This window comes from Python bivittatus, unplaced genomic scaffold (genome assembly GCF_059951505.1).
Source record: "Python bivittatus isolate LINGU-HERP-01145 unplaced genomic scaffold, Pbiv_v1 ctg000340_np1212, whole genome shotgun sequence".
Taxonomy (NCBI): domain Eukaryota; kingdom Metazoa; phylum Chordata; class Lepidosauria; order Squamata; family Pythonidae; genus Python; species Python bivittatus.
The window spans coordinates 12,090,835-12,156,281 of NW_028277056.1; the positions used below are offsets into that span (position 1 = coordinate 12,090,835).

The window sequence follows — 65,447 nt, forward strand, 5'->3', positions numbered from 1 at the left end:
AGACCCCAGCTGACTCAATTGGCTTACTTTCAATAAAACTTTAAAATCTCAGCTGGTACTTTCGTGTCTGATCTTCTGCCGGACTGAATCCTTATTGGGGAGAGTCAGAAACTCTCAAATTTTGCTAACACCTCCACACAAGAACCAAATCTTGCATCTATCTATCTATCTATCTATCTATCTATCTATCTATCTATCTATCTATCTTTATTCATTCATTCATTCATTCTTTCATTCATTCATTCAATTTATATAGCCGCCCATCTCAGAGCAGTGACTCCAGGCAGCTAACAATGATAAAAACAATCAAACACTTAAAATAATACAGAAAATTAAATCTAAATACAGCCAAGAGATCTTTAAAAACCTTAGTTGTCAGCACAACCATGAAACGGGGCCTTTTATCACTATAATCAGTGCTTTCGATTAGGAACCTCAGTGCATATTAGGAACCTCAGTGCAATAACTGAAACAAAAATAGTTTCAGTTATTAAATAATTTTGATGCTTTGGAGTTGTGGCAATCTGGCACACTTTACTTATCCTTTTATTTTATCAGCTAGGAAGTCAGAAACTGGTTCTCAGTCAACAGAGAACTACAGTCTTCTTTCCTTCCTATGATGTCAAAAGCGTTCCATTTTCATAGGTTAGGTGGTCTGCTCACCACAGGCAAACAAAAATGGAGTTGGCCAAGTTTGCATGATTTAGCCATGTTTGCATAACTCACAGAACCATAAGCTAGCCCAATGTTTCTCAACCTTGGCAACTTTAAGATGCATGGACTTCAGCTCCCAGAATTCCCCAGCCAGCCATGCTGGCTGGGGAATTCTGGGAGTTGAAGTCCACGCATCTTAAGCTTGCCAAAGTTGAGAAACACTGAAATACCCTGCTATATTTTAACCTAGTCTTTTGCAAACTCTGTCCGTAGCATTAGTTTATAGTTCAGATTGTCCCCTGGCCTTTCTGGATGATCATTTTTTTTCCTCTTTCATATGTTGAGGAGGGGAAAAAAGTCTTTATCAGAATTATCGGCTGAAAAAGGGAGGGATGCATAGAAACTAGAAGTTGGAATTATCCTATTTGGGATCAATTTAGTGACGCATGATTGCTCGAAACTGATCAGATCTAGTTCTCACCTCTGACTTAGGTTGTTTAATCATCATTTGTTGACTAACACCCCCCCCCAACTGGCTGCATGCACACATTATGCTAAGCCATACGCTTGGGGTTACAAGCCACCAAAGTTTGAGTTCATGCAACAGATTATGTCAAAAAGAAGTAAACCACATTATGCTTTGAGCAATGTGGGAATCCAGCTGGTTGTCTATCTAAGCCAAGAATGGACATCCTCTGGCCCATCGGTTGCTGAATTTCCATTTCCAGCAGGTCCAGTCAATATGGCTGTGATGGAAAAATAAAAAATAAAGCTGGAAACTCTCCCCTCTCCCCCTTGCCTCTCCTACAAACTCTTTTCTCCACTTCCTTCTGCCATGCTTTGCTCATGCAAAACAGGATCAGCTCCAAGCTATTGCATGACCCAAGAGTGACCATGTTCCATTGCCAAAAATAGCCCTCTTAACACTATCATATGAAACAATGGGAGGGCCATCACCTGTCTGCTTAAGGGTTTGCTGTGGTTCTTATCTTACAGTAGAAAAACCATTTATCCCCCATTTAACACCTATCCAAACCTATCCTCGAATCAGATCCCTCAGATTTCCCGTGTCTCAACCTCAAAAGTGTATAAATTCTATGCTTTTCTATTGTTCAGGTCCCTCTTTCTCGAAAGCAGGCACCCAGTGATCATTGCAATAACCTGGTTCTTCTCCTCAGCGTTGTGCTCCTGTCTTTGGCAAAAAGTCCACGACGTGGCCAATGGGGATCTGGATGGATCAGTGGGAGGAGATCCCAAAAGCCCCCAGAAGAAAACCTATACAGCATTTGTGGTATAAACATAAAGCATTTGTGGTAAATAAAGCACTGAAGATGTTACCTAGCCGGGTAATGAAACGTTTGCAAGAAAAGAACCAAGCTCAGAGAACCCCAAGGACTCCACAAACATAATTCTGCACGCTGATTGGGAATGATAGGGATCCTCACAAAATGTACCTAACAGGTTGAAGAAAGATACTTTAGCATCTCCAGCAGAGTTATTTCTCATCAGGGCACCCCCAGGGCAATCAAAAAGGTCAAGATGGCAGCCAGTTTGGGCTGTATTTTGCTACTACTGGTGTTTTTCAGAAAAAGCATAGTAATGGAAGGTTTAGGGGGGCGGGCAATGGGGGAGAGAATTACCTTTTTTCATAATTTCCTGAAACCGCTTTCTCCCCACACCTGTTCCCATCTCATCCAAAAGAGGATGAAACCCAGAACAAAAGTATTTCTCTCTGGAGGTGGAAAAGATGGTATTCTGAGGCACCTTCCACCTTCACATTTCTTGAAAATGCCCCCAAACCAGTTCATCCTTACCAAAAGGATGATATTCATTAGCCATTCAGAAAGGGATGAAGAAGACTTTGAAATCTTTCTGTTAGAGAATATTTCATGCCAACTTCTATGATACAGGCAAATGTTTTCTTCTTCAAAAAAAGATTTCTTCTGGTCAGCCTTTCTTTTAAAAGGTTGAAAATAATTCACAGGAGGTTTTTGCTGCCCATCTTCTTCCCCTTCCTCCTCCTCTTCCTCCTCCTCCTTCCATTTCTGTGATAGGGGCCTTCAAATAAGAGTATTACCTTTTTCAATGAAAGATTGGGCTGCCATAAGGGCAGTTAAAATGAGTGGTGGCATAGCCTACTTGATAAAAAAAAAGACTAGAAGTTAACTGGGCTAATCCTATTTCCCATAGTGAAACTGCAGCACCAAGTCAGGAATGCATTCATCGTTTTCTTTGTTACACTACACGCCTGTTGCAAGTCCACAAAGGACAAAACCTTACTGACTGGGTTCACATACCTCACAGAGCCATGGCTTGTTTTAGTTATTGTTCAATAAGCCATACTGTTGGGTTCATAAAATGCACTAAACCATAAACAATGATTCATAAGTCACAATAACTGGATTTACCAGACATCCTAAACAACATTATATGCTGTGTGAATTCAGCTGCTGTGGTCTGCAGGCCAGTGTATAGTTTTTAGCATGTGTGAATCCAACAAATCATGGCTTATTCAAGAAATCATTCAACAAACCATGACCTATCATGTTACATCAACTACAACTGAGTTATCTTTTCCTAACTTAATATTCTCTAAATATATCAGACCCTCTTCCAGTCAAGCTATCTTTGAACACCAGGACAAAAATGTAATAAAATGTAAGGACGTTGAGCAAATGTTGGATTACATTGACTTTATGTTGACAGTAGTTAATACTGTTCTTATTGGACATTTTTAATAATTATTGAATGATTGTATTACGGCTCACTTATGTTTGGCTCCAAGCTGCTTAGAGTCTGCTGACTGAAATGGCATGGGAGGGAGGGAGGGAGGGAGGAATGGTAAGTACAGCTTGGTTGTCTGCAAATAATTTAATAATTAAGAGGGGACAGGGGGCTGTATGGTCTTGTTGATGAGCAAGGGCATGCACTAGCACCCATGGAGACATCCAAAATCTAATTCCGTCTTTGAAACGGCCAGGCGGATCCGTGTTTGTTTGTTTTTTCCCATGCAGGGCAAAGAAGTGGATAGGAGACCATCCTGAGAGCCACTTCGGTGCTTTTTAAAGATGCATTGGGAGGCTGAGGTAAGGATGACAGATGACGAATGCAAGGTTTACAGGGCCCCCAACGCTATTTTAATTTTTTTTTTTTAACTTATATTGTGGTTTTGATTTCTGTTCGCCTCGCAGAGTTCCTTCTGCCAAGGCGGGAGGCTATACGTTTAACAAATAAATACATACATAGCCGAGCTGAGATGAACGGTGCTATTATTACTACAACCATGTGGAAGAGTGGGAGTGGGAGTATTTTTTTTTTTACTTATTGTTATTATTATTGTGGTGGTTCTTGCTGTTACGTCATTCGGTCCCCTTCCGACGGACTGCAAGGTCGTCGAGGTCTTCCAGGTCCCGCCGTAAGCCGCTCAGAGACGCGAGGAAGCGGCGGGCGAAGCTTTTGCAATAAACCCGGACCTGTTTTGCGCTTCCCCCGTAGACGGGCTCTTTGCAGTCAACAGAAGAAAATCGCCAGGTGAAAAGCAACCCTGCGCTGAAAGGAGGGAAAGGCACAGGTGAATCCTCCACCCTCCCTCCCCTGCCTCCCCCGGTGGACTTACTGCTCCCCGTTAGTGGCCAAAGCCTTGCAGGGCGCCCGAGGAGCAGGAAAAGCGGCGACTCCGGCGCGCGCCGGACCGCGCAGCAATGGGCGAGCAGCCCCGGCGCGCGCGGCTCCAGCCTTTGGCTCCGCCCCTCGGGGTTCCCCCGCCGCCGCCGCGGGTTGCCCCGTCGCCCTAGCAACGGGAGAAGCCTGCCGGCCCCTCCTGCAACTGCCGCCGGGCCGAAGGGGGCGTGGCCGCGAGAGGCGGCAGCCGCGGCGGGAGGGCGGCCGGCCGGGATGCCAGGCTGCTTCCCCGCCGGCGTGACCAGAGCCGCGGGGCTCCGCAGGTGGACGGGAGAGCCCCGAGAGCCCTCCAGGTAAGCCCTTCGCCCCCGCGAGCGGGTGCGCCAGCCCAGCCTGAAGGCATTTTGAGGACGGCCCTCTGGGTATGCTCAGAGGACCTCTCTCCGGATTCACGGGTTCCCTCGAAAACGGCGTCTGTCGACTCGAACTTGCTTTTGCTCTACCGAAAGGTTCTGAGGAAAGAAAGCTTGCTGTTCCCCCACTCCACCCCTCTGTACTGGGTGAGGCTTTCCAGAGCTGTGAATAAGCCCTAAACTTTTCCTCTTCTTTCTGTTTTGAATAGATCTGATCAAGGCCAAAATGGAGAAGAGGTCGGAGGGACTGCAAGAACAAATGATGGCTAGGTAGGTCGAATGACAGCCCATGATTTGACATTTTAAGACTCAGCACAATTCTGGAGCCTTTTGGGCATGGTGGCTACTTTATTCCCTCGTTTAGACAACAAACTGAATCAATACGAATTTACACAAATTAATTGAATAAATGAATAACAAGGCACACTTAGGGAGCCCATCTGTAGAGGGGCACAGCTGGTGCCCATCTTTTCAAGCTTCTCTGATTTTTAAATAGTCAAATTGAAAAGAGGAGACAGTTTGCAACACCTTCAGACCATCAGATTTGCTTGACAGCATATTCAGAAGTCAGCTGGAGGCTAGAAAGCTGGTTTTCTTTGCAGCCCATTCAGAGAGCCAGCTGGACGCTGCAAAACCATTCCTTTTTTTATAAATTTTATAAAACAATACAACAAAATACACAAAAGCACCCCCCAAATACAAGACCAACTGATAAACAAAGCAAAAAAGGGGAAAAATATAAATCCAAGCATCTCACATTTTACATATTAATCTCATTTTACATATTAATCTCATTTTACATATTACATACATACGCTGCAAAACCATTCCTTTTTTTATAAATTTTATAAAACAATACAACAAAATACACAAAAGCACCCCCCAAATACAAGACCAACTGATAAACAAAGCAAAAAAGGGGAAAAATATAAATCCAAGCATCTCACATTTTACATATTAATCTCATTTTACATATTAATCATGTTTAATCTCACATATTAAACATTTTATAAACATTACTAATTTTTTTAAAAAATCATTTTGCAGCATTCAGATGGTGGATTTTTACCTGCAGCCTACTGAGACAGTCATGGGTGCTAGAAGATGATTTTACTTAGCAGCATATAGTCTTCTCCAAAGCAGTCACATTGTGTGAAATGGGTAGTAACATTTAGGTACTAGATTCTAATCTAGAGATTTGGGTTATGTAAACTATTGATCTAAACTAGTCAGTTCTCCAACTAGTGCTCACCGACATAGTTTGAATTTCAGCTACTATCATTTCCCAGTTGGCCCAGTCTGGCTGGGGTATCATGGCAATAGAAGTCTAGTTGAAGACACCAGGTTGTAAAGGCTGCTTTTAGAAATAGATGTGCTTCCTAAAATATCTAGTCAGCTGGGGAATTGGCTGTGGTCCTTTCCCATTAACATGAAGTGCAAAAACAATCCAATGCAATGGGTGTAGCCTAATTAATCTGAGAGTGAGTTACAAAATGCAGGCCCCCTGGCTCAAATGTTGTTCCTTCCCTTAATCCACAAGATGCCTTCCTGCAGATTTCTTTCCCTGTTTCAGGTCCTGCTGCCGCATCTTTCTTTCCTTAAAAGATGGATGCAAAGATGGCTAATGCACATAAAGCCCTTTGAACCCTGAAAGGATCATACAAATATTACACTTCTTTATTAATACAGTTTTATAAGAGATACACAAGGTGTCCTCTTGGTTCTCATGAATGCATTGCATTCAACCTAAGAAAAGATGTTATGTCAAAGCAAGGGATACTGTGCTTATTTAAAGTTGTTGAAGGTGTCTTTTTGGCAGTTCAGATAAGAAGGGGGAATTGGCCACATGCTGATTAAAAATGCTCCAGGAGGTAGATAAAAATGGCTGGATGAGCCAGATCTTTTTTCTCATGGCCCTGATTTGCTGTCTTTGGTCTAAGGCAGTGTATGGCACCGTTTATTTCCCAAGTTTCAATAAAGCCAAATAAGAAGACTTGAGATGAGGCTTTTAAATAACAGAGGTTTTATTGGCCAAGGAAACCTTCTGGATGGCTCAAGGAATGTTGCCCAGAACCACACCTTGCAAAGTGAGCAACAAAGATTTTATAGGCATATTCAGAGTACATCCCCTCATATCCATACAAGGGAATTTTGGGATGACCCAGGGAAAAGTAAAGGTGGACTTAAAGAGGTGAATCTAAGTTTAACTTTTTTCTTCTTCTTATCTCTTCTTTGGAATTTCAAACTTCTTTCTCCGGACACCAGCCTAACACCAGCCTGGTACAGAATTAATTTATGGCTGCAGGTGTCTGGCTAATTGCTTCTAAAGGAAATGGGGTGGGGGAATGCTGTGCTCTCTTAGAAGGCAATCAGGCATTCAACAAAGAGAGAAGGTGGGGGAAAGAAATGCTGTGCTCTTTACAAAGCAAGTTAATCCTTTGTAAATAAGATAGAGTGCACTATCACATGCATGCCCACACATTATGAGAGAGTGTAAAATTGTGTATCAAAGCAATGCCCTTCAGCAGAAATAGGAAACCTGTGACTCTCCATTTGGAAGGTCCCACATTTACCGTCTCTGGTTTAAAGTCTTGTCTGTGTGTGGCAGGCAGTGTAGCTAATTGGTCTTGTTCCTTTGCATCCACCACTCAATATTCTATCACTATTAGGTGTCAACAACTGTTGCAAACTTTCCTCTTTAGGGATCTTTAATATAAATGCTATCCTTGTTATATCAATATGTCTTGTTGGGAGAGTTTAAGCTAGTGGTGACTCTTGCTGCTCTCTTGGTGGCTAACAAAATGGATTGCCCTCAATGGTGAATATGAGGCGGGGGCGGGGTAATGTTGCAGGGACAGATAATAGTCAATGACATGTATTTTCTACCTTCCTTCCTAAAATATAAATATCTCTCTCAGGAGTTTACCACTAACTGATAAAAGCTGGTCTGGGCCCACCAAAACGCCTCTTTGAAAAAGAAGGAAAGCCTAAACTTTACACACCATGGTTTAGTTGGAATTAATTGGTATAAATAAAATTTACAGATTATGACTCATTTGGATTAAGCAGGAAAAACTGGTTTATTTTCCAGAATGAAAAGGATTGGCAGGTTTAAAAGATAGGCTAGGAATGAGATTAAGTCCAGTGACATACATTCAGGGCAGTAGAGGAGCATGGATATAAATTTAAAGAAGGAATGCAAGAACAGATAAGCAAACCTTAATTCAGCCCTGGGAAAGAAGGGGGTGGTTGAGAAAGAAACTCAAGATAACCCCATCTTGATTCTCTTTGGTATAAGAGGACACAGAGAGAAACTCTGTCAGGCTTTCAAGATTCTGCCTCTAGACCCTACAACAATAAAGTTACATTTGAAATGGACTACTACTTTTTAATGAGGCTTATTTCTAAATAGCCTTACAAGTTGGCAGATTCTGGCAGATATGGACAGAGTCTGGGAACTAAGAAGGGCAGGCCTGATTAGTATCTGGATATACCACAGTAAATTGGAAAATTAAAAAAAAAAAATCCTAGAAGATGGAATGGCAAGCTCCTTCCATACTGTTGGCGAAAAAATTGCATGTAGACATTAGGAGTGGAGTTTAACTTGAGGCTTTACATCCAGGCACATATGCAAAGGATTGCTGACTTAATATTTTTGTACAGCATTTGTGCTGGGGATTCAAGGTGCTATATTGCTTACATCATTTTTATGGCAGACTTGTAAGACCTCCTTACACGTGGGAAAAGTAATCTAAGGTACAGAGCTGATTGTCTGCCTTTAACTCAGGGCATTTGTCATTAAACTGAGATTTGAAGTGGCTCATATCTGCATTCTCTGTTTTGTCATTATAGTGACAAATAGAATGACCTATGACCTTTCAGTTTATTTAACATTTCTCTAAATAGGACACTGTCTTTCAAAATCTCTATAAATTCAACAGGAAAGTTGGAAAAATCAAATGTTCAGATCTATATTGATTAATCTGTCAGTGTTTTTCCTCCATAAAAACAGTTTTAATAGCCTTGGCAGCATTGCAACATGTTAGCTTTGGTCTCTGGAAAACAACAGAAATAAATAGGGAAAGAATGGGGGATAGGTGGACATCAAAAAAACTTTAGAATCTAAGGGGGTTCAAGAGCAGTATTTCTCAACCTCAACAACTGTAAGATGCATAGATTTCAACTCCCAAAACTTTTCTTCAATAAGAACAGATTTAATAGCCTTCGCATCATTGCAGCACACAATTCTGGGGAGTTGAAGTCCACACATCTTAAAGTTGCTGAGGTTAAAAAACACCTTTCTAGATATTTATACAGAAACCACAAATATGCAAACCACATTGTGTCACTATTTCAGATGCTAAGGGCAATCAGTCTCTTAATTAGCATCGTAATGCTTGATGAGCTTAAGATTTCGTGTATTAGACTATGGAGCTGTGATGGGACTAACTGCTGTTCATCAGGAGTGCTTTCTTAATTGACCCTCATTACTTGTTGAAACTACTTTCCAAACCTGGTCAAAGAAGAGGAGTTTTCTTTAGTTTAAACTCTTTAGCATGCATGAACTTGCTAATTAGGAAAAGGTTATGATCTGGAAATTTACCCTTACCCTCCCCCCCATCAAAGGAATCTTGTTGAGAAGCATTTTAATTTTTATCTAATTGGACTACTTCAAATTACTTTAGTGTAAATGGAGTAACAGTTAGTACATCATCAAGAAGTGATTCCCTGAAGCTTGGGATTATTTATTTATTTTCCCGTCAAAGAGACAGCCTTGGCCTATCTGAGCTTTCTTTCTGTTGAAATTTTACCTGCAATATTTCTTGGCAGTCAGCCCAATTCTATGTAAGTTGATTCAGAAGTCAGTCTAGCTGATCTGTATGTAACTGTCTCTCAAGTAAGTTGGAAAAGAATTATAATGTTGTGATATGGAAGAGGCCCAAAATCAAGGTTATTTGCAAATTGGTTTGTAGAAATAGCATCGTGGTGTTTCTTGCTGCAGCAGTCACATAGTTACAAGGCGGAAGATCCATTGTAAGGACATGGCAAAAGGTAAGGGGGGGTGTCTCCAAGCCAGATCCAGCAGGCTGTGTGGATGAGCCCTTGGTGAGCAAGGTACAATATTTACTTTTGTTTTACTTAGTGGCACCCAAAACCTTGATATGAACACATCATCTTGAGTGTCTTGGCTGAATGAGCAGTTTCTAAATACTCTTCCCTTGCAGAGCTTTTCCAAAATCTAAAAGACATTAAATTATTAATGAAGAAAAAGTTAGACTAATCAGGAGAGAGAGAGACCATATTCTGGATAAAATGTGTGTTCTATACATGTTTTAATTCATTTGAAGAATGAAATGAGTGGTTGCTTTTAGATCTATCCCTTGTGATGCTGAACTTCAAGAACTAATGCACCAGATTGACCTAATGGTAAATAAGAAGAAACTTGAATGGGAAAAGAAGGTACAGGCATTGGAAGCAAGAATGACTCTCCGGGATCAAGAGTTAGCAAGTGCCCAAAGCAAATTAGATCAGAAAGGTCAAGAGGTACGTTGTATCATTTATTTTGTGAATATTGCATTGAATGGGAGGGGCTACTCAATAATTTGCCTTGGCTGATTTCAAAAAAGTTAAGCAGAGGCCAGCCTGGTTAAGTTGTGGGTGGGCATCCACAGGAAATCCCAGGCTTGTAGAATAAATAGACTGGGAAGCCACTTTCTCTTGTTGTTGCCAAGGAAACAACATAGATGACTACATAGACAATATGTAGTAAGAAGGAGATCTCAATTCAAGAGGGACTTTCTCTTTTTTATATATACTTCTCCACTGCCACAGTCCTATACCCAATAATTTGCATCTATGAAAGTGAAATCCAAATCAGATAAAGGGCCCACATGCACCCTTTAATGTGTGAAGAAGGTAATGTCTCCATTGTGGGTATATATGGGGTTTGGATGTGCTTGTGTATACACATTTCAGGCTTAGCTTGCCATGCTGTGACTCTTTCCTCCCAACAAGATGATACCTCCAAATAAACTTGGGGATGTGATGCTTGTTGCAAAGAGGCAAAATGCCTTCCTATTGAATGGAGAGCTGCAGGGAGATTTTTTCTGCTGAAATGCACAGAAATCAATTGCATCATTTGTAAAGGGACTGGAAATGTTTAGGTTCTTCCTCCCCTATTGCAATGGTCTCCTCTGAATCAGAGCGGCTTGATCCACCACGTTGTGTGCTCAAAGGTGGAAAAATTCGATATTACCGACAATGGAGGAATGGATGGTGAAGATGATGGAACTTGCAGAGATGGCCAAATTGACATGATTGATCAGAGAAAAGACATTATCTAAGTTTATGGTTGACTGGAAACCCTTTATAGACTTTTTGTGTGAAACAGAAAAAGATGAACTTATGGTTTATGGTTTTGATGATTAAAAAAAATAGATTATAGAAAAAAATGAAAATCATGATGTAACCATAGAGTAAGAGGTAAACTCACATTTATACTTATAATTGCTGTAAAGAAAATTGGAAGCTACTTCTTTATATGTTCCTTCTTTTTTCTTTTCTGCACTTTTGGCTTTGTTCTCTCTCTCTCTTTCTTTTCTTCCTTCTTTTCTTTATTCTATGTATTTCTGTAAGTTTTTATCTTTCTTTATAAACAATTCAATAAAATTATATTAAAAAAAAAAGAATCACCACGTTGCCTGCTCAGGAACTGGCAAGCAATCAACCATCTGAGGCTCCTTCAGCCAGTAATTAGCAGGAGTTGATGAGGGTGAACTCAGGTGACGAGGAGCCAGATCCTGGCAGGGCACCAAGCCCCTAGATGCAGCAGCAGCTTTGGAGAACAGGGCAAAGGCGATCTGCTCGATTCTTTGAGAAGTGAGGATGTCAAAGCCCATAACTGAGCTATACCTACAGCTGGGCTACTTAAGTACAGCAGCCAGACACTGCCCCTCCACTGGAAACAGTTGTCCAACAGTGAACCCACATTCCCACATCCTTGCTTCTGGCTCTCCTCCTTGACTCTCAGCTTCATAACATGGACTGGCTTATTGAACTCTCACTTGACTCTTCGACCATCACTGACCATTCTTGCCTCTTTGCTGCTGCCCCACCCTATTTTCCTGCATGCTACATTGGCTGTCCACCTTCTACCCCACCATCTATCTCCCTTGACTATGACTCTAGATTGGACTCTGTGCCCCCTGCCCTGCAGCCAGCTGACAGTCAAAACCTTGCTTCCCTGTATATTTCCCAAGCATATGTGCAAATGCTCAGCCAGTTTTGGTTTGCCTGAAATACAACTCGTCAATAAACTACTTGCAACTCCCCCCGCCCAGGTTTGCTTGCTCAGCCTGCAACAGAATTGCAATTCTTCCTCCCCCCACACACACTTGTTATAATGAACAAACCTGCTGCATATCCAATCATATATCCTGAGATCGTGATAAAGATTGTGATTTAATGGGGCTGATTCAGTCAACCCTGCAATATCCCAGTTAATAATCCCCAAATGTAATAAATGATCTTTGGTGAGTCACCTTCTTTCACACAAATAAAATAAGGGAAACATGAATGATTTCTTTGGCACATATTCAGAGGTACCATATGTGAAAAAGAGATGGTACAGCATTTGAGAGAGTTTTCACCAGCTTTTCCTCACAAGATATCACGGGAAGAATGTGGATAAAGTCCTGGTTCATTGTTCCACTTACATGTTTATTTTAGAGGAAATAAGATTTCTTCTAAAACCAGTGTTTATTCAGACATTGGCACTGTTTGTTCCCTTGACAGTGGAAATAGTTACCAAGGGAAGTGATAGAAGTTGGAGAGTCATTTGCTTTAATTTTGATTCCTCCACTGAGTTGTAGTTGGATTTGCTGGCTCAGTGGTCCCTTCCAACCCTATTATTCTCTTACTTGGGTGGGGATAAGGAGGGGGGGATAGCTACATCAAGTCATTGCCCTCCTATGATTTCTCCATTCTTTTTCCATTTCTGTTTTTCTCCACTATCCCCAATACTTCTTCAATTCTTTTTGAAGCTCCCCCAAATCTTTCAAAAGTTCTCGGCAGGTTATGAACAGTGATTTTCAATTTTTCTTGGAAGCAGATTTTGTTATACCAGCGATGATCTGCTGAAAATCTGAAACATCAGTTCTGTCGGCTTGTAAGGCTTCTTGAAATGGAATCCTGTCACTTTAGGTGGCATGAATGTTTTCATAATTACAAATGAGAGCCCCTAGGCGCCCAGTCAGATTGTTGTGCAGAGGGAAAGTCTAATGTTTTTCGATACAATAAGAATAAGAGAAAAAAGTAGATTATGCCTGCTGTTGGAATTTATATTAACATTATTTGTATTTTTATATATTCTCAGAATATGTCTTTGGAATGCAAATCTCAAGACACTGATTATGAAGCATTCTCAGTAACCAGAATTGGACAGTTTCATAATAAGAATAAAATATTATTTATGGACCTCAGTGATAATCTAATGTAAAAGAATTGTGCTCCCCAAATGGGAATTTCACTGTTACCTTTTATTATCAAGTGGTAATAAAGATCTCACAGTGATAAATTTACATGTTCATGTGTGTCCTCATGAACAGAGTAATACATTCACTAACTATACATCAAAATATTTATGTCCTTGTTTAGATGGACACAGAGATCCAGAGGAGCATGTCTTCTTTTTTTCTTTTCGTGTAAACATCTGAGAAAATAGGGATTTTTAAAAATCTATTCTTTGTTTAAAAGCTTTTCAGAGGTCCCTCCTAGTTTGTAGGCAATATTTTTACTTTATAGAGCTAATAAATTGATTGTGCTGTCATGGCATCCATGGGGGCATGGTCAAGTGACATTGTATATATTGTGACCTTATCGTCCAATAATGCAGATGATATAATTTGCATCATTTCCACAATTATGTTGTAACACATACACAATTTGGTCATTGTGGGTTCTCCCAGACATCTTCAAATGCTGTATTTAACAGCAGCTACACGCAGTGACTAACCAATCTGATTTAGTTTAAATAATGGTTCACTTTCATGTGTTTTTTATGTATAATGGTCCTATTTGATTTCTGTAATTCTACATGATGTGTATAAATTAGTATTAATTGTATAGTTATATTTTCCTGATTTTTCTGGATTTTACTTTTTCTTAGACAGTTAACAGACCCTGCATCATAAAACGTTCCACAACAAAAATAGTATATCCAGGGCCTCCTACCTAACCTTTGTACATGGAATGCATTCACACATAACGATAAACCATTTTAAAATAATGCTTTGTTGAACAAGCTGTGGAGGCTTTTTTTTTTGCACAGAATGCTAAGCCATAATGGGTTCATGCATCATGCTGAGCCCAAAACTGACAGAAACATAATGTAGCAAAATGTGTGAACCAGGCAATAGAATAAATATAACCCATATTTTGCATTATTTATCCTCTTTTCAAAAGATAGACTTTATAAAATAATTAGGTTTCGACAGAAGGAAGGCAGGCTGGAAGGAAGAAAAGGCATTTTGGCTCCTGTTCAGCAGTGTTTGTGCAGAGTGGATGGGGCTGCCTCAGCATTTTAAAAAAAATAAAAAGTGGAAACCTACCGATGAGCTCTTTTGCATGGAAAGGTATCTCTCTCTGCTCTCCCCCTTCTGATAATTAGGATTTGTATATATGCAGAGGCTTGGATCAGGTTAGAGACAACCATGTATTCATAATTCCTCAATAGAGCAGAAAGCACGTATGTGTACTTTTTTTTTTAATCTATTCAATTGTGTCCAATTCTTGGAGACTGCCTGTACAGGTCCCTGCAGTTTTCTTGACAAGGTTTTTCAGAAGCAGTTTGCCATTGCCTCCTTCCTAGGGCCGGAAGGAAGTGACTGGCCCAAGGTCACCCAACTGGCTTCATGCCTAGGTGGGACACTCACGGTCTCTCGGTTTCTAGCCTGATGCCTTAACCACTGCACCAAACTGGCTCTCAATATGTGTACTAGAAGTGTGCAAATCATTTTGAATTCTAAATATATCAAGGAGGAAAAGGGTCATTCCAACCATGCCAGAAGTTCTCAGCTCAAAAGCAGGTCAAGAGAGAGTAATCTCAGGACATTTCCTATGAGGTTAGATCAACCCACCTTGAGCCTGTTGGAGAAAAATCTGTAAGAAAGAACTGGTAAATTCGTTTTCCTTTTTTTAAATAATGTTATTAAAAGTTTTAAAAAGAAGATAAAAACTAAATGCAAACTAATATAAAGTAAGAAAGAAAAAAGCAAAGAAAACAAAGAGAAAGCTGAAAGTGCAAGAAAGGAAAAATAGAAAAGGAAGAAAAAAGATACAAAGAAGTGGCTTCCGATCTTCTTTACAGCAGTTATAAGTACAATTATGAATTTACCTTTTTCTCTAAGGTTACAAGATGTCTCTCTTCTTTCAATAATTTATCCTGTCTAATCATCATAACCACAAATCATTTGTTCATTTTTTCCGGTTTTCTGCAAAAAGTCTGTAAGGGGTTTCCAGCCAGCAATAAACATAGATATTGTCTTTCCTCTGGTCAAAGAAGCCAATGCTTCTCAAAAGAGAAAAAAAAAATGAAAAAATTTAAACAAGATATAATTTGCCTACAAGAGACACATTGGGAAAAAGGACATAAAATATTTGATTTATAAAATTTTGGGAGAAGAATTTATTTCAGCGGGAACTAAAAAAGAAATGGAGTTGTTTTGTATATAAATCCCCAACTAAAACCAGAACTTGTACTGACTGATGACCATGGTAGATTTGTGGAAGTTAATTTGCATGGGACTAAGACTTGGATTTCCATCCCACTTTCGATTTAACAAATTTTCCTTCTCATTTGGCCGCATAAGAGCAAGAAGAGTTTTGTCTGCAAAGCCAGGCCAAGTACACATGGACATGTTCAGTAACACTCCATGTTCAAGCCTCAAGACAGAGACAGTTGGGTGTATTTATAATTAAGCAACAAGGAGCTACAAGTGTGTAAAAACATTATTGGTTAAAATGAATCCCAAAGGAAAAAAAAAAAGTAGGTCAGCTTGCACTTGCACACTAGCTCAGGCAGTCTAGCCCAGTGATGGCGAATCTATGACACGCGTGTCAAAAGTGACATGCCACGACATTTTGGGTGACACACCAGTGTTCATCAACGCCCGACGACAACTATTCTCCCAGTCTGAGTTACCAAAGAAACTGGGTTTGTTTTACTCATATTTCATTTTTGTAATTATTTGATGTTTCTTTATATAATACATAACACCGCACGTGATTGGACTGGCTTTTTTTTTAAATAAATGAATATGTAAAGAATTGTTTCTCTTTTGTTCAGGGAGGGTGACACACCAGTAGAATCAAGTTAGGCATTTTCCGAATTTTTGACACACCGAGCCCAAAAGGTTCTCCATCACTGGTCTAGCCTATAGTATTTCCTCTGCATCTTACTAACCACTAATACAATACAGAAATACTTTGTCTTGAAGCCTACTTGCTTGCTAAATATTTGCTGCTCTACAGTTTGAACTCCTACTATGCTTAGAAGCTCCATGATAAAATATGTATTCATATTCAAATTACTTACATTCTTCCACAAGCCCCAAATATTTCAAATTCAGAACACAGCACGAGTGATAAAGCTTATGTTGTGACATCATGATCCAAATTTTTTTGCAACAGAATTACGAAAAGATGGAGCTTGCATTCTGAAATTACAGAATGTTTTGTCGTCTTGGCATCATCAAGGCCAGCTGCAGACACCTTTTCCAGTTGCTAAAGTTTCACTGGGCACTTGTCATATGTCCTGTTTCTTCCCTATCCCATGAAACTGAGGGAAGGAGAGGGGAAGAAAGTTGAATTTACAATCCTGATCAGATGACATGTCAAGCAGTTTAGGAAGAGAGTCATGTTAATCTAGTGTAGCCAAAAATCAGTCTGTTAGCACCTGTCAAGGCTAACCCATTTTTATTTAAGGCATTCATGAGCTACAGCTCAGTTCATCAGATGCATAGAGAGGCTTGGTTGACATGGGATTAAAATACATAGGGGTGGGGCAGGGGGCACAAGGGAAGACAGGGTAGTAATGCAAGTGAAGGTTCCATGGAAAACAAGTTGCAAGCATTTCATCAATTAGCAATTGCAACGTATTCAAAACCCACTGTGTTTTTCAGGCCTTCTCGTGATGCATGTGAATTCAGCAGTCTCTCACTAAGTTGTGCTTCTAACATTTCTTTGTTTAAAATAGCTAATGGAGTGTTCTGTGAGGTTAAAAATGCTCTGATATTATTTCGTTCTTGTTTTGAATTCTGATGTCAAATTTGTGTCTGTTAATTTTTTTGTGGCAAGTCTGACCTGTTTGTCCCACGTGGAATCCAGAGGAGCATTGTTGGCAGATGATGACATGTATCACATTAGAGGAAGAACATGTGAAGGCACCTCTAATTGTGTGTGACATTGTTGGGGCCTGTGATGGTGCTGTTGAAAATGTGAGGGCCAGGTAGACATGTGGGTTTGTTGCAGGGCCTGGTTGTGATGTTAGGATCAATGTCCTGTTGTTTCTGGCTGCTTGTGAGAATCAGAGAATCATTCCTTGGGCAGATGGCAGCTTAGACAGACAGATACTGTGGATGGATGGATGGATGGATGGATGGATGTCTTTCTTTTTCTTTCTTTCTTTCTTTCTTTCTTTCTTTCTTTCTTTCTTTCTTTCTTTCTTTCTGGTTGGGTGGTTATCTCTACGCAAGTACAAGATACTCAAAACAGCTGCGGAATGAAGAATTCTTTATCCATAACCATAAAAGAGATGAAATAAATCTCTTGTACATATTACATTTGTATTTTACAATATAAAATTTATAGAGTTTCCTTATACTGAAGTGGTATAGATATTTTATGAATAAATAAATGTCTTACTGAGACCTAGTTGGGGCGGGTGTTTAGGCACACTGATTATACCCAATTATATCTTTTGACTCCAGGCCAGTCAAGTGAAACTGTCAAGTTCTGTCTCAGTGCCTGGAGGCTGTGCAGGTTTGGATGGGGAGGAACTGTCTCCAACTCAGTCCTACCAAGACTGGGTAGCTGTGGGTGTTTGGACTACCCAGATCTGGAGATATTCCATCTTTCACCTTGGATGGGTTGGCCCTTCCCCATTCAAGGATGGAGATCTTTCTAGACTCACAGCTCCTGTTTGATGAGCAGGTGGCAGCTGTGGCCAGGAAGGCCTTTACACACCTTCATCTGGTTCCGCCATTTACTAGATGGGGGAGCCCCTCAAACAGTCACTCATGCCCTGGTCACCTCATGGTTTAACTACTGCAGTGTACTCTACATGGGGCTGCCCTTGAATACTACCTGGAACTTTCAACTGGTCCAGAATGCAGCAATGCAGGCAGTGATGGGCTTGATTTGGCCCCCACTCTGTTGTTTAGAATGGCCTTGAAGACCTAGTTCTTTGCCCAGGCCTTTGGCAAGGGTACTTGAATCTCCCTTTTTTTCTTTTTCTTTGTTCCCATCTGGGTTTGTCATCTCTGCCAGCGTTGTTCTTTTTTGTTTTGTGTTGTTTATTTGTTTTTACAGGTAGTCCCCAGTTTAAGAACGAGTTCTGTTCCCAAGGTCTGTCCCTAAGTCGAATTTATATGTAAGCCAGAATAGTATTATTGTACAATACTGTATAAGTGGTATTGTGTAATGAACTCAAACCATTGTGTATTTAACTCGAATCATTGTGTATTTAATTTGAATTTTGCTACAATAGGCTCCTTTCTTAACTATGGGTCATCTGTAACCCGGGTGTTCTTAACCCAGGGACTCCCTGTAAATGTTTTTAACTATTTGTAAACCTCACAGAGTCACTGGAGATCAGGCAGCATATAAATGTAATATATTCTTATTGGTCACACAGTCAGCCAGATGTTTAGACTGGATTTGGCATTTTTATCCACCTATCAAGTTCTTCCCAAGGACCTGGGATAGGCAGATGTTGTTGTTTGATGGGGTTAAAGGTGTTGTTGCAGGATATAAGCTGTTCCAAGTAAAGCTGCCTTTTGCAATTGACTGGTGGTGATTTTGTCAATGTTGATGGTCTTCAGGTTTGCTCCAGATGTTTTGGGATTGCACCCAAGGTGCCTATTACTGTTCATACTATCTTTGCATTCTTTCACCACAGTCGTTCTACTTCTATTTGCTGATCTTTGTATTTTGTAATGTTCTCCAGTTCTTTCTCTTCTATTCTGCTGTCTCCAGGTATTGCAATGTAATGTATTATTATTATTATTATTATTATTATTATTATTGATTTACAGTGTTTGTTCTAATGTTAATACAGTCTTATTTGTTATATGTAGCTCTCTGTGTGATTAATTTTGCTACTGGATTTGTTTTAAGGCTCAGAATAAAATCCCTTTCAAATACAGGTTGGCTTACTCAGACAGAAGCTGGACAGCTTACAAAAGACAAAATATGAGATGGCTCAGAATTATGATGCACAGCTTCAAGCCTTGAAAACTCAAGTAAGGAAAAAGTCAGATTCCTATTTTACAGTGCTTGCAATATTCCAAGGTTAGTTTAGTGATTTGGAAAGCTTATTACCTAACTTTACCAGTATTGTATACTGTGATGCACTAAGGGATTTTTGTTTGTGGATCAGAAGAGGTCATGATGAAATCCTTGCCAGAACTTGGTTTAATGATTTCCTTCCCATCAAAATGAGCCAATCTACTGTTGACTAAGTTAACTCTCTTCCCCAAAATTGGGCTGAGCTGTTTTTATCCATGGGAATTTCTTTTGATTCACAAGTTTGATTAATTACTTAATACTGACTACTATGGACATTCCAAAGGTATTTCTTAATTGTTAATAACCAAAAATCATTATGATATACATACTACACCGGTATACAAGAATGAAAAAGAGACAGACAGAGTAAGTTGCACTAAGCCATCATTTCATTATTTTCTGAATAAAGCATTGATGGGTGGATTCACTCAGTCTGTTCAGATAAAACCAAACAAACCACAGTCTGAATCCAGTCACTCTTTATTTTTGAAGCTTAAGTACTTAAACAGAGTAGTTCAGGATGAAATTGTGTGAACCCAGAAAATGGGGTTGTTCAGGAATCAGGCTGAACGTGTTGTAAGAATGCAGCCAACCTCTGAGTCCATCCATTGTGTTTGGATTGTGCTTTAGAAAAAGGTTACACAAACCCACCACGTTCCTCCCTTTCCCCGAACATTTTGGTGGTTGGCACTTAGCTCATCAAAGGCATTGTTCTTCCTCCAGATGGCAGCTAATCTTGTCCATTAAAATCCAACAATTCCCATTCAACACTTGGGGAGTAAGGAACAGAGATGATACGGTCTTTTGATGGGGTATCTGTGAGAAGGAAGTATTTCTCTCCCCATCCCTGTACAATCTTTCTCTTGGTCTCCCAGAATGATCGGGTAGCCCATCCGAACAGTTGTACTTTCTGTACCCTTTTCAGCATAACTTCCCTAAGCTTGCACTCATTTTCTCTGACACTGAATGTCATATTTAATTAAAATGTTTTAGATCCATAAATGTCAGGACCAAACTATATATTTTACATAAGAATCAGACATAATACATCTGATTTTTGTTGGTTTGAGTTACTAGCTACAAGTTTAGAATTGGGATCACAGTACTCAGGTAGAGAAATGAATGATTCTCACCCCACAGATCCACTGTGTGGTCTGGGTAAAAAAAAAGATTTTTTTTTTTCAGTGCTGTCCTTTACCCCCTAAGGAAGCCACTATTAGATCTGTTAATGGTTGGATTATGCTAGTTAATCCAATTCTTTGATTTTGAAGAAAGATTAAGCCTGTCTACAGAAGGTGGCGCTAAATTAATGTAAAACAGTTCCCACAAACACTGGGTAAGAAATGCTAAACCAACAAACACTGTTTAATCATGCAGTTAATTAACACCACAAACTGTGTGAAAGTTCACCTGTGTTCATCCTTAACCACTTAGTTGTAATAGCTGGTACCAAAAAAAGCCTGGCTATTTGAATATTCAAGCTTAATTGCCTTAGCCAATTCTGCTATCAGTTTTGAAGGATGAAATAAGATGTTCCTGGCATTCATTTATTTTTAGTTTGCTAAGCTGACACAAAGCTACGAAAAGTTACAGTTGCATCAATTAAAACAAGAGAAAACTCACAGCATGGAGAAATGTACGGAAAACCAAGAAGCACCTTTTCAGCTGAACAGTTTAAACCAGAAATTGGAGGTAAGAATCTCTATTTGGAGTAGTGCCTTCTTTTGGACACCCTGTACTCCAAGATCATCCATGGAGGTCTGCTGTGAGTGGTCCCATAAGCTAGGAAAGCATATGATGTAGCTATGGACAAAGACAAGGGACAGGAAGGGGAGATATTATTTCTCTGGAGACCTGCAAGGCTAACTCTCTTTTCATCTTTCATTGGGTGGGGCGTTCTTTGGATGCACCCTGAGAAAAATTGATTCTAGCTTCTGTTTCTTTGTTTTGTTTTCAGGCTCAGAAAGTGAGGGCGTGTTTGTCATTTAATTTCCGATGGCAAACTTGAAGTACAAGCAGTTAATCTGTGTCATAGGAACTTGACTCAGGTGTAGGAAGGTCTGCCTCTCCCACCTGTTCTGATTGCCCCGTTCATTGGCAAGCCGCAGGGTGGGGTAGAACATGGTATACCTGATGACATAAGATGTACCATGATATCATTTGGGCAATGCCATCATGAAGTATGTTATTGTAGCTTCCGTCAGACGCTTGTGGTCCTGTCCAGTAGTCTAAAATCAAAAGCACACCAAGATATTACAAGGACAGGAACTTGGTCATGTACTTGGAGTGGGTTAGAGTAGCACTTTGGATTGAAGTTGGAACATATTTACCAATCACACCTTATTAATACCATACACCTTTTTAGACTTAAGGTAACTAAAGATTCATTTGAAAAGCTGAAAGTAACTTTGCATACACCTATTACTTTTATAAACTCTGATCAACACTTGTGTTGGGCTGCATGAACTCCAGGGTTATAAAAGTTGCATTAATAAAGTAAATGAATAAATTTACTAGGGATAGAAATGTAATGAGTTTCTTAGGGGCAGGGTGAGGGGAGTGCTCAGATGCCAGCTTAAGTTGGGAACAACAGATTTTATATGCCCTGGGTATAAAAGATTGCTTGATACATTATTTGGGTAACTGCAGTTTGGAGGGAGGGAGGGAGTTACACTCGTCAATGGATTCTTAGCACATGGAGACATTGATGGGTATTGCTCACTGAGCATCTTCATTCAGTAGTGTTTAATTGCTGATTTGCTACTGGATCTGCTGCTGGAGTTGTCCTTGTGCCATAGAATCTGCCTTTTGCCAACCCAAATTTACAACAGTTTCCCCAGAGCTGCTTCAAAAGACAATGGTTTCAGAACAGACTACATGTATTTCTGTTCTCCATGGCAGAAATAGCTGAATGAAATTTCAAAGGCAGTCTTGTCTTTTATTCAGTAAGGGATGAAAAAATAGCTGTTGCATTTGTTCTTAGCTTGAAAACAAAGCAGGGAAGAGCTGTTTACTGGCTTCTGAAAAAGCCACAGAAAAGTGCAGGGCTGCAGAACTTTTACTGCAGAAAAGAATGAGAGAAAACCCCATTGAAGGGTGTGGTTTGAGTATACTTGTCTTTGGGCTGGAGAGACAAATTACTGGTTCTATCATGTATTCACTATCCCCCTATCCATCATTCTCCCTGCTGGAGGTGGATGTGGTGGATTCTGGAATGGTGTTCAAAAATCCCAGGACAAATGTATTGTGGGAATTTATCATTGGAGATGCCTTTGGAGATCCATCTGGGAACATCATGTCTGGTATGACATCCTCCCCATGACTCTCTGTGTCATTGACTCAACACACTGAGCTGGGTGTTTTCCACTGAGGGCAAATCTGGAGGTATGGAATTAAGAGGTTCTCCCTGAGACCATTGACATGGCCAGACTACTTTTGATGAAATTTAGATTAATATCTTCTTCACTAGGATGGTGGACTTAAGAAGGTGGTCTTGTCTAAGAATTGTGGATGTTCATATGTAATGATTGATTGATAGGTATACTATCAAAGTCCAATACACACTTTAGGGTGATAAAATAGAGGGTCTATCAATGCAGTTATTTAGTAGGGATATCAATGCTATAAAACAGGCAAAACAATAGGTGAGTAACAAATGCCCCAAATCTCATACTGCATATGATCAAACACAAGTGAAAGCACATTATCATGTCCAGTTGTGACAGTGCATCCTCGAGTATTCATCCAACAGAGCTATTCCAAGAGGCAAATAGGTTATTAAGATGAAACCTAGCAGGGATATGATGAAGCTATCAAAGGCCTGCTGTGACCGGTTTGCAAGACCCTTCAAGGATAAAATTGCTCTTACCATCTCTGACTTTAATGTCGGCATGGATAATTCCAATGGAAAGGCCCATTGTAGACGCTAAGTGAGCCCCATCACTCCACTTTGGGGATTGATTGCCTACCTTAGCCTATTGCTCTGGATAGCTTTCCAAGCAGGGGACCCATAAGTCAGATATGGTAATATTTTGGTACATACCCAGGAGTACATTCATAGTGGCATCACAACACAGCTCTCCTCCTCTGTGGGATCCAACAGATGAATCAAAACTAGAGGAATTGCAGCCCAGCTTCATTGCTTTGGGCTGATTTATATGAGCAAGGGCAGGCTCTTTGTTATTTAAAGGGCTGGTGGAGGAGGAAGCATAGCTCGGTGTGAGAGTGCATTTTTGCATGCCAAGCATTTTGAACGCTTACGTGCTAAATATTATTAATGGTGGATAATGTGTTTTGCACCTGGCAAGGACTATCTAAATTGCTAATAATAATGCATTATACAAGAACTTTTAAGTGCAAAGGTCTTTACACTGAACATTGTACTGGTTGTTCATTTTCAAGAAGTATAAAGAGAAAGTAGGTATTCAGTAATCTGATTAATTTCTTTGTGCTGCTTTTCTCTTTCAGGAATTTAGAGCAAAATCAAGAGAGTGGGATAAGCAGGAAACACTGTATCAAAATCATTTAGTTTCTTTAGATGCTCAGCGAAAATTATTGTCTGAGAAATGCAATCTGTTCCAGGTACCATTCTTTCACTTCTCAGACAGGAATTGGAATTAAATGAACCATGAAGCCTAGATAAATACTTAACAGAAAATATATATATATACCCACACGCATTTTCCAAGCCTTAAAAATGAATATGTAGATATCTTTGCAAATTAGGCTCATCACATTTAAACATTCCAGGAATGTGGTGCTATAGGAATGTTTTTTTCTTGTATAAGCAGACAAATTGCATTTTTAATAGCAAGTATCTCAGTCACCTCAAGTGCTTTTTCTACTCACTGTTTTCCCTGCAACTCATATACATATTGGTGGGGGTGGGCATGCTCTTACAATTGGTTGTTTGGACTGCAAGCTCTTTGGAATAGAGACTGTAACATGCCAATAAAGCAGTGCAGCTCTCCTTAGCCAGTGACTTCCAATAAACCAGACATTACTTCTGTCAGAACCGTGTGTCAAAGATGGCAGCAGCTAGGGGACATTCCCTACTGCTAGGTAAAGGTATTCTCCATCCATCCTTGAGTCACGCCCCACAAAGAAAATATTGACATAAAATCTGCTGTCCCCATGGCATGTCTTGCCTCTATTCTCCGTAGCTGAATGGTGGTGTTCTGACTGGGGAGTATACCGCAGTGGGATTGATTCTGTCCTCTTAGTGGCTGCAGTCTCCTTTCAGCACAGCACCAGCTAGCAGAGAAAACGTCCATCAAGCAGGGCTCTGCAAACAGGAATGGGAAGGATCTGATTTCTCTAGGTTGATTTGTATGCCTCTCCTCATATGCCCAGTTTGGCACTTCCCAAGCAAAAAGACTGTGGAATGAAGAAATGTATAGGAAAGCACCAGGGCAGAAATAGCCCTGAGAGGAAAGAGGCAGAATCCCTACCACAACTGGGGAGCTAGCTAAGTCCTGCAAAATGGAAGAGGTGAAGCCAACTAGCTGCTGGCAAGCATTCTTCTTCAAACCCAAGGAAAGTGGCAACTAAACCCAGACCTGCTCCATCTTCTTCTCCAGATCAAATAGTGAAGGTTTGCTCTCCTTTCCTCTACCTTGTTGGAAACCAAGAGAGAAAGAAGGGAGGGAAAGGGAGGTCATAGGTCTTGAAGGAATTAATGAAATAAAACGCTACTAGAAAAGGCAAAGGCTGGATGAAAAATGGCTGCAATGGAGGCTTACTGGTGCCCCGAGGGAAAGAGGCATATCCATGCCTCTTAACAGTCCCACAGCTTACTCTAAGGGTCACCTACTGCTGGTCACCTGACTTCACTTGCAAGCTATTAGGTGGCAAAGTATAACAGATATTATACCCCTTGAAGCTATCTGTGGATAGTGTTGAAATAAAAGGGAAAATACTGCCTTTCTACCAGTACAGCTATATGGTGACTTAAGCCTGTCTCACTCATAGTTCTGGGGAGGAAAGAAGGACAACTTTATGCAAACAACAACGAAAAACTGCTGTGAAGGCACAACTTCTGTTAGTTGGCCAGAGTTGCTGCTTGTGAGATGGAGAGCCATATAAATTGACTGAAATAAATTTATCTTGCCATGGTTAAATGCAAAGGGGACATGGCCTTGAAGAAAGAATGAAGCTACAAGATAAGGACACGAACTGTCCGGGTTGTAGCAAATTCCTACAATATGGGAAGCACAGGATTGGAGGAACTTAAGCTTCCCTTAACATTTGGGTTTTTTGTAACTCCGTTCCCCAGCCACTTCCTCCTTTTGGGGGTTGATTCTGGTTGTAAGAGCGACTGGGTAGAAACAATAAGACAGAGCATCATACTGTGTATTAGATCTGCATTTCTTCCTCACTCGATGGAGAATTAGTTGCCACATGTTGATGTATTCATCATAGTTGTAGTTTTTTCCCATGTGGTCTCATTTCAGGAGATCATTGGGCTCATAGGGAGAACTTTGCTCTGTTGGAAGTTTGGACTAGTCCCAGACTGAGTCATGATTGGTACTACAAGAACATTTCATATACATCTTCTAACATGAATTTGCTTTAAATAAACTTGCAGTTCTCAAGGACCAGATTTCTATAGCAGTATAAATTTCTGCATAGAAGAGAAGATACCGTTGTTCCCAAAGCAATTAATTTCATGCAACTGTTTTCTTTTTTTGAGAAACAAGCACAAAATTGTAAAATCCAAATACACTGTCAAAAACTGAAGCAAAATGATGGGGATACTTGCAGCCAGTACAGAAATGAGCATCTCGGTGTCCAGAACTGTGTTTTTACTGAGCCCACAAATAGGAACGAATTCTTTATGGAAAAACTTGAATCAACTGTGAGTGAAATAGCAGTGAGCAGAAACAGACTACAAGAGGAAAACTTAAAGCTCCAACAGGAAGTAAAAATGTACCAAAGAAAATGCCAGGTAAAGAGCCAGCAATTTGCTAGTTGTTATTTTTACAGTTTCATTTTATGTAAATGATACTTGATACTGCTGCCAATCTAGAAAGGGTTGTGAGCACAGGAATGCTGATAGGACATATAAATGGTTGCAGCTACGTACTATGGATGTAGCCAGCTTTGCCCAAAGAAAATAGGGGAAAGAGGAGTTTAGTATCTCTTAGACTGCATAGGTAAATCTATGTAAGTTGTCAGGAATCAAGCTTAATATGTATGTATGTATGTATGTATGTACGTATGATACCTCCTGTATGCAACAGTTTCCCCATCCCAAAGTCTTACCTGTGAAATGAGAAAGATTTGGGAAAACAGTAAACTATAGCCAGAGTTCAAAAGAAGAATCTGTGAGCAGGTGTGGACAAGAAGCTGATCTCCTGTTTAAATCCTGCAGATTGCTCCTGTGGAGCCAGGAGGGTTTATAATGCAATGTAGAAGACTCTCATATATATTTTCCTGTGATGGAAAATAGAAGAGTTGCGAGTTGCCAACAAGTGAGGAATGCCTCTAGTTACAGCCGAGTTGTGTTGTGTGTGTGTTTTTTTTAATCCATCTCCTTGTCCCTCATTACTGTTGCAGTATCTCTGACTTATGCAGTCTTCTTTTTCTCTCTGTCCTGCAATCCATATAAAACCTCCATCAAAGATCACTGAGCTACCTGTTAAATTTACAAGAACAGAGTCTGGGTTTTGTCCACTTCAATCCATTAGAAGGAGAAGACGCAGGAGCTGTGCAAAATATGGTCTTGTACAAATGACAGGAGAGATGGAGGCTGCAACTTGGCAACAAGGCAACCTAAGGCTGCTGCCAAAAATAGCTGTAGCTTTCCTACTCTTCTATCTCTAGTAATGTCTACTAGGGACATAAACCCTGGACATAACATTATCATTTCACTTTATTGGCTGCTGCTGGAAGTGGGGAGAGATTGCCTTTTTTAAAAATCAATAGAGGCAAAGCTGCTGTTTCTAACAGCATCCCCCTGTCTGCTGCAACAGTTTCTTCCAGCCTCCAGGGAAGAAGCTTCTTTTCCTAATAACCCAATCAAACCACTTTCCCAATGCTCTCTAGTGTTTAGAAAGATCTCTTTCTTTCCACAAACATCCACCATTCAAGAATTCCTTTGGAAAACAGATGTTCCCTCTGTCTCAATGATCTGGGCATTTCCCAGATTCCTGGAAACTTCCGCATTTTAATCAGAGTCTGCTTAGAAGGATCTTAGGTCCATGCTTTCCCCAGGACCTGAGTTCCCAGCTTCTCCCTCAGGTTTTTTTCCTCCAAAGGACTCACATCTTCTACCCCCAGAATAGAGGGAAGGACTGGGGTATGTACATGGCAGAAAGCAATTTATGTACATGGCAGAAAACAATTCCTCGTGAGAATGCAGTTCCTTCTGCAGCTGGCAAGTAACCTGCAGTATTGTGATTTATCTGGCATGAGGGGCTACATTCACAACTTAACCAGGCAAAGACTTTCTATCCAACTTTTAATCCAGAGAAAGTTCATGAAGGGACCTTCTTTTATCTCATAGTATGGAAAAACACACTATAACAAAGTTATACAGACTATAACACAGTTATACAGACTATAAAAACAGACTATAACAAAGTTATACAAACAGACTATAACACATCCCACTTTTACATGATTTTCTATGAATCTTTCATATTCATAGGGGAGAGAGAGAGAGAGAGAGAGAGAGAGAGAGATCATTTGTTCATAAAGTCAATATAAGTTTACAGTGACAGGTTAATATTGTTCTCATGTGCAGTATAGGTAAATAGAAAGGAATTCCAAATATGTGGCTTCCCTCTTCTAGGGGCCTCTCCCAAGTATGAGTTAAGGTGCCACCACCATACTTGGGTCAATAGAAAATTATACATAGCATGAAATTGATCATCCCTGTTGGCTATTCTTTTTTTATTGTCTCTGTTTCCAATCACTGCCACTCACCTGACTTCCCTCCAAGCTAATGGGTAACAAAATGTGACAGATTTTACACACCTTGAGGAAGCAAGAAAATGTTGTAAAGATGCATTTGTGCCATGGTCTGATACAAATGAGGACCAGCCTTAGCAAGGGACAGGAACCTTTCATCTGTCCATCCCACATATGGTGAAATCTGCCTAGATCTGTCAGGTTTCCATGTGGCTTAATCTGCTACTGATTAGATTGTACAGCAACAGGATCAATTTTTTTTTCCTCTGTTAGTTTGTATGTGGGAGTAGGCGATCTATTTTCATTTGCTTTTACTGTTTCCTAAAACATGATAGGGAACCTTGGTTCAACAGATGTGCTGAATTGTAACTCCCATCAGATCTATCAAATATGGCAATTGATGAGGGATTCTGGGAACTGTAGCTCAACAACATCTGAGGGCCACACATTTCCCATCCCTGAGATAAACATTTCACAATTTCAGGAATGATCTCTTGTTTCCGGGCACTTGTTTTCTGTGGATCATTTTTGGAGTTGTGAGTCACTTTGACTATTTCAGAAGCTTTTAGAAGCTTAGTATTTAAATCCGAAATGGAAGCAATAACACCCACACTTACCTTTTCTGCACTTTTGATATTGAAATCTACATCCTTAATCTCTTGTTGATGGATGGTATAGCTGTTGATATAATTTAGCTTGTTATTATCGTGGGTTAGTCTCAGTTATCATAACAGTATATAACATATAGTGAATGCATTTTCCTTTCAAATGTGAGATAGGCTTTAATACTCCTTTTTCCCAGAAAATCTTGCAAATTATATCTGAGTGAGGGAGAAGTAAAGATCTCTAGCAAAACATTCTCCACACCCTCCCCAAATCTGTTCATAAGATATCTTTGGGGAAGCTGGGTTATTAAACTGGTACAAAACATATACGCAGTCCGTTGTTCGAGTTGATATGTGATTGAGTTATTGAATGTAACGTAATTCTAAGGAGCTTTTCAGAATATCCAATCCCATAATCTGTTCTGGATTATGGCTGATACCTGTACATAGCACATCCTTCATGTTAACCATATTGTAATCAGGACATGAGTTTTAATGAATACAGTTCTACTAGCCGGAACCTGCGTGAACTTTCTTAGAAGTAAATTTCTCAGAAGACCCCACTTTATTTCTGAATATGCAAAGGACTGCATATGACTTGCTTTATTTCCAAGTGAACTTCCTGCAGAGAGAAGCTGGCAACTCAAAATCTTATAGAAACAATAAAAAAGAGATGAAGAATGGATAAATTTTAAGCCTGTTTTGCAAACAAAAAGAGACTTTCGTTCTATGGAATATCATCATTAAAGCCCATGCAAAAGACCTCTAAATGTTACAGAATCATGAAATGGCAAGTTATCAGTGGACAGGCTATTTGAGTGTGGTGTTTGGATTTATTTAGAACATTGAAGACCGGCTGATAGAAGTGAGGAATGAACTGCAGTCTCGTGAAGGCCTCTTGAAGGTGGTGGAACTGGAATGCCAGCAGTTACGAAAGGAAGTGGCCAAAATCGAAGAGTATAAAAACAAAGAAAATCAAGTGAAGTATGTATTGAAACTGTACACCTATGCTTCAAAAGCTGGTTACTTGGGAGTAGATGCATGATCCCCTGTATGCCAGCTTGAGAGTAAGTGTCAGTAGCTTTAATGGCACTTACTTTTAAGTAAGGATGCAGAGCATTCCAGTTTTGATCAAGATATAAATTTTAAGTGCAGAATCCAAATAAAAGTAAATTGCATTTCTTTCAGAATTGATCAGAATGGTTTATACAGTCCACTTTCCCTTAAACTCTCAGAAGTTATACAGATGTTACAGTATGCCATGCCCTCAAGTTGAAGTTTTACATGATTTCCACCACCACCATCCTGGAAGGAGGGGAGAATTTCTCTGTTTTTACCAAGTGTTGTGGTTTTAGTTACATTGATGACCAGAGGCAGTATGTGACTGGCTTCATCCTTATTAGGAATCATCAGGCATATGCAGCCAGATTTTTTTCTATGGAGTGTAAATCCTGGACCAGGAATGGAACTCATGGACCACTGCACTTTAAAAATATATACAGTCCATTAGCTTTAAGAGCTATCCAGGTTCTGATGCTGAGTGGTGTTGCAGGAAGTGATCTATAGAATCTATCAGATTATGTATATACTTTGTCCTGAGTAAAAATCAGTGTCACATTTCTTATGTTCTAGAAGTTTATTTGTAACAAATATAAGAGGAGATATTATTTATCCTCAAAGGATTCTATTGTCCGTTCAATTATCTGGGCACCACTTGCTGAAAATATTAGACAATGACTGCCCTAACCAAAAAGATTGTGTAGAGACTTATAATTTAATATGTACTGTACACTAAAAAAAGTACATCAGGAAAATCAATAAATAAAATTTACATTGTACAATGTAATTGATACTGCACTTTAGCAATAATTTTTGTAAAGTCAGACCTTGTTTTCTTTTATATTTACAAAAATGTATTTTTTATTATAAGTACATTCCTGTGATATATGAATAAGTAAGAAGAAAAGGTCTTGAGAAGAAATTTGATGCATCGGAATTATTGTAGGAGGGGGGAAAAAACTTTTCCTTTCTCAGAAACTGGAAATAATAAGATCTTCCAGAGACACATTTCCTGTACTTTCTGTCCACTTGGCCTTATTTAAATATTTTTGTTCTAAAATGAAGCTTTGGGTGGGGGGCTTGAAATATATTAATGATTTTTTTAATAGGCTTCATTCAGCTTATACACAGTGTATCAAGGATCTGGAAATAAAGAAAACTCAGATACTTGTTCTGGAACAGCAGCAGGACAATCAACAAAAAGAGCTAAACCAGGTATTTTTTTGAAAAAAATATTTCAAAATGTGATCGTATCCAATCTTATTCTGGGGGATGTATTAAGGCCAAATAACTGTCTCAAACCAAGAAGTATTCCAGTAGGAACTTGATGGAATGAACAAGGAAGCCACAGCTGGTTGTTTAATTGAAATAAACCGACCTTTAATTAGAGGTTGCAGGGCTGATGAGAGGTGTTTAACCAAGGGCTTCATGCAGAAATGATTTTTGAGGTGGGGATTGAAGGAAACAAAAGAGATGCATCATCCAGGTATTCAGAAGTTCCAAGTGTACAGGACAGAAAAAACAAGAATACTGAGGGAGCAGGAGATCTTGAGGGTTAGGGTTGATGGAGCAGGAAGAGTAAAGTTCACTAGGAGAGGTGGACGAGGATGTAAGAGCAGACGGATAAGTCGGGCATTGGGTGGGAGGGAAGTTACAAAGGCCTAAAAAGTAGGTATAAAAGGCAAGAGCTATGAAATTGACTGGTTGCCACATCTCTGGTATATTGTCATAAAAGAACTGAAATCATGTATCCTATGGGGATAGCTCACCCCACTCTCTCCTTAGAATATGCCCAATAAACTCTTGGCTTATTTATATCAAGGATAGGAAATCTATGGAGCTTTCAGATATTAATGAACTACAGTGTTTGCATTATTCAACATTAGCTATGTTACCTAAGGCTGCTGGAGGCTGCATCCTTCCCATCTTCAGTAAACCAGAGTATGAGCTTCACTTGGTGAAGCATCTCATATCCTGTTTTTGGCACATGGGAGAGAGGTAATAGCCAAAAGAGAAAAATGTAAGAGAGACTTTTGCATCCTTCCTTGTTTGCTATTCCTAACATATGGGCCATTCCCAAAGAGTCTCGCATAGTGTAATAAGTAGATGGCCGAGGGGGTGGGGATGTATTTGTCATAGATCTGTTCTTCATAAATTACTTATGTGGTAGGGTCATCACTGAAACTCACCTCCTTGTGGGTCTGGACACACCCATGTTTTTGGCCTTCCTGTAGTAATGGGAAGGGATAAATAACAAAGTGGTGGAGCTACCTTGGAAGAACCCTTGAAAACTTTTAAAGTACAGTAGATCTCACTTTTCATTTACCGATCATTCCTAAAGCCATTCAGTTTAAGTAAAGCTTCCTTTTTTTCCCTCAGTACAATTTCAAGTACACACTACTCTGACATATGTACCTAATAGCTCTAATTACTGGTACTTATTACCTTCCAAGTTTTTAGTGATAGAAAATGAAGAAATAGAAAAAGAACAACGTGCAATTATAAGAATTCGGTATAAAGATGAATATGAAGCTCCCAGATCGTTTGAGAGTCTTTTCATAGCTTCTTTTATTTTAACGTTCTGAATTTAGGAGAATTTTTGCCATCTCACTACTGGTTGTTGGCAGGGGAAAAAAAAGGAAGCCCACCATTTTTTTATAATCTTAAGGGAGGACAGAACAGCACTGAAAACGGCAAGACTACAAATAACAGGGCAGCCACTAAATGTGTCTTTTCTCCAAAAGTATTTTAAAAAAATACACTGTCCACATTTACCATGTTTTCTCTTTAATTTACTCCTGAAATTTATTTCTGATTGAATGTAATGTTTTAGCTGCTGATTTTACTTGAAGGACCAGTAGGCTGTTATTGCTAGATAGAAAGTGTTTCCCATGTTAAGGTAGAATGCCTCTTTGGAAGCTCCTCATCTTTTGCCTCTAGTTTACTCTTAGGGAGAACTGACCAGTCCTTCAGCCTCTGAGGTTACTCTGTATCTTCTTTCCAGTCTTGATACGCTGGGACAGAGGACTGCCTTAAGCAGAGTTTAATGATGCCAGTTCAAGAAAGATCTTATATTCAAACATCTGTTTGGGTTTTCAATGCAAGAGGAGTTAAGGAGCTACAACCGGCTCCTACAGAAAGTCCACTTAAAGTCCAACTTCTTTTCCTTGGATCCCACAGTGTGCATACTTTTAAATCAGAGGACTTCCAGGAACTATATTTAGTAATGGCTGAATTCCATCTCTACAAAGAGAATTGTAAAAATAATCCAGATTATTGCTTTTCTTTGCATGTTGATATCAACTGTTCGGAATCACTTTCATATTTATTCCCACATTTATCCTTACGCTGGCTACCGGCTTGGCTGGCTTCGAAAAAGGGTTGGGTCAATTCATGAAAGTCATGGGGGTCAGTGGTTATTAGCCTGGATCTGCAGGTCATCTGCTGGGAGACTAGCAGGCTTCCTTATGCAGTTGGTTGGCCACTGTGAGAACAGATGGCTGGGCTAGATGGGCTGGGGGTCCATTTCAGCTGGGCACTGCTTATGTTCTTAAGGAGAAATCTGACATAGAAATACAGGCTTCCTGAGAGGGGAATAGTACTTAATATATTTAATAATACAGTGATACACAATACATTTTGTGACACCGAGCCAATGGAACATCTGGCCTAAACTTAAAGCATTTCTTTTTTAGTTCAGAGATTTTTTTAAAGAAAGGTTTACAACAACCAATATTGGCGTTCTGCACTCCTGTGCAAAAGCGGCATGCAACTTGCGACTGCAAATCCATTTACTGTGCGATAATTGTACTGAAGTAAAGGAGCTAATCACGCACGGTGCTGAGAACCTCCCCCTGCTGCTTTTATTCCAATTATTTCTTCTAATAAAATACCTTATGTTGGAACCTGAATCTGTTGATGACAACAAGTAATTCCCTCCTGATCGTGTTTTATGCTCAATATCTGTTCACCTATGGGGTAGATGTTGGGAGTGCCACAGAAAAACCCATAAAAACGCTCAAAGTAGTAGCAAAGCTGGTCATTCTGAATCAAGACATTTTAAATTCCTGTGTGCTATCTCTGTATGGTTGGTGTTTAAGAACAGACAGCTCCGAAAGTCACTAGTAGGTGAAAAACGATACCATCTGGAAGGCCGGCTCTCATTGTTCCTTTTTGGGCCACGTTTGCTGCAGATAAGGGACCGACTTTATCGGGAAGAGCAGTCCCATCGCTCTGAGGTGGAGAGACTGAGGATGGAAATCTCTGGCTTGACAGAGGAGCTTCATCAGAAGGAAATTACTATAGCAACTATCATGGAAAATGCCGCTGTGCTGGAAAGGCACTTACAAATGGAGTTAGAGATAAACGAGAAAGCGTTAGGAAAACAACAGGTATGCAGACCGAATAAAACGTGGCTGGGGTCATTTGGTCATTGCAGAGATTAACACCCATTGGCATTTGAAAAGCTGTTACTTGGCACGCTTCAAATCAAAAAATGTGATCTGCTGATGTCAAGAAATGGAGCAAAACGTACAGGATAATATAATTCTGGACCTTATATTATTCCAGAATACAAGCTTTTCAGCACTTCTGTATCTGACTTTTTCCCCCCCTGTGACTGGGAGATCTTCCTGAGGTTTTTCCTAGGTAGAATAACTTTTCTAAGCATTGGGTTAAGAAGTAGCTGTTAAAATGTTGGCTTTTTGTGTGCAACTGGAAGTATGGGAGGGAAAGGAGTGTGTTTTCAGGGGCTGGCCCACAAAAGCTTTAAACCGTGAACATAATGATCCACAGTGGTTTATCTCAGAGAGGCACTGGCATTGAGTAGTTCCACCGCTTCTAAAACAGACTCCATGAAACAAGTTTGTGTCTTCTCATAATGATCATTTTAATGTGGTGGGCTAGAAGTTCACATGTATATTTTCTAGATTTAGCAGACCATAGTGACTTCCACCAGTCAATCCTAGGAACTGTACTGTTCAGTGGATTTCCAGTTGTCTCCCTTTCTCAGTTTACACCAGTGTTTCTCAACCTTGGTAACTTTAAGATGTGTGGACTTCCAGCCAGCCATGCTGGCTGGGGAATTCTGGGAGTTGAAATCCACACATCTTAAAGTTGCTAAAGTTGAGAAACACTGGTCTGTACAGACAGACCAAGAGGACCCAGGATCTTCTGGGATACAGGAATTTTGGCTAAAGCAATAACAGCAGAGCTGTCAGGTTCAGCCCAAGAACCACCTTGAGGCCTTCCAGTGCAGAACAGTTCCTTTATTGACTATTATCTAATAGACAGAATCTCGCCAGACTAAACTTATCTACGGCTACTAGAGAATATACTCAGTGAGGCTCTGGGAAGGAGCCAGCCTCATCCTCTTCGTTTTCCTACCGCCTTGTTGCAGACTGAGGAGGTGCTTGCCCTGGAATGTCTCTCCCCCTTCCTGACAACCTTGAAGCTCCATTCCAGAATCTTCCCCACTCCTGTGATCCATCACAAGAGCTGTCAGTGGATGGTGTGTGTGTGTGGTGGAGTGGGGGGGTGTCAAAATCTTCAAGATGTTGGGTGGGGCATCACAGTTCAAGCCCCACTCCTTTTGCAAATGCATTGACAAACATATGGATTGGATTGCAGTGATGTGCCTGTCACCTTGCAGATTTTGAACCCATTCTGTAAATGCCCATCAATTTAAGTATGTAGTAGACATGTTCTCTCAATCTTTCAGTCCAGCTGCTTGACTAGTATCCTGAATATTTCTTCCCCTTCATCCTCTATCCCCCCTCTGTCTCTCTCTGAGGTTTCTGGCTTTAAGGATTCTGAAGAAACAGTGAAAATATATGAGCTTTTTCGATTAAGACTTTTTTGTACATTGTTGTGATATAGAACTTTATGCAACTTACTCCATGATATTTCTAGACTCATGACTGTTTTCCTCTTTCGCCTGCAGCATGGTGTCTTGTGTCAACTTCTGCGGTGGGTTTTGGCCTTCAGTATTCCTGTTTTCGGGTCATTCCTACAGCTCAGGGGTATATCATCCTTCTCAAATTACAATGGGCTTGGTCTTTTTAAGATTTTACCAAGAATTTTGAGGATGAAACTCTATTTTTGTTTGAGAGCTTCAAAGCTTGGAAAGATAAAGGGTTCTAGAAAGCTTTGAAAACCTGGTTTTGGTGCCAGGCCTGGGGTTGATGTTTAGTATTTGTCTAGGACCCTTGTTTTGTTTTGCTGTTTATTAAGTTATTTTAGTGTGGGCTGTATGTCTGATTTGATGTTTCCAGCTGTTTTTATGTTTTTCTAGTTTTGTATGCCACCCAGAGTCCATTGGAGTTGGGTGGCTAATAGATTTATGTTGTTGCTGCTGTTGTTATTGTTATTACATAAATCTGTTATAAACAGTAGTTAAATAAATCATAGCTCTTCCACTGTTTGCCAATTTCCTTTGCCGCTTCCTCACTTTTTCCATGGTCTCCCAAACACACAGCTATACTTGCTCCATTTCTGCAAGAGAGGAATAGCTTTGAAAAACAATTTTTTTCTTGGGTTTATTTCCAATCATGGGAATACCAAGAGGCTTGTAGGGTTCTGTAACAGTTTAATTTATTTACAAAAATACAGACTGAACATAAGAAGAAGTAGAGAGCTTAGGCTAGAGGTGGGACCATCAGGCCCAAAAGTTCCACTGAATTATCCACACATATATTATGCATTTTTTAAAGCTGGGACAGAGAAACCTATGCATAATCCAGCCAGAATGAAGCTTTTAAAGCCCCACTGATTTTGAACCGAGAGAGAGAAATGTGTTGCTTAGGTCCCTACTATTGAATGTGGCAAAATCTAACTTTGATTTTGTCAAGTCCCCGCTTTGCCTCTTAAAATATTTGACTTGGTCATTCTTTTTCATCAGTACCATGATGGGATTTTTTTTTTTTCAGTAGAACCGTGGCAGGATTTTTAAAAGACGTTTTTCCCCCTTTAACGCGACTATATTGCATGTTTATATTTATTTTATCATTTATTAACATTAACTATATAGAAATTTTGAAAGTATTGTTCTGTGTTTGCCTCTGGTGAATGCATAACTTGAGGAAGCATTTTAATGAAAATATTTACAGCTCTAGCAGCCTTCGAGCTCTTTCGTGGCGCTTTAAGGCTTCGAAGGCAAGTGATTCAAATACGTGGAGGGCTTTTTAAAAAACATGGATACAGCCTTGAATACAGGGTTCATTGAGCAAGTGTAATATGTTGTTTTTGTGTTATATAGGCTATTATCTTTTCTACCCATTTGTCTTGCTTGCCGCTTCTAGAGGCAATTCTATTGCTATTATTATTTACAATAAACGCTATATGATTACAAGTGGTATATATATATAGCAAAATTGTTACCTTGTGCCTGTTTCTTTGTAGAATTGCATCAATTCAATTATACCAAAGTTATAAATAAGCTTTTTTTCCCCCTTTACCTTCTTTCCACAGACAATGGATTTATCAAAGAAAGAACACAAAGCCTGTTTGGATTCTGCTGATATGCTGGAGTGTAAGAATGGAAGGTTACACAATGAACTTCTTAAATGTCCAAAGGACACAGACATGCCTTCGTTGGTGACTGCCATTACATACTTTGGAACAAATCATGCCAAGCAGACATCTCTAAAAATGCAGGCAAAGGAAGAGAAGTAGGTACATGATTGTGCACAAGTAATTCTACTTTAGCTCTTAACATTTTTTCTTTATTTTTTTTTCTTTTGTCCTCACTGGGAATGAAAGAGATGGGTATTGCAGTAGCATCACACTTGCCTTGTTGAAGACAACTGCATGTTCATCCTTAGTCCAGCTTTCAGTTTCCAGTAATAACTGACCAAGTGCCTCTGATTTTACATGAAAGCAACAGTTCATCTCCTCGTATTAACTCCTACATTTCAGTAGTTAATATGCAAAACTACTATGCATCTCTGTTGGGAGGTGTTTTTTTACTGATCCATTTTGAGTAGCTGAAAACGTTTCCATAATAACAAAGGTCTTCTCTTCCCCACCCAGGCTTACACAAAGGGAAATGCAAGTGTGGACAGGAAAAAGCAAACTCCAGCTTCAATTCTTAAAGTTTTTATTCTTACCATCATGGGATGGTCATACTAGAGGATGTTTAGAGATGAGCCAAAGCTCACTTTGTAACAGCGTGATGGACGTTTTATTGTCAAGGGGAATACTATAACCCCCAAAGTTCTATTTCTTTACTTCTTTAGTTATGAGATTTATATTTCACCTTTCCTTCAGGAATGGTGGTCTATGTAGGGCTCCCTCCTCCAGTATTTCTCCACAAGAACAACCCTGTGATGTGGATTGGGCTCAGAGACTGTGACTAGCCCACAGTGGACTTCCAAGGCTGAGGTTGGTCTTGAACTGGGTCTCTCTACTCCTGGTCCTACCCATTCTCCACTACATCACCCTAGCTCTCTTCTGTACATCAGGAAACTTTTTTCAGAAGTCACGTAATCTCCTCACCATCACCATCCTGTGTACTACTGAATTCCAGACATAACCATGTGGGAATGCTTCCTTTTTTCTGTCTCCAAATCCTGCCTACAGATCTTTGTGAATTCACTATTAACTGTGCTCTGTTGTCTAAATCCCTCACGGACCCCTCACTCAGCTCTCTCCTGCATCAATAGAGGTTATTCTCCCATTTTGACTCTCTTCCCACCCACCCATTACAGCTTCCCTTCAGCCTCCCCCACCCACTCACAAGCTCATCTTCTCCCATTTGTTGGCACTTGCCCATTCCAATCTTTCCCTTCAGCAGCCGTTCCACCACGTCGGTGCACATGCACTCCATAAACACAGAACGAACACGTTGCAACACACACTCCATATAAGTCAGAGTCAGGGGAGAAAGGAACAATAAAAAGCTGATTTTCCAAGACTGGGCAGGAACCCAGTTGCTCCTGGTCTCCAGTCAGCATGCAGTGAATCAGGAATCTTTTTTCAGAAGTCACACAATCTCTTCGCCATCATCATACTTTGTACTACTGAATTCCAGACATGACCTTGGAATATAGCAGGAGTGGCATGGCAAAATTGCCATGTGATAAGGTTTGTCCAAATAACAGAGGATGGAAAGTCTGCATGCTACTGTCCCAATATTTAGGAGGAAGAAATTTAATTTTTATAAATATAAGCAAACTTTTTGAAGACCAATGTTACATTAAAAGAGTGTGAGTATTTTGCATGTACCTCCTAGTTGGTGGGACGCAGGCAACAGTATGTTGATTTGCATAGTAATCTCTAGATTGGAGAACTTAACTTGCATTGAATAGCATGAGCATGTTGGGATAAAATTGGGTTTTGGCTGCAGTTGAGCCATATGGACCAAAAAGTGCTACAGGTAGTCCTCAGCTTACATCCATTTGTTCAGGGACCATTCAGCGGCACTGAAGAAATGAATGTACGACTGGTCCTTGAAATTCTGGCTATTGCAACAGCCCCGCAGTCACGTGATTGTGATCTGAGTGCTTGTGTGCCTGGCTCACGATTACAACATCACTGGGAGCTGCAGTCATGTGATTGCCATTTGTGACCTTCCCTGCTGGCTTCCCACAAGCAAACACAACAGGGAAGCCAGCAGAGAAGGTCGCAAGTCACTCTAGTAAGTTGCTCCCACTTTTTCTCCTGCCTGCAGCACCCTCCCTGGCCACATGCAGCCTGCACTGGCCCTCCCAGGTCCTCCCCCACAAACTCCGCAGCACCCTTGTGCTCTTTAATGACCCCCAGATCTTGGGGTTTCAGTGGCAACTGGGACTGCCTGTGATTGCTATGGCTAAGCGATGCAGTCACGTGATGTCACACTTTATGACCGCATCAGTTAGTGACAGCAATCCCAGTCTCAATTGCCGTTGTAACCCAGGTACCTATACTATACTTACCTTTAGCAGAATTTTTGCATGGGGGGTGAGGGAGTATAAATAAGTTTGTTAACCTTATCCACACCTTCTTTACCTTACTAAAAATGTGAAAGTCTAGGGTAGGGTAGGAAGATGTGTATTTGTGAAATTCAGAGAAAACAGAAGAATGTAATAGATCTGAATGAAGGTAGTCTGGTCTTGTGGAGTGAGGTTGATGAAGTACATACAGGTTTCACTATAAATGAAGGAGTTAAAATATGTGTCAGCAATTACAAATTGCTGTCATCTAGATTGGTGCATATGAAAATAAGAATTCATAGGTTGGTGCAACATTATACAATGTTTTGAAAAAAGCAATCCAGGGTGATTTTTTCGGTTAAGAAACATGAATATGGGTACATATGGGTAGGTGAGAACCACAGAAAAAGTGATTGGGTCATTGGGAGACCCAAGAATGAATAGTAATGATTATGGTTTGATGAGTATCTACTTAGAAGTTCTCTTTGTTTCAGATAGGTGGTTTAAGCATTAGCCTCTTCACATATACACATGGCAAAAGAATTAATCTAAAAGCAGGATTGATTTGTTTGTTTCTGATGAAAGACTGAAAGAATTAATGAGGATACAAGGGTGATGAGAGGTGTTGAATGGGAAAAACTGAAAGAAATGAGAGTGAAAGTAAAATGACAGCTGGGATAGAAAATGCGAGCCTGTATAAAAAGGTATTAGGAGGTAGATTAATCTTTCCACTGAATGAATGGAAGTGGCCATAAGGAAGGAGAATGTGGAAGCTGCTTGGAGCAAAGTGAAAAGAATTGTGTTACGGAAGAATGTGGAGTTATGCTAATGGGAAATATGAAAAAGGATGCTTGGTAGAACAATGAAGTGAAAGAGGATGCAGATGAAGAAAAATGCCCATAAGAGAATGATTGCTGCACAAAATGAAGATGAAAGAAAGATACTGCATGTGGTGTATAAGAGAAATAATTGCAAAGAACACAGTGAAAGGGGGCTGCTCCCCTGACTGATGTGAAGAGAGCAGGGAGGAGGTATCAGTGGGAGCCAATTAGGCCACTTAAAACACTTACATCTTCCTTCAGCCAGGCCCTGCTACCAACCTGCTTATTTATCCTCTTCAGCTAAGCACTGAAAGCCACTACAGCTGGCACAGGACAGCAGCCATGAGCAAAAGAAGGAAACACCCCTCTTGGTGCAGCATTCAGAAAAAGGAAGCTTTTCTATCAAGACAGGGATGAGCTGCTCTCAGACACACAGAAACAGTATTCACTGCCAGCTTCCCAGCCCCTGCAACCGTGTGAGTGGTGGTGAGATGACTAGTCTTCCAGGTGACCTTACAGCTACTGCAGCATCCAGATCTCCTTCTAAAGTGGACATAGCCAGGCCCATTCCTGCAGAAAAGTGAAGAATTGAGAAAGGTGTGGTAGAGACAGAAGAAACAGCTGCTACTGTAAATGGAGTCTAGAAGGTGTAGGATTGTGGACCCACCTGAACACTTTCTTGCACTGCATGGACCACAACAAGTGAAAATCTTCATGTTCCCTAAAGAGAAGGAAAACAGAAGTTTCTGTCCAATACTTTACTGGCATGAAATCCTCAATGGTGTCCTTCAAAGTAGACCAGACTAGGAAACCAAAGTTATGAATGCTAATACTACTTTTATTATAAAGCTACAGTAACAGAATCTTGCAAGTCTAAATGTACTTTCCCCCTTCCCCCCTTTATCTTCAAGAGAACTAGGGAGGGCTGAGCCTGAGAGGCTTTCTCAAATTACATTTCTGCCTCTGACTCAAATTTCTTTTATCTGACCATTGTCTTGTTTGCGGCTCTTCCTCCTGCTCCTCAAGGTTCTTCCATTACAAATTGTGACAACTGGAGAGGTCACACTTATGTACTCAAACATCTAGAACGTTACATACTAAGTTGGTTGCATACTTTTCCAGTCTAATGTTTCAACCACATTAGGTTCTACAGAAACAAAACACTGGGATACCTGGCTACAAATCTCACATGCTATAAGAAGGCAGCAAATCGCAGAGATGAGATGAGTATGAAGAGAAGATTGCATCAGAGTCCCTTTACTGGCAAAATGTTTCTGAAAAGGCTTGTTGCTACTGTGAGAATGTTTACTACCCAAAATCTAGCACTGGATGGTATTTTAAATCACCTGTACGTGCCAAACAACCAGACGTTTCTTAAAATTGTAGAGCTGATGGCTGAGTTTGATACTTTGCTCCAGAATCATTGCCCAAGAAGTCTACATGTACAACTACTTTGGAAAAAAAGTTTAAAATGTGTAATGGTATCTGGAAATGACTTTGGAAGATGGGAGGGAGAGCCACAGAAAGGACAACTGGTGTGTTAAAGATGTCTCAGCTCACAGAAGAGGGGATGATGTGGGAAATCTTTCAGAAGAGAACCTCCCTTGTTTTCCAGGGAGTAAAAGGAAAGGAGAGGAGATATGCCTCAGTCTTGCAAGATTCTGTTAATATAACCTTACAATAAAAATAGAACAGTACTTCTGGTTGTGCTTCTTGTCTGGACTACTTTGCAGGGCTAACAAAATCAGATCATACTGTTATTGACAACAAAAGTCCAACAGAAGATCATAGTAGTAGATCTGAAGTCAGTGAGCTATTACTTTGCTATTCTGGACTGCACACCTGAGATTAGCCATATAGAACAAATGGCTTTAAGGATGCATTTTGTAGCGAGAGAACCTAGTAAAAATGTCCTTGTGATGGTGATTGCCAGAGCACATTTCCTAGAATTTATTGACACTGAGGATCCTAGAGGGGCTGATATGATAAATGTACTTCTCAGCAAGCTGGAAGACATGAGCATTGCAATAGCCAGTGTGAGGAGTCAGGGCTACGGTAATGGTGCCACCATTAAAGGGAAGAACAGAATAGTGCAGACACAGATCCAAAAATGTCTTTCCTTCTATTCTCCTCTTCCAGTCTGCAAGGAAGAAGCACAGTTGCAGGCAGAACACTGTCAGTCTGCCTGAATATCACACACAGGTATTCCAGGTCCCCTGAGTCACTAACAGATTCTTTGGATAAAAAGTGAAGTCTACCTCAAGTCAAAGTTGGGTCCTGATGACTTCAAGGATATGTTCTCAACAACATGGAAGTGACTTGGAGCTGCTCTTCTCGGATGGTTTTCTTAACTTCCCAGTGAGTCTCATTCCTTCATGGTCTCCTATCCAAGTACCATCCAGACCTGGCCCTGTTTAACTTCTAGACCCCAAACAAGGTTAATTACTGTAAGTATGGCCACCTGCTAATTAATAGGGTAGTGAGGATTAAAGGAAAGGGCAACATAACTTACCTCCGAGTAAATGCATTGCTTGGATTATTTTAATTAGGCGCCATTTATTATATATAAATAGTTCAGTTAAAAAATACTTTTCATTTTTAAAAGCAGGGATCTTTAGGAGTGAATGCCAGCTTTAAAGAAATTGGGAAATTTGGGGGTGGGAAGGTGATGTAAGAGGTGGGCCCACTTAGTAAGAATCGTTTGCTCAATTTTAGGTACTGTGCTTGATTCTTAAAAATGAGTTGTGATTTAGAGATGTGATTTGTGCAAGCCTGCGCCAGCTTTTTAGAAAGCATGTGCTGGATTTGAAGAAGGATATGCTAGCTTTTAATGTTTTTTGAGAGAATGGGGAAACAAGCTAGACATAATTGGGCTCAATCTATGGCAACTGTTTGACAGCACATAGTGACAAGAGCCCCAGTCAGCATTGGACACCTTTGATCTTTCAAACCTCTTTTCATCCCTGTTGCTCTGCTGATGGCAGAGTTTTGAGAATTAACTTGGCCCTGTTTGCTCTTCTCTAATGACACTTTAGGTCACTGTAGTTTATTAGAGGTTCTCTCTGACAAAGCCATTGCAATTACAGCAATTACAGCAGAGGGCAAACCAATGACGCTGTGCGTGCTGCCATTTGTCATGTGTTAAATAAGGGAACAGGCCATTCCATAATAGTCAGAGAACAATTACAATGTGATCATAATAGTCTTTGAGACCCGAAAGAAAAGTCAGATTTGTTGGGATTTGCTCAGCTCTGGAGTTCGGTCAAGCAGCAAAAGGGGCATGGTCTCCGGTGATGGTTTTTTGTCCAAAGCAGAAGGAGTGTGAACAGCTGTAAAATCTGTGAATTTTACAACAGTTGCGTGAAGTCTACCTCACTTCTTGTTATCACTTTCACTGCTTCATCAGTACATAAAATATAAATAGTTAATAATAAGAGAGGATGCACACCGCTAAGTTCTGGACATGAACAGATGAGATTTTCAGAAGATGACAGATACAAAACAAGCTACCCAGATACACCAGACTTTATTCACAGACACCAGCATAGCCCCTACAGTTTCCAAAGTCTTGTGTGAAAGGTATTTTCATCTCTTTTCTTTTCCAAGCAGTTATTGGATTGAAGGCTTGAGTAGATACATGCCCCATCTGTCTTGATGGTGAACATTTTTAACAACAAAGTCCTAGGTGACTTTTTTCACAGTAGCACTTTTCTACTTGTATGCAGAGAAAGCAAATGGTATTTTTGTCTTCAAAGAAATGACTGGTTATCAAAAGTACAAATTAAGGCTTACAGTAATAGGATGCAGAAATTGTTTTTCCTCAACTCTTTTTCCTACACTTAGGTGTCCTCCATATTCCCACTGGCTTAAAATGTTGTGTGTCCTTCTCTGGCAGTGCACAAAGCTAGGGGTTTTGGGGCTGGAGCCCCCATGCCATGGTTTTGCCACAGGCCATTTCTTGGTTAAAAACCTGCCCAGCTGCTATGCTATTCTCTTCCTTTCATTTTCTTTCATTTTCTTTTCAAGAGTTGGGAGAGTACAAAATGTCCAACATCAAATTTCCCATCCTTGTTACATTTTTTTTTTCATTTTACCAAAGCTCAAAGTTTCCTTTGACTTACAGAGGCTCATTAAGGAGATTTTTAAAAAATACTGAAATCAAATTCTTTTATGCTTTTCTAAACCTTGGAAAGAGATTTCCTTTGTGGGATAATATCATATTGTAAAGACTTCCTAGCATGCCACCCTGATTTTCCTCCCAATATTAATTTTAAAAGCCATATAGAATGTGTTAATACTATGTAATAAAAAGGTAAGGGGAGGGAGAGAAGCCAGTGTGTGATGTAAACGGCTCAGTAGGAAATTATTTTAATAAGCAGTCTGAATTACATCTTCCATTTCAGCTCTTTCTCTCATGCCAGTTGCAATTTTGAGAGGTTTCATTAAAAGTATTTCAGCACTGGTATAGTTGAAAAGTTGCATCATTTCAAGCAGTACCAAACGAAGGAGTATCGCATGATGGGAAAAGAGTACAAAATATAATCCATACATAGTAGAAAAACAATCTGTAACTGTATTGTTGGGTCCTCCTCCTCCTCCTCCTCCTCCTCCGCAATTACATACTGAATTATATAACATTTAACAGCGATAAGCAGTGTTGAAAAATCATTTTCAACCACTTTCTCAAAATAAAAATGGCACGGCTTGGGATCTTGTTTAAATAATATAACATATTTACACAGTAACAGAATAGCTACCATTTACAATGCAATAGCTGTAGTTGCCTACTCAAGATTGTCTCTTAATTCAGTGGGCTTCATTTATTTATATGGTTTATATACTGCTTTAGTCTGACTGAGTCTAAGGAATATACAGTTAGGGCAAAAGTGTATAATATACCAGTGCAAAATACTAATAAAAACAATACATTATATATGACAGTTTTGCATAAAAACCATGTTCAGATGTGTTCATGACCACATCTCATTCTACATGTATATGTGTCTACAGTTTCTCACCCAGGAAGCCTTTTGATAGAAGGTCTCTTTAGTAGTGAGACCAATGCACCACTTCCAGCTAGATCTCCAGCTCTAATCTTCATTGGGCTCTTGATGCAGGCCATGGTTCCAGCCCCCTTATGACTGGAAAGCTCTTCAGTCACAACTTGATCTTCAACCCCAGTAGCACTACACTCTGCACGGATCATGTCCCTTTGTAACTAAATCTTACAACTAACCCCACCAGAGAGTGGAATGGCAGCCCTGGGAATGTCTTTAACTCACAGCATCCAATAGTCTTGCCCTTTGGGAACCTCCTTGCCTGGTATCTCAGTGTATGGTAACAGTCTCAACAGACCAGTGGGTGCTTGCATCAAGAATGGATGTTATCTAGAGTTCAGAGCATTCACCAAAGCATCTGTTATTGTTCCCTGCCCACCCATCCACCCACCTTTTCCCAATGAGGCATATCCATGACTATACAAATGAGCCTGTCCTTTCTAGATACTAGGGCTGGGACATTTACACACAGTATTTTAAATAGCATGGAGGCTCCAGCCCATTATAACTTCAAGGTTTAAATAATTATCTCATAGGAATGAAATTTTAAATGGTGCCTTTGGCTTCCATTTTGTTCCATTTTGTTCTTCTCATAATAATCAGTGTTTCACAACCATTGACCTCCCAAATGCTTATTGTTGTATTTCCATTGTGAATGGCATTTGCACTTCCAGTTGGCTTGCGCAGCCTCCCAGTACTGGGTTCTTCTCTTTGGGTTAGCCCCAGTGATGGTTTGCTTTAGCTTATGTGGTGCAGCAGCTTCCCCTTATTTACAAGGTTTAAACCTCCCATCTTATCCCCCCCCCGCCGCCAATTAACAGTAACAATGAGCTCGTGGGGCGGGGAGGGTAAAGGGATGCAAGATTTATGGTATATATTAACCACACCATTGTCCTTTGTCTTCCTACATTCAGAAGGAAACTGGTGGTATTTCTAGCTTCCATTTGAGTGGCCTAAATAGTTCCACTCAGTGGCAAATTGAGTTATGCACCTTCTGGATTCTTTCTTAAGCTTTTCTAAGTGGAACAACCAACCATTTGACTACTCTACTGCTTGTGTTGCATGAGTCAACTTGCTGAAGTTTCTGTTGCTGGCTTGAAGGACATGTAGAGATGTGAAATTGGTATTTTTTAATTTTTTTTAATTTTGCTTATATATCAAATGCGTTATTCATTTAACAGTGATACAGGTGTTGTCATTGCTGCCATTTTCCAATACTGGCGCCATAGGTTAGAAAAGGCTATCTGCCTTTTTGGAAAATACTAATTTAAATGGTCAAAATACAGATTATGCACAAATTTTGGAGTCCCAAATGTTTTCTTCACTTGGACTGCAAATCTCTAGATGAGCTAAGTTTTCTATATCACTTTGCTCTTGTCTAGCGGTCATCCAGAATTTTGCAGCTCACATTTGGCAACTGTAGCCAAATCCTGGAAATCAAGTGCATTGTGATTCTGGCTTTGGCTTTGACTTTGACTTTGGCTTTTGATTTTTTAAAATTTTTTAAACAATTCATTATGCTTTTCTCCCCAAAACTATTGTTAAATTATCAGAGATTGAACAGAAGCAGGTGAGCCAAACTATTGTTGCTAGCTTATTTTAACTCTAGGGCATCGTTTATTTTATGATGAATGAAAACCCTGTTTTTTCTATTTTAATTTGCTGTTCCGTTACCATGGCAATTATGCCAAGCAAGGAATGGCAGTGGATATGTTTGGGATAACAAAAATAAAAAACGTGTTGGGCTTTGGGAAGATGGGGGTAGGTAATTGGCAATTTCCAGATGCCATGCTAATGTGTTTCTGCTATTTATAGTCACTCTTCTTGATAATGTTTGCCCAGTGGGGGGAAAACACAAAAATAAATGGATAGAAGTAATTTTCCTTGTCTTATCTGTATTACAGATGTTTAAAATTTGGAGCAGGGGTTCTTAACCTTTTTGTGTCATGGATTCCTTTGAGAGTCTAGTGAAACTTTGGAGAGAATATCAGCCATGCCCAAGTTGTACATCCTCCATATGTACTGGGAATATGACATCTAACATTCCCAGCTGACACAAGAATTTGGGGCACTGTAGTCCTTCCACATCTGGAGGACATTGGGCTGAGAACAGCTGGCATATACTTTCCATGAAAGATACATTATGAGATGGATAGCTGGTTTGTCGGAAATTTCTTCATACCAGGTTAAATTGATTTGCAGTAGATTCAGGGTAAATGCACAAAAGAACTTCACATAATACAACTAATTAATGGATTTTATGGGCATACGTACTGTATCTTCTGGACATATTGAAATATTTCAAGTATCAGAATTCCCAGCAGATCAGCATAGCGGGGTTCCAGCTGGCTGATGTAGCTGTTTTCAATAGATTGATTATCTAGCTCTTTTAAAGGAAGATAGCTCTTTTAAGGGCAGTTAGCCAAAATAGGACTATCTAGGCTGACAACACAGGATGCCCAATAGATAGCAGCAAAGAAATACAGGAACAGCTCTAGCTATATCCTACTATTAGTGGGCTTTTAGAATTTTACAACTTTGAACTGGGATCCTTAGCCAAGAATCATTCAATATAAACCTAGTATATAAGAGAAAAGTTCCTTATCTAAGCCCCCTTGGCAGCATATGGTCTCCAAAAACGTTGAGAGTAGCCCTTACAGATTGACAAAAGTTGTTACCCAACTGTAATTTTAATGGGATAAAAGGGGAAAACAATAATCTTCTTAATGATGATTCTGTTAGAGTACTTTTTATTGTATACTGCTGAGGGACTTTACAGGATTAGAGAAGGTTCAGAGGAGGGTAGTGAAGGTGATACAAGGACTTGAGGAGATGCCCTGTGACAGGAGGTTGAAGGAACTTAGTAATTTCAGTCTGAAGAAAAGAAGACTTAGGGGAGACATGACATCAGTGTTCAGGAACATAAAGGGAAACTATAGATAAGATGGACAAGAATAATTTTTCATGGCCCCCTAAACTAGGACCAGAAATAATGGGTATAAGTTTCAGCTACCCAGATTTCATTGAAATAGAAGGAAGGACTTCCTGACAGATCTGTACAGGAGTTGAATATTCGACCTACAAAGGTTGTGGGTTCTTTATCTCTGGAGGTTTTAAAGATGAGGTTGGAAGCCATCTCTCCTGGATAGTTTATTTAGTTTTCCTGCACATTGCAGAGGGCTGGACTAGATGAGCCTGGGAGTCCTTTCCCATTCTATAATTCTATGATTTTATGAAATAAAGAAACCAGATCTACTGATCCAACCCAGTAGGGTTCTTTTTCTATTACATCACATCCTTTAAATAAAGTTGTACAATCCCCAGATACACCCAGGTATCAAAAGGTGCACATTAAAAAAAAAAAAAAGCAAATATCACAGAAGAGATTTCAATTCATTTGGGTCCATGGGAAGGCAATATTTGTGTTAAAATATCTGATTCCCATATTCCTCTTACTAAGAATTGTCACCTACAACCTGCTTCTTCTTTTTTCTGTTCAGTGCCAATAGGATGATCAGCCTTCCATACAAAATGAAGAGAGAAGGTCCTATAAAGCAGGAGAAAGCAAAAATTGCATTGCAAGTTATTGGCAAAGAACGCCAGCAAAAACCAGTTCATGTTGCCAACATTAATAATTCTCTCTGTAATCATTTGTGACCCCTTCCTGAGCGTGCCAGCTAAAACAGACTTGATGTTTCCTAGATTGTTAAAGGATTTCTTTCTCAATTTTTGCTTCTGCTCAGAAATGAAATAGACCAATCTTATAAGGATCATCAAACAACCATCTTTAATTTTTTAAAAAAAAACTTTTGACACATTTACAAGCTCTTTAAATGTTTTGGAGAGACTCCTATCAGAATTGTACTGTCTTCACCAAGTGAATGTAGTCAGTAACAATGCATGGCAATCTCTAAAGCTCTAAGCAGTGCAGGGCATTGTGAAGTCTCTGGTAGGCCAAACCATAGGACATCTGATTGGGTGGTGGTGGGTTACCCTATGGGGCTCTGTGTGTTTGGGTTGGTGGGCTGTAAGCAAGCCTCTAGTCTAATAAAAATGACAGACTTATTATCGAACGCAAGGTCTTGCTAATAGACATTTCTCTGCTTTCGCAGAGTTCTAATCCACACATGTATTCATAGAGGGGACCCCAAGGAGGTTGTATCAAGCTAATTCTGTTGGGCATATCTTCATGTATTAATCTAATCAGTCAGTATTTCAGCCAACTTCTCAGAAATGAGCCAAAGGATCTATGCATCGTTTAAGCATTGTTTCATTCATTGTCATAATGCCAAGACTGATAGCAAAATGCAGTAGTGCTGCATTGTGATAAACAGAAACTATTTGCTTCAAATGTTCCTCCTAGCAATATCAGAAAATGCCAGTTATGCAGTGCAGATAGAGTCCAAACTTCAGTCTCCAGTTAAAAGGAACTAAAAGGGTATGGAAGACTACTTCCTATGACAATCCTGAGTTACATCAGCCAGTGGGATGTCTTTGTTCATATAAATGTTGTTTAGCTGGACTTTCTGAGCAACCTTCCATTCAAGTGTATATTTTATATCTTTTATGTGAAATTAGTATGTTGGAGTATGGAATGCTTTTTTTTCCTGCCACATGTATGTTGTCTGGTATTCCATAAAACAAAACTGGATGGAGCGTTTAGTACAAAGTATTTTGCTTGTTAACAACATTTTGAGGCCCTGACTGGTCACCATAACCTTGTAAACATTTTGCTCTTTTAGGCCTGTGCAGAATTCAGTCCAGTCTGCAATCTATGAACATTTTAGACACTATCGAACGCAGGTTCCTGTCTGGCATGGCCAACAGGACATTATTCTTGAAAGCAATGGCACTTTACCTCCTCAAAGATCAAGCAGAGATTGTGTACCTGTAGCTGATGGTAGATCTCCATCCCCGCTGGAAGCACTCCCACCATTTTATGGCACTTCCTTTCCTGAAAGGAATAAATCTGATACATTGCTGAACCATGTCTACATTGTGGAAGAAAGTCAGACGGTAATTTATTGTTTTGCTTTATAAGAGAGTGATCAATATTCACCCAGGGAGCCAAGGGATGACAATCTTTTTCAGCTAGTGGGCATAGTTGAAACTTTTAAGAGTATCTTGTGGGTCCTCCCACAAAATGACAGCTATGAGGAACTTGTGTATTCACAAGTGACTGCTGCGATAGGCCTCTCAGTCTGACTAGGTCCATTTATCAACATGCAAATTGATGGCATTGCTTCCTCTACCTTCTTGTGCTCCCCAAGATGTTCCTTCATCCCCAGCTTCTCTTTGTTTGTTTTTTTGCCTAGAAAGGTTCACACACTTCCAAACACAATATTCAGCTCACCCTTTCTATTTTATAAGAACTCCTCTGTGGAGTCTGCTAAGCTCGTACCATGCTAGTTGCACAATTATTTATTTAAAACCTTCAAATATGGGTTAGCAGGGAACTGGTTCACACCAAGGGAACTGTGTGTGAACACATTAATGCTCAGAGACATCACATTGCCTGTCCCTGCTCTGAGTGACATTGTCTGTAATAATTCACATACACTGCTAAGTGAAATCCCCCCAAAATAAGGCTGTTTATGCAAATAATAATAATAATAATAATAATTCAACCCCCTTCCGCCCTGTAGATTCTGCATTTTCTGAAAATCTATTTCTGAGTTGGAATATGTCATAAAGAAAATTAGGTAGGGAAAATTCTGCCCCACTATATGAGCAATATTACACTTGCACAAATTTGGATGTAGCCAATTTATACTCCTCCTCCTACTGCCCTCCTCTATCAAAGTGACAAATGAGGTTCAGGGTAACCTACTCCTGACATCTGTTGCAACAGCAGATCACTGTTGCATGGTGGATCCCCAGTTCTAGCTGCCTCTTTGAATTGTGGGGCTAAACAGATAATGGAGATTAAAAAGAGGGAGAGAACAAACCCAAGCACTACATCCTATTATTTCAGAGTGGTGCCTTCTAGTATTCTCGAAGCAAGAGACCTTTTTGTTTCAGTAACTTATTTTTTATTTCACAATATTTATAGTCCACCCCATTCCTACAGAACTCTGGGCAAGTTGTAAGAGGGCTAAGCAAATAAAATAAACAGTATGCAAAAATAAAATATAACATTTTTTTAAAAATGAACAATCATCATCATGGGCACTCATAAAATGAAACAAACTAAGGGACAGATGCACACTGGAATTGGGTTGCTTTGCTCTGCTTACAAAATACCAGAAAACAATTAAGAGTCAAGAGGATAGTCAGTTAAAAGAAAAAACCCTTAAATCTGCAATCAGCCTAAATTAAAGCCTTTTGTAGAATTAAAAAAAAAATTCCTTTGCCTTTTTTAAAAGGTATTTAAATATTCTACTCTATCTATCCTATTTCAGATTGAGGTTTGTATCCTTTTGGTATCATAGAAGTCTCACAATTCGATGTTCTTTGCTTGATCACTGGATGATTCTCCAGGAAGCATTAAATTTGCTCTGCTGAAAAATGTCACATTACTGATAATATCCAAAGTAATATAAAAATTATATATGCTGATTAATTTGTAATGGTTCACTCATGCACATGAGATCACTTAATTCTGCATTAAAAAAATGAGAAAATAGATATGTAAAAACCTAACTTAGATATAGACAATTAATAAATAAATAACAGTATATCGTAGGCTTGGAATGATGCTTACCCCAGATAGGATTGCTATCTCAAACAGCACAGGTATACTCTTTTTCAAAATAAAAATAATGTGAACCGAGTCTCAAAGATTAAAACTTACATCAAGCTTCAGTAATATTAAAATACTGATGCATTTGCATTTTTATATGGATGTAGTCAAACACTCTTAGACATACTTCTTCAGATTCAAGGACAGTAATATTCCAATTTAGACCTGACTCGGAGTGAGCAATTAACCCACAAGGAGGGTCCCCATCTGAAGTAAAGTGTACTATTGCACTCAAGTGATGAAATGGAGCAACATTTACATTCAAGGCTGCAAAGCTAATCGGTTATAACATAATAGCAATATTTATTTTGGTATTTCAGGTTTTCATGCTCATTCCTGATTAATGTTCTATTGACTTCATGAGGCCAAAATAAATAAATACATACATACATACATACATACATACATACATACATACATACACTGCAGCAGGATGCAGTTAGAAGAATGGAGAAGAGGCTGTTTATGTGAACACCCTTCCCTTTCCATCTTGCAGACTCTTTCTGGACCTACTTCAACTGAATGTAATGTTAAGGCTATCATATTTGGGCTGCTAGACATCTAACAGCCACTAGACGGCAGCAGAGAGATAACAGAAAACTCTTTATACACTTTGCTGCCATCTGGAGGTCCTCTGGATTTGTGCAGCCCAGATATCATTGGAGGGGGTGTAGACACAACAGGATCTCCGTCAAGATTGAATGTCTAAGAGATATAAACCAGGCATACTTGCAGCAATGGCCCTGGGCTAATAAGAGAAGCTGCCTAATTATACCTGTCTTCATTGTGCCAATTCTTTGTGTCGTTTAGCCTTCCCCAGAGACTTTGTTTCCCGCTGCTGCAGCAGAGAAATTCCTACAGGAGGAAGAGAGGCGAGCAAAAGACTTTGAACAGGTTTTAAACTCTCACATTGAAGAACTGCAAAGGCAATCAGAGAACACCTTAAAGAGCTACGCCACTCTCAAGCGAAGCTACCCCAGATGAGCCTTTAAAAAAAAAAAAAGAACTTAAATTGTACAGACGATCCCTGCACCAATCATCAGCTACCATTTAAAAAAAAAACTTTATTCAAAGAAGTTTTTGTAATGTGAGATTTTATATCGTTTCGCTGTGGATTTCATTTCAACATGAATTTGGAAGATTGTATATCGAAAGGTCTAAAAGAAAATCTGGAAATTAAATATGAACACTTTTTAATTTTCAGTGCAAATCAAATTCTGTCTCTTATTTGAAATATTGCATCCAAAACGTTCTATTAAACCAGTTCAAAATGGTTGCAATGCTGGGAACAAAATTCAAACTAATGTGGATGTTCTGTGTCTCGTCAAAACAAGAAATAGTTTCAGTTATTTTGGCCATGAGTAACAACAGGGATTCAAAACAGACCTCTAGGGATGCATAAATCTGGATGACCACTAGATGGTGGCAAAGCAGTACAGAAAATCTATTTCCTTGCTGCGATCCATTCATTGTCTGCATTTCTGCAGCTCAGATATGGTGGCATTAACCCTAGCCTTCCTTTAATTCAGGTACAAAAATAATTTGCCCTGGAGAATTCTAATTAAATAGAATGGGAGGAGAAAAAATACTAATAGGATGATTCTGTGTTTCTGCTCTTTCAAACAAGACACAGACCTTTCAAATCAATTACCTCCTTCAGGGCAGGCGATAGAAAATATGAAATTCTACTTGGTTCATTAAGGGGTTGCTTTAATAAATGTTTTAAAATATCTTTTCTAGATCTGTATTGCCTATATCTACAGATAACTCCTCATCTTGGATGAGTTGGGTAGCCATATAAATGAATGAATGAATGAATGAATGAATGAATGAATGAATGAATGAATGAATGAATGAATGAATGAATCTTGCAGGAATGAGAAAGGAAGGAGGGATGGGACAGCCAGGATGACAGTAATAAGTGGGGAAGTAAAGGTACCGCCATCCTCCCTAGCTCTGATCTCAGGAATGAAAATGCAAATTGGAGTCTAAGAAGGACCTTTTCAATACAGGACACAACTGAGAAATATGGGCCAAGTCCTACATCAGCACTTGAACATCCTTCTGTATCTGCTGGAACTCCCATTAGCGATAGATCTGCCCCTTTTTTTATTATTGGTCACAGATGTTTAGACTGGATTTGGCATTTTTATCCACCTATGAAGTCCTTCCCAAGGACCTGGGACAGGCAGATGTTGTTTGATTGGGTTAAAGGTATCATCACAGGATGGAAGCTGTTCCAAGTAAAGCTGCCTTTTGCAGTTGACTGATGGTGATTTTGTCAGTGCCGATGGTCTTCAAGTGGGGCTCCAGATGTTTTGGGATTGCACCCAAGGCACCTGTAACTATTGGTAGTATCTTTGCTTTCTTTTGCCACAGTCGTTCTACTTCTATTTGCAGGTCTTTGTATCTTGTGATTTTCTCCAGTTCTTCCTTTTCTGCTGTCTCCAGGTATTCCAGTGTCCACTATCCAGACGTTTTTGTCTTTCTTATCAACAGTTGTTAAGTCTGGGGTGTTGTGTAGCAGATGCTTCTCTGTTTGAATTCTAAAGTCCCAAAACACTTTAGCTTCTTCGTTTTCTATTACTTTGGCTGTTTTGTGGTCTCACCAGTTCTTGCTTGGAGGCAAATGGTATTTCTTGCAGATATTCCCATGCACCATTGTTGCTACTTTGTCATGCCATTGTTTGTAGTCAGCCTGTGCGATCCTTTTGCAACACTGTCCACTGTTTCTTCAGTTTCTTTGCAGAGATGGCATTTGCTATCTGTTGCTGTCTTCTCAATTCTGGCTTCGTATGCATTTGTTCTTAAGGCTTGGTCTTGTGCAGCCAGAAGTAGCCCCTCTGTCTCTTTCAACTTTCCTGCTGTTAGCCATTGCCAGGCCTTGTTGTTATCTGCTTTGCCTGCTAGTTTTTTTGTGTACTGGCCATGTAATATTTTGCCTTGTCTATGTCTCTTTTCTATTCTTAGTTTGGTCTTTCTCATAGGCCAGTTTGGTTGCTTTGGTATTCAGGAAGCCTTCATGGTGTACTAGCTTCAGTGCATCTTCTTCGCTGCCCTTCAGATATTCTTCTAATGCCCTTTCAACTGTCTGGTGTACTTGTACCATTCCATGCCCACCTCTGCTCCTTGGTAAGTAGAGTCTGTTTACATTGCTGAGTGGGTGAAGGGCATGATTCATTGTCATTATTTTTCTCATCTTCCTACCCAGAGCTTCTAGTTTTGCTTGAGTCAAGTCCACTATTCCAGCTGTGTATCTAATGACTGGAATTGCCCAGGTGTTAATCGCCTTGATGATATTTCCTCCACTGAGTTTGGACTTTAAGATCTTCTTCACTCTCATGATGTATTCACTCCTAAGCATACTGGCTGGGGAATTCTGGGAGCTGAAGTCCACACATCTTAAAGTTGCCAAGGTTGAGAAACACTGCAATAGCGAGCAGCTGCTTTTATTATTTATCCAAGGAAAGTTTTGGATCCTGCGGGCACCTCTGGCACTTTGGATCATAAAATCGTAGAATGTAAGGGTGCAAGAGTACCTTGGAGATCATCTAGTCCAGGGTTTCTCAACCATGCTGGCTGGGGAATTCTGGGAGTTGAGGTCCACACGTCTTAAAGTCACCAAGGTTGAGAAGCCCTAATTAGTCCAACCCCTACCCAGTACCAGAATTACAGAACAGAACTTGTGCTGATCCTAAAACACAAGAGGTGGCTATGTAGGTGCGTAGTTCTGCACGTGGGGAAGATATTCGATTTATTTATAAAACCAAAGGAGCCAAATCTATAGATAGAAAAAGTTTATCATAAAAGGAAAAGAAGGAAAGGTAACAAGAACCCACAGAGTGCCAAATAAAATCAATACAGTATAGACAACCTAGTTAAGCTAGTTACTTATTATCTTTTTTTAATGAGGTTTTGGATTTCAGCCTGTGTGTTGCAAACGTTTATATTTGCTGAGGCTAAGTTTCCACAAACCACCTTTGTTTCTATACTTACATGTATATGAGTGCGTGAAAGAGCAGTTGGTGTGTTAAAGAACAGTTTGTGAGTATGGATGCAAACAGAGGATCCATTTTATAAAGGGGGGGCTTAGTTTACAAAAAAGAATTTTAATCAGAGATTATTAATTTAATGATAATTCACTTGTCCTGAGCTTGCCTTTGGGGGAGGGGAGGTATGGCTTCTAACTACATATGTATGTGGGTGTATACACAAACATGATTAAATGTATCACATGAAGACAATCTTACAGATTGGATTCAATGGGAGCTGGTAATCACCAAGGTAGAGAAGCTGCATAACGTACAGGAGTTTTGTGTGCGTGTTTTACTCCAATCTTTTGGAGGGGAGGAGAAATTGTCTTAAATGTTAGGATGTCTTCCTTTCAAGTAAATACGGTAAAATGCAGGGCACCTGAAATTAACTGAGCTGATAATCTCAGCAGAAGAGAAACGTTAAAGGAGTCCATGGCAAATCTCCAGAAGGGGCAAAGTCCATAATATAGTAATAATAATAATTTATTAAATGCATATGCCACCCAACTCCCTTCTAGTTTGGGCAGTAGAGCCCGAGGCCAACCTTATACGTGGGCATGTCTGCAAATTCTTTGAACATAAGCCACAATAGAAACAGAATTTGTGATTGTTGCTGTCCTCATCTTTGCAAACTCAATTATCCAAAACTCATTCCAATATATAAAATAGGTGGGTCTTGACTGGTAAGGGAGAGATACCGGAAGCTACTTTCAGCCAAGTCAGACTATGGAGTCAGCTAACCCAACGTTATTTAGACTGACCAACGAGTCCCAGAGAGAAATTGGTGTAGATTTGCCCAAAGTGAACTGCCATCGTAGAATCATGGAGGTCATCAATGCAGGATTCCCTACACCTGTGTTTCTTAAATTCTTTGCTCTCACGACCCCTTCCCGCTTTTAAAAATTATGGAGGACCCCAAACAGCTTTTGTCTGTATGGTTCATTTTAATCGATATTTACTGTATTAAAAATTAAAATCGATGCATTTGTAGAATATTTATTTATTTTTTGAATCATGTAAAAATAACCATATGAAAACCATTAGATATGAACATAACATTTTTCATGAAAAAAACTAATTTTTTTAACAAATAAAAAATAATAATGGGCAGAGTGACATTGTTTAAAATTTTTGCAAATATCTTCAATATCTGGCAAATAATTTTGATTTTGCAGACTCTGAAGGAGTCTTGGGGGACCCCTGGCGGTCCCAGATAACCACTGCACCACACCGTCCCCAAGAGATGACTCTCCAGCCTCTGTTTGAAGGCATTGAAGGCACCACATGCAGGGAGGGTCCAAAGATCATTAGAAGCCATGGAAAAGAGGAATAGAAGTTCAAAGGGAAGAAAAATATGCAACTCTCCAAACACAGTCATGCCGGAAATCTTTACATGAAGACACAATTCGTTGGGGAATTGCAAGACACATGTCCAGTTAATAATGAAAGAGGCCATAAAGGGGTTTTATGTTTATGCACATATACTGCAAAATGAATGGAGCTTCAATCACACCATCGTGGCTGCCATCTTGACTTTTTTGACCACACCCTGTGGACACTCTGGCCGGGAAGGTGGATTTACAAAAAATGTCAGATGCATTTAACCTTTTAAAGGACGGTGAGAAAAAGAGGAGAAGGGAAGGGAACTACCATGCCTATGTATTACCAATTCATTCTGCAAGAAAACAATTTCAGCCATATCAAAGCCTCAACAACCTCTTAAATCAGTGTTTCTCAATCTCGGCAACTTTAAGATGGGTGGACTTCAACTCCTAGAATTTCCCAGCCAACATGCTGACTGGGGAATTCTGGGAATTGAAGTCCAGACATCTTAAAGTTGCTAGGGTTGAGAAACGCCATCTTAGATCAATCTGAAGTCCCAAGATTGATGCAAAACCTTCCCACCCCCCTTTCTAAATGGCCATCAGAGTCTCTCCCACTATGGCTACCAACTAAACTGTAATTTTTATTGTTATAGATATTTGAAATATTTGAATATATAGGGGTCTCAGTATGTGGCAATGCCAACTGTGTCTGAGCAAAAGAAGCCAGCCCTGTTTAGTATTTGGATGGGAGACCACTAGTAAATCCTAGGTTGTAGCTCAGACTGGGAAATTTAAAAAAAAAAAATAGGAAAAGACAGTGACAAACTACTTTCATGTTACTGCCAAGAAAACCCCCTTAATGTTTCTGTTTCTTCACCAGGAGCTGAGCTGAATTCAAAGGAGGCTTCACTGTTTAAGTATATTTATTATATTTAATAAGTTTAAATTACTTCTACTTTGTTCTGGTATAGGGGCCTCCTGGAGGGGGTCAAGATGGCAGCCAGATAATCAAACTCCTACCTGTTTTTTATGGGTGTTTCATGTGCAACACCCATAAAAAAAGAGTTGGGGGTTTGATTGCACAATGGTGACCACCATCTTGACTTTTTTGACCCCCCTGCAGGTCCACCTGCCTTGGTGCCACCTACCTTTCAGGGCGAACATGCACATCAAAGACCAAGTGTGGCTCTTGTTCCTCCAACCGCAGCACATCCTGCCATGGAATTACCCGGCTGCCCTTCCAAGGGATTTTCATGCCAACCGTCCGCGGCACCTTCACCCCGAAGTGGAGATCTGAGGGGGGCAAAGGACAGTTTAGCCCAGCCTTCGAAGAGGGCAACGCTGAGCTGCCTTGCCCAGACAGATAACTGTATCCCACGTTTTCCTTAGTGATGTGACGAAGCCCAGAAATTACGTGGACGCAGAACAAAGGTACCGCCCAGAATTGCCAGGTATTTCTGACAGCATATACGGTTGTGCCTCTCCCAAGAAAACGGTCTGTGGGACGCTCGAAGACCGAAATAATAACTGAGCGATAAAAATAATGAGCCCCTGCAGGAGATGACTTTTAGAGTCAAGGAGATGGGCTCTCAGAAAGGGATGTGACCTAACTTCAATCGGCACCTGAAGGTTACTACCCAAAATGCAGGCAGAATGTTGTATTATTCAAAAGGGGAGTCAGAAATGGGGAAAGGAACAGCCATAGCCTCGAGCGCTTGCTGACTCACACGAGGCAGACTTTTGTAAATTCAAGGTAGCACTAATTACAGACCACGTGTTATTCATCTTACTTCTTTAGAAAGCACCTGTTCTCCAGCAAACATGTTACTTTCATTTCTAATCTGTACACGGTGTTTTTGGACGGCTCACCTCAATGCCATTTACAAGCCCTGGAAAGGGTACTGTAGACGGTACTCAACAGTCCTCTGAAATCAACTAAACGGAGAGAGAGTGACTTTGATGGGCACCCACTGAGCCTTATTGCCAACAAGTGATTCAAACACAGGGCTTTCTGCTTCCTCTGACACTTCACCTATTCCACTGTTCAGTTTTCTACAATAATCAGAGAACTAAATTACTGGCTCCATTCACACCACACCTGGTGACAGAATTCATCCTTTTTCTGGTTCCACTCAATACATTGAACCATAAACTTACCAAGAAGCCTCAATTCACACAAAGCACTCATACATAAAAAACTGAACCAGCTAACCAAGTATACCTTGTTGTATGAATGCAACATATAGATCTTTAGCTATCTGGTTAAGCATATTGTATGGAACCCCCCACTGCCTGGATCTCCTCTGTGGAATGACCTCCCCTCTGTGATGCACCAGGCCCCAACACTGAAGTATTTTAGGAAACTTTTTTAAATGTACCTTTTAATGTTGGCCTTCTCCAGTTCTTGATTCCCCTTGATGCTTGTTTTTAACATTTTTGTTCTGCTTTTCTCCCATTTCCTCCTGTTTTTATTGCATGTTTGAATAACTATAACTACTTCAGGATGTTTAAAATAAGAAATAATATACAGGGCACCAAAAACGCACTGCAAAAGTTAAGAGTTTTTGGGGTCCCCTTCCTTGGCATCTAGTGGGTATCTGAGTTTTTGCAACCCTGATCTAGTAGTTCTGAATTAGTCTTCTCAGCTGAAGCTAAGAGAAAATGCTATTGGCTAAAAAGAAATAGAGCATTAAAGAAAGGATTTAGCAGTGAGAGAAGACAGGGTTATCAATTCAGCATGCTGGCTGGGGAATTCTGGGAGTTGAAGTCCACATGTCTTAAAGTTGTCAAGGTTGAGAAACACTGGTCCAGAGACACCAAGTGGTTGAAGAAGCTCATGGTTGCATTTGATAGGGAAGACCAGAAATGGCTTAGCAGGGAGGGCCACCAAAGAGGCCCTCCGCTGCAAGTAGTGCAGTGGCTGATGCCCAACAAAGATGCCCAGTGGCACACCATTGTAGAGATTATGTGGCCACCAAGAAGGCCACGAAAGCAGTGCCCCACCAGGGGCTGCCCGCGGTGATCCAACTAAGACTGGACAGGGCAGCTTTGTGGGAGAGGATGATGGCCAATATAGGTTACACTGGGAGGAATCTCCATGGTGGAGGTTATAACAGGCTGTGTGGACGCAGCTAGCCTTTTAGCCAGCCCAAGGGTAAAGCGGGTCTTTCATGGAGGGTCTATAGGACCCCAGAGTTTGCCAGGGCAAGAGGGGTAGGCAGTGTAAGTCTAGGCCTCTAGAAGGCAGCTTGGGAAAGTGGAGCCAATCAACTAGTAAACTCCCTGGCTTATGGGAATTCTCCCTCCAGCTGCCTCTGCTTGCAACCCTCTTAAGTTGAGCCCATGACGCTAGTTGGCAGCACCCCAGGTCAAAAAAGGCAAGATGTTAGTCATGACCGTGTGATCAAAGCCCTGCTCCTTTTGTATGGGCATCGACATCGCACACAGGCTTTGATCTCATGGTCACAACCGGCATCTTGCTTTTATGTGAGGAGTGCCCCCAGGCCCCAGATACCCAACCTCAGACACGTAAGCTATTTCAATACATGAAATGAAATTACATTTTAATCCAAGTTCAATAAAATTAAACCCAGTTTCAGTCACTCCTTTGGTCAAGTAAAGCCCTCCAGCTTCACCCTTCCCTGCTTTAAGACAGCTGGAATGGCTTGTTTTGGTGGTTAATTAACCCACGATAAGTCTGGCATTAGTTGCACCCCTCACTCTAAGCCAGTGTTTCTCAATGTTGGCCATTTTAAGCTGGGTGGACTTCAACTCCCAGAATTCCCCAGCCAGCTGTGCTGGCTGGGGAATTCTGGGAGTTGAAGTCCACCCAGCTTAAAATGGCCAACGTTGAGAAACACTGCTCTAAGCCACAATGCAGTTTGCATAGCATGCTACGTGATCCCAGCCATTGGGGCAGTAAAACACTTCTTTATGGCCTGGTGTGAGTGTGCCTGATTTGTTATTCCAGATAATAAAATAGAAGATTTGCATGTAAGCTCAGTCACAGAGTTATTGTCACTTTTCTGCCAGTGGAATGCTGTTTCTAAAGTTCTTCTTTATTAAAATTCTGGAAAGAGCCTTGCAGGGCCCAAGGGCTATCACTCCGCTGCATCTTTTGCAGGCAATTATCAAAGACGCTCCTTTTTTAGACCCAGTTTCCTAAAAGCAGCTTTTGCTGCTGGGATATTAACTAGTGGTAATGGCTAGCTTCTCAGGGCACATCTTTCTGTCTCACTTAATAAAGTGGAGGGAAAGGGGAAGGTTGGGTGCACTACTCCCCCAAATAGTCATTAATACACAGCCTCGGGGAGAATAAATATATTAAAAACAATTGAGCTGAGCTGAAAGTTGATTGGGAAGGTTCCTCTGCCTTGTGGTTTGTGCCACAGTTCAGATGTCTGCTCCCTTATCCAGGGCGCATGGGTGATTTTGCTCAGCTAGGATCCGATGCTGACGAAAGCAAAACCAACCAGCCTTCACAACTTTGTTGCAAATATTGAATCTGTTTCTGGAGCCCAGACAGGATCCAGGTTTGTGTAGAGTGTCAGGAGTTGCACTCAAAAGTAGGTGTGGCCAGGGCAAAGAGGAGGAGCTGGGGCTCAAAAGAAGAGCATGGTTGGGGCCAGAATTAGATATAAATAAATGCAAGACATGTACATGCATTTTAAGTGGTGAGCTATGGGCAACAGTATGTTGGCTTGCAAAGTTGTCTATAGATTAAAGACCCTAGCTTGCATAGAACTGGGTGACCCTGTTTGGCATAAAGTTGATCTTTGATTGAACTGGTGTCATACTGGGCAAAATGTGCCAAAACTGAACAACGTGTTCTTTACCATTAGCAGGAAATGCTGCATGTGGTATGGAGGTAGAACAAAGCATTATGTGAAAGCCTGCATTGACCAAAGCTATGATGGTATTGGAGAGCAATATTTATGAGCCTCGGACATGACACCTGGAAAATTCTGACTTGGATGGTATGAGAAGTAAACGTTAATCAACCATTTCAATCTAAAAGCATGATTGTTCTGATTATTTATGATGAAAAATTGAGAGTCTTAGTGAGAGGTGATACATGGGACAAGAGCATTGATGGGTAGTGTCAAGAAGTGCATATTGGGAAAAATGGACATGGAAGAATTGAAAGAAACAAAGGTAAAAGTAGAACCAGGACAGGAAGAGGACATATGATTCCTAAATGAAAATGTAGGATGACTGATCTCCCAACAGGTGTACAAAAGCTGGTGGAAAGGTAGTATGTGGTCTGTTGTGAGGAATGAACATTTGTCGAGAGTAACAAAAGTGGCCGCACATTAGAGTATGTATATTTCTGTCCACTTTCTGGAAATGAGAGTTAAGCATGTCTGGATAAACATAAAAAGAAGTTGAATGCAATGGGAATGGGGTAGTTAAGAAGAGTGTATATGAGTGTGTGTGTGTGTGTGTGTGGTCTAAAAAAAACAAGAAGGAAAGGATGCTGAATGAATGTGGATTGACTATAAAAGTGAGTGAGCAGTAGAAAAAAGTTAGATTGAGGTGGTTTGGCCATATGGAGAAAATGAGTGAGACTGAACCACAAAACAGATATATGACGGCAGAGTGAATGGGTGGAGGGGAAGGGGAAGACGAAGAAAGTTATGGGCGCCCCGAGAAAGCACAAAAGCTGAGACAGCTGCCTTTTTTCCTCTTTAAACTTCAAGTTAAACTGTTCCAAGTCATCTCTCTTTCTCACCCTCTGTCATCCTACTATGTTATCAAGGAAGGATATTTGAATTTAAAAATGCCATTTAAGTAGGTCAAAGTACTGCTGATTTCTTTATCTGAAATTCATCCGTAAGTCATGAATAATATACAATCCTGAATATTTTTCCACTGGCAAACTTCTTGTTCCTAATCTTAACCCTACCCTTTTTGATCCCTAGAGGCCCTTTCCAAGCCTCTGAGGTCTGACGTGTGGGTGGCAAACGACTATACCGAATTTTGGCATTAAAGGAGGAGTGGGAGGCTCTAGGGCCTCTCCAAGCCTCAAGGGGCCACATCTGATCATGGCTTACCCATTTCAGTTTAGATGGACACTATAAATCTAAAGATTACAGCCCAGGCAGAATGCTTATTTGGAAATCCCATTCAGTTCAATGGGTCTACAACCTTTCTCAATTATATCATTGTTTTTCAGTTGGAACGGGAATTAAAACAATGGCTCTATGTGCCATTTAGTATAGGAATATCTTCCTTGGGACAATTGCCCTTTTAGCTCTTTCCTCTGATTTTAGGGTTGATGTTGTCATTTTTCAGCTTGGATTTTATCTGCCAAAGCCATCTTGGTTTCTTGTTTGTTTTATAGTTTTAATCTGCCCAGGAACCTGAGTTCTGCCAGCAGATGACAAGGTGATTTAAAACATTAAAAACAAGCTTTGACTGACATCAAGATTTTACGTGGAATATTGTGATTTTCCTTTTAATCAGATGTGACCCAGCCTGAGAACCATTCTGCTGGGGGAGGATATATTTTGCAGGTAGATAAAATGAGCATGGAAAGGATTGTCTGAGTGAAAACATAAAAAACAGCTTGTGTTGGAGAGGCAGAAATGAGATTTTTCAGACAAAGTGGGCTATCTCTAGTTACAGGCATTTGGGGGAGGGCACCCGTTTTTTCTGAACTGGAGACCAGATTCTGAACGGCATGTTGGAGGATGTACTCCCCAAAAGTAGTAGATGGACCCAGCACTGAACTGATTTAATTTCCTTTCATTTAAATTTAATTAGACTAGACTCTGGTCATGCATTTAATAATTTCCCCCATCTATCACCATAAATATTACAATTTATTAACAATTCATGGAGCTCCCTACCTGCAGCCCTAAGACCACATGCTTAACAGTGGTGTCTGCAGGGGGGGGGTCAAAAAAGTCAAAATGGCAGATTAAAGCTCTGCCACTTTTATATGTACAGGTAGTCCTTGAGTTACAACCGCAATTGGGACTGGGATTGCCCACGCAAAGTGATGCAGTCGTAAAGCACAACATCGTGACTGCATTGCATAGCGATGGCAATCCAGGCAGTACCAGATGTCATAACTCAAGAGTGTGAGTCGTTAAGTGGGAAGTGAAAGGAGTCCCAGGTGAGGAGTGCGGGGGTGCTGCAGGGGCATGGGTGAGGTCCTGGGAGGCCTGGCATAGGCCACGTGTGATGGGAAGAGGGTGCTCAGTGCAGCGCAAGTTCAGAAAGGCTGGGGAATGAGAGTGCAAGGTGCACGCTATCACAGGGAAGCTGGGGAAGGAGGAAGCAGGGTGCATGCAATTGCAGGGAGGCCATGGGAAGAGGGCGTGGGGTATGTGTGCGTGTGTGTGCAATCACAGGGAGGCCAGGGAAAGAGGGCACAGGGAATGTTCGTAGGTGTGTGCGATCACAGGGAAGCCATGGAAAAAGGGCGTGGGTTACATGCGTATATGTGTGCAGCTGCATGGAGGCCATGGGAAGAGGGCACAGAGTGCATGCAAGTGAAGTGGGGAAGAAGGGTGCAGTGCATGCAAGAGGAGAAAGGTGGGGGGGAGACTTACCCCAGCGACTTGCCACCTTCCTTGCCAGCTTTCCATTGACTTGCTTGAGGGAAGCCAGCAGGGAAGGGAGCAAATGGCGATCACATGACCACAGGACGCTGCAACTGGTCATAAGTGCAAGCTGGTTGCCAGGCACCCAGATTTTGTTCACGTGACTGTAGGGGTGCTGCA

At 40.3% G+C, this 65,447-nt stretch overlaps 1 protein-coding gene and 1 long non-coding RNA gene across 2 annotated transcripts; one reads left to right on the plus strand and one right to left on the minus strand.

Moving 5' to 3' along the window:
* The first annotated feature begins 4,914 nt into the window (after nt 1–4,914).
* Nucleotides 4,915–53,573, plus strand: DEUP1 (deuterosome assembly protein 1). The gene is made up of 12 exons (XM_088140564.1): nt 4,915–4,958; nt 10,061–10,232; nt 19,112–19,207; nt 20,811–20,945; nt 23,721–23,834; nt 25,945–26,199; nt 29,613–29,755; nt 30,940–31,045; nt 34,024–34,169; nt 37,294–37,497; nt 50,359–50,632; nt 53,169–53,573. Exons 1-12 carry the CDS (start codon nt 4,915–4,917, stop codon nt 53,340–53,342), a joined length of 1,863 nt encoding a protein of 620 aa, XP_087996690.1. The 3' UTR covers nt 53,343–53,573.
* Nucleotides 18,978–23,423, minus strand: LOC107326291 (uncharacterized). The gene is made up of 3 exons (XR_001560035.3): nt 23,296–23,423; nt 21,384–21,481; nt 18,978–21,056 (listed from the first exon to the last, which is right to left on the minus strand). It is a non-coding gene; the product is annotated as an uncharacterized LOC107326291 (long non-coding RNA).
* Nucleotides 53,574–65,447: the final 11,874 nt, after the last annotated feature.

Coding starts and splice junctions, on each gene's coding strand:
- DEUP1 (XM_088140564.1), top strand. CDS start 4,915: ATGGAGAAGAGGTCGGAGGGACTGCAAGAACAAATGATGGCTAG. Junction 20,946..23,720: donor GTTTAAACCAGAAATTGGAG/GTAAGAATCTCT, acceptor TTTCTCTTTCAG/GAATTTAGAGCAAAATCAAG. Junction 50,633..53,168: donor TTGTGGAAGAAAGTCAGACG/GTAATTTATTGT, acceptor TGTGTCGTTTAG/CCTTCCCCAGAGACTTTGTT.